The 72,089-nt window shown below is 44.9% G+C and overlaps 1 protein-coding gene across 6 annotated transcripts; it reads left to right on the plus strand.

Annotated features, from left to right (window-relative positions):
* The first annotated feature begins 7,923 nt into the window (after positions 1 to 7,923).
* On the plus strand, positions 7,924 to 31,594 carry LOC139262886 (glucosamine-6-phosphate isomerase 1). 6 transcript variants are annotated; one of them, XM_070878133.1, is made up of 7 exons: positions 7,924 to 8,026; positions 16,557 to 16,706; positions 21,539 to 21,640; positions 23,849 to 24,031; positions 24,535 to 24,719; positions 27,873 to 28,047; positions 30,152 to 31,594. In XM_070878133.1, the coding sequence occupies exons 2-7, from the start codon at positions 16,583 to 16,585 to the stop codon at positions 30,226 to 30,228; spliced, it is 846 nt and encodes a 281-aa protein (XP_070734234.1). In that variant the 5' UTR covers positions 7,924 to 8,026; positions 16,557 to 16,582; the 3' UTR covers positions 30,229 to 31,594. The 6 variants fall into 6 exon arrangements, with proteins under 6 accessions (XP_070734234.1, XP_070734236.1, XP_070734235.1 ...); XM_070878135.1 differs by having other exon boundaries at positions 8,013 to 8,092; XM_070878134.1 differs by lacking the exon at positions 7,924 to 8,026 and adding an exon at positions 8,103 to 8,237.
* Positions 31,595 to 72,089: the final 40,495 nt, after the last annotated feature.

Raw genomic sequence — 72,089 nt, forward strand, 5'->3', positions numbered from 1 at the left:
TAAGAATGGCAGATTACCTTCTCTAAAGGACATTAGTGAACCAGATGAGTTTTTATGACAATCCGGTAGTTTCATGGTCACCATTACTGACGCTAGCTTTTTTATTCCAGATTTACTTAATTGAATTTAAATTCCCCAGCTGCTGTGATGGAATTTGAACTCACGTCTTCGGATTATTAGTCCAGGCCTCTGGATTACTAGTCCCGTAATTTAACCACTATGCTACCATTTCCCTGGGTTATGGATTTGACCATGCTTTTGAATGGTGGATATAGCAAGAAAAATCAATATAATGGAGCAGTAGAATGCTACTGGCAGCAATGGTAAAGCCATGTGGTGGGTGGGATCATGGTCCTCACCAATCGTTTTAAGGTCGGTCAACGTGGCTTTGGAGGACTGACTCCATTTTGCTCTCGGGAACCTGTCACCCATCTTCAGCCTGCAAGTGTGCAATTCCCAGCTCGTCATTCGGACTACATAAGGCAGCATTCCCTAATTCCCAGCTCGATCCCCTTCCTACCATGTTTGCAAAATCTTGAATTCAACACTTCCAGTCGGCTAAACCTAACTTCACTACTTACTACTGGAAATCTACAGAATATCCTTGTAGTTTATCTACAGTGAGTTATCAGATACATAGCAGTAAGCTTAACCTTTGAACCCCCATAGAGATAAAACTAAGCCGATGGATACTTATTTGTGGAGAGGGGGAGGGGTCATATGTCAGCTCATTATTAATTGATTTCTCTTTACAATGAGAGAAAATTACATCATCCTTTAGCTTAGAAAAAATAACATGTGATGGTTTTCCCCCAATCCAGTAAGTAGCTGAGCTATACCGATCAGAAAGGTCGGAGGTTCAATTTCCAGTCAGTGCTGAGTTATCTGATCTTGACTAGGGTGTTATAGTTGATCTCAATACCCTCGCTGGATTAGGCAAGGTCAAAATTGGCTAGTGTTTCTGCTGCTGATTACTATTCGGTGACCACTGCTGGAAATGCGCATGTGAGGTCAGGATTGGCCTTAGCTGTGATTCTTCATTAATACTCAATACTCAAATTCACGCGTTAATAATTACCATTTCGGAGGAATACTAGAGGGCCAATGCTGCCCGTAGAACAGTATCTTGAAGAATAGCCACTAAGGTAAGGTATAGAGGGCTTTGTGCCCATGGAACTGTCCCCCAGTAAGCCATCATATCCAGGAAAGGATACGATAAAATTGGAGAGCTGAAAAAAAAACATATCCCAATTTCTAAATCCATACTTTGACTACATGTGTCAGCTGTGGCTCAGTGGGTAGCACACTCACCTCCTAGTCAGAAAGTTATGGATTCAAGTCCCACTCCAGGAGCTTGAGCGCAAAAAATCTAGGCTGACACTCCAGTGCAGTGCTGAGAGAGTGTTGCACCTTCGGAGTTGCTGTCTTTTGGATGAGATGTTAAATCGAGGCCTCGTCTGTTCTCTCAGGTGGATACAAAAGATCCCATGGTACTATTTCGAAGAAGAGCAGGGGAGTTATCCCTGGCCAATATTTATCCCTCACAACAAAAAACAGATTATCTGGTCATTATCACATTGCTGCTTGTGGGAGCTTGCTTGTGTGCAAATTGGCTGTCATGTTTCCCACATTACAACATTGACTACAATCCAAAAGTACTTAATTGGCTGTAAAGCGCTTTAGAAACATAGAAACATAGAAAATAGGTGCAGGAGTAAGCCATTCGGCCCTTCGACCATTCAATAAGATCATGGCTGATCATTCACCTCAGTAACCCTTTCCTGCTTTCTCTCCATGCTCCTTGATCCCTTTAGCCATAAGGGCCATATCTAACTCCCTCTTGAATATATCCAATGAACTGGCATCAACGACTCTCTGCGGTAGGGAATTCCACAGGTTAACAACTCTCTGAGTGAAGAAGTTTCTCCTCATCTCAGTCCTAAATGGCTTACCCCTTATCCTTAGACTATGTCCCCTGGTTCTGGACTTCCCCAACATCGGGAACATTCTTCCTGCATCTAACCTGTCCAGTCCCATCAGAATGTTATATGTTTCTATGAGATCCCCTCTCATCCTTCTAAACTCCAGTGAATACAGGCCCAGTCAATCCAGTCTCTCCTCATATGTCAGTCCTGCCATCCCGGGAATCAGTCTGGTGAACCTTCGCTGTACTCCCTCAATAGCAAGAATGTCCTTCCTCAGATTAGGAGACCAAAACTGAACAAAATATTCCAGGTGAGGCCTCACTAAGGCCCTGTACAACTGCAGTAAGACCTCCCTGCTCCTATATTCAAATCCCTTAGCTATGAAGGCCAACAAACCATTTGCCTTCTTCACCGCCTGCTGAACCTGCATGCCAACTTTCAATGGCTGATGTACCATGACACCCAGGTCTTGCTGTACCTCCCCTTTTCCTAATCTGCCGCCATTCAGATAATATTCTGCCTTCGTGTTTTTGCCACCAAAGCAGATAACCTCATATTTATCCACATCCTGCATCTGCCATGCGTTTGCCCACTCACCTAACTCTCCAAGTCACCCTGCAGCCTTTTAGCGTCCTCCTCACAGCTCACACCGCCACCCAGCTAGTGTCATCTGCAAATTGGAGATATTACACTCAATTCCCTCATTCAAATCATTAATGTATATTGTAAATAACTGGGGTTCCAGCACTAAGCCCTGCTGTACCCCACTAGTCACTGTCTGCCATTCAGAAAAGGACCCGTTTATCCCGACTCTCTGCTTCCTGTCTGCCAACCAGTTCTCTATCCACATCAGTACATTACCCCCAATACCATGTGCTTTAATTTTTCACACCAATCTCTTGTGTGGCACCTTGTCAAAAGCCTTTTGAAAGTCCAAATACACCACATCCACTGGTTCTCCCATGTCCACTCTACCAGTTACATCCTCAAAAGATTCCCGAAGATTTGTCAAGCAGGATTTCCCTTTCATAAATCCATGCTGACTTGGACCGATCCCATCACTGCTTCCAAATGTGCTGCTATTTCATCTTTATTAATTGATTCCAACATTTTCCCCACTACTGATGTCAGGCTAACCAGTCTATATTTACCCGTTTTCTCTCTCCCTCCTTTCTTAAAAAGTGGTGTTACATTAGCTACCCTCCAGTTCATAGGAACCGATCCAGAGTCAATAGACTGTTGGAAAATGATGTTGGAAAATGCATTCACTATTTCTAGGGCTACCTCCTTAAGTACTCTGGGATGCAGACTATCAGGCCCCGGGGATTTCAATCCCATCAATTTCCCCAACACCATTTCCCACCATTTTCCTTCAGTTCTTCCTTCTCACTAGACCCTCGGTTCCCTAGTATTTTCGGAAGGTTATTTGTGTTCCCCTGCAGTCAGAATCAGGGGAAGTCATAACGGGGAACAAAGAAATGGCAGACCAATTGAACAAGTACTTTGGTTCGGTATTCACTAAGGAGGATACAAACAACCTTCCGGATATAAAAGGGGTCAGAGGGTCTAGTAAGGAGGGGGAACTGAGGGAAATCTTTATTAGTCGGGAAATTGTGTTGGGGAAATTGATGGGATTGAAGGCCGATAAATCCCCAGGGCCTGATGGACTGCATCCCAGAGTACTTAAGGAGGTGGCCTTGGAAATAGCGGATGCATTGACAGTCATTTTCCAACATTCCATTGACTCTGGATCAGTTCCTATGGAGTGGAGGGTAGCCAATGTAACCCCACTTTTTAAAAAAGGAGGGAGAGAGAAAACAGGGAATTATAGACCGGTCAGCCTGACCTCAGTAGTGGGTAAAATGATGGAATCAATTATTAAGGATGTCATAGCAGTGCATCTGGAAAATGGTGACATGATAGGTCCAAGTCAGCATGGATTTGTGAAAGGGAAATCATGCTTGACAAATCTTCTGGAATTTTTTGAGGATGTTTCCAGTAAAGTGGACAAAGGAGAAACAGTTGATGTGGTATATTTGAACTTTCAGAAGGCTTTCGACAAGGTCCCACACAAGAGATTAATGTGCAAAGTTAAAGCACATGGGATTGGGGGTAGTGTGCTGACGTGGATTGAGAGCTGGTTGGCAGACAGGAAGCAAAGAGTAGGAGTAAACGGGTACTTTTCAGAATGGCAGGCAGTGACTAGTGGGGTGCCGCAAGGTTCTGTGCTGGGACCCCAGCTGTTTACATTGTACATTAATGATTTAGACGAGGGGATTAAATGCAGTATCTCCAAATTTGCGGATGACACTAAGTTGGGTGGCAGTGTGAGCTGCGAGGAGGATGTTATTAGGCTGCAGAGTGACTTGGATAGGTTAGGTGAGTGGGCAAATGCATGGCAGATGAAGTATAATGTGGATAAATGTGAGGTTATCCACTTTGGTGGTAAAAACAGAGAGACAGACTATTATCTGAATGGTGACAGATTAGGAAAAGGGAAGGTGCAATGAGACCTGGGTGTCATGGTACATCAGTCATTGAAGGTTAGCATGCAGGTACAGCAGGCGGTTAAGAAAGCAAATGGCATGTTGGCCTTCATAGCGAGGGGATTTGAATACAGGGGCAGGGAGGTGTTGCTACAGTTGTACAGGGCCTTGGTGAGGCCACACCTGGAGTATTGTGTACAGTTTTGGTCTCCTAACTTGAGGAAGGACATTCTTGCTATTGAGGGAGTGCAGCGAAGATTCACCAGACTGATTCCCGGGATGGCGGGACTGACCTATCAAGAAAGACTGGATCAACTGGGCTTGTATTCACTGGAGTTCAGAAGAATGAGAGGGGACCTCATAGAAACGTTTAAAATTCTGACGGGTTTAGACAGGTTAGATGCAGGAAGAATGTTCCCAATGTTGGGGAAGTCCAGAACCAGGGGTCACAGTCTGAGGATAAGGGGTAAGCCATTTAGGACCGAGATGAGGAGAAACTTCTTCACCCAGAGAGTGGTGACCTGTGGAATTCTCTACCACAGAAAGTAGTTGAGGCCAATTCACTAAATATATTCAAAAGGGAGTTAGATGAAGTCCTTACTACTCGGGGGATCAAGGGTTATGGCGAGAAAGCAGGAAGGGGGTACTGAAGTTTCATGTTCAGCCATGAACTCATTGAATGGCGGTGCAGGCTAGAAGGGCTGAATGGCCTGCTCCTGCACCTATTTTCTATGTTTCTATGTTTCTATGTGTCTTCCTTCGTGAAGACAGAACCAAAGTATTTGTTTAACTGGTCTGCCATTTCTTTGTTCCCGATTATAAATTCACCTGAATCTGACTGCAAGGGACCTACGTTTGTTTTCACTAATCTTTTTCTCTTCACATATCTATATAAGTTTTTGCAGTCAGTTTTTATGTTCCTAGCAAGCTTCCTCTCATACTCTATTTTCCCCCTCCTAATTAAACCCTTTGTCCTCCTCTGCTGTATTACAAAATTCTCCCAGTCCTCAGGTTTGCTGCTTTTTCTGGCCAATTTATATGCCTCTTCCTTGGATTTAACATTATCCTTAATTTCCCTTGTTAGCCACAGTTGAGCCACCTTCTCCGTTTTATTTTTACTCCAGACAGGGATGTACAATTGTTGAAGTTCATCCATTTGATCGTTAAATGTTTGCCATTGCCTATCCACCGTCAACTCTTTAAGTATCACTCGCCAGTCTATTCTAGTCAATTCACGTCTCGTACCATCAAAGTTACCTTTCCTTAAGTTCAGGACCCTAGTCTCTGAATTAACTGTGCTACTCTCCATCTTAATAAAGAATTCTACCATATTATGATCACTCTTCCCCAAGGGGCCTCGCACATCAAGATTGCTAATTAGTCCTTTCTCATTACACATCACCCAGTCTAGGATGGCCAGCCCTCTAGTTGGTTCCTCGACATATTTGTCTAGAAAACCATCCCTAATACACTCCAGGAAATCCTCCTCCACCGCATTGCTACCAGTTTGGTTAGCCCAATCAATATGTGGATTAAAGTCGCCCATGATAACTGCTGTACCTTTATTGCATGCATCCCTAATTTCTTATTTGATGCTGTTCCCAACTTCACTACTACTGTTTGGTGATCTGTACACAACTCCCACTAGCGTTTTCTGCCTTTGGTATTCCATAGCTCCACCCATACCGATTCCACATCACCCAAGCTAATGTCCTTCCTTACTATTGCATTAATTTCCTCTTTAACCAGCAACGTCACCCCGCCTCCTTTTCCTTTCTGTCTATCCTTCCTAAATGTTGAATACCCCTAGATGTTGAGTTCCCAGCCTTGGTCACCCTGGAGCCATGTCTCCGTGATGCCAATTGCATCATATCCGTTAACTGCTATCTGCGCAATTAATTCGCCCACCTTATTCCGACTACTCTTTGCATTGAGGCAGAGAGCCTTCAGGCTTGTCTTTTTAACATTTTGTCCCTTTAGAATTTTGCTCTAATGTGGCCCTTTTTGCTTTTTGCCTTGGGTTTCTCTGCCCTCCACTTTTACTTTTCTTCTTTCTATCTTTTGCTTCTTCCCCCATTTTACTTCACTCTGTCTCTCTGCATTGGTTCCCATCCCCCTGCCATATTAGTTTAACCCCTCCCCGACAGCACTAGCAAACACTCCCCCTAGGACATTGGTTCCGGTCCTGCCCAGGTGCAGACCGTCCGGTTTGTACTGGTCCCCATTCCCCCAGAACCGGTTCCAATGTCCCAGGCATTTGAATCCCTCCCTTCTGCACCACTCCTCAAGCTACGTATTCATCTGAGCTATCCTGCGATTCCTACTCTGACTAGCACGTGGCACTGGTAGCAATCCTGAGATTACTACTTTTGAGATCCTACTTTTTAATTTAGCTCCTAGCTCCCTAAATTCGTCTCGTAGGACCTCATCCCGTTTTTTACCTATATCATTGGTACCTATATGCACCACGACAACTGGCTGTTCACCCTCCCTTTTCAAAATGTCCTGCACCCGCTCCGAGACATCCTTGACCCTTGCACCAGAGAGGCAACATACCATCCTGGAGTCTCGGTTGCGGTCGCAGAAATGCCTATCTATTCCCCTTACAATAGAATCTCCTACCACTACAGCTCTTCCACTCTTTTTCTGCCCTCTTGTGCAGCAGAGCCACCCACGGTGCCATGAACTTGGCTGCTGCTGCTCTCCCCTGATGAGTCATCCCCCTCAACAGTACCCAAAACGGTGTATCTGTTTTTCAGGGGTATGACCGCAGGGGACCCCTATACTTCCTTCCTTCCACTGCTCTTCCTGTTGGTCACCCTTTTCCTATCTGTCTGGGTAACCTTTACCTGCGGTAAGACCAACTCACTAAAAGTGTTATTCACAGCATCATCAGTATCGCGGATGCTCCATAGTAAATCCACCCGCAGCTCCAGTGCCACAACGCGGTCTGTCCGGTGCTGCAGGCGGATGCACTTCCCGCACATGTAGTCGTCAGGGACGTCCAGTGGTCGTGAAAGGCGCTATATAAATCCAAGTCTTTTTACATGCTGCATCATTATTGCACTGTTTGAAATTCGCTGTTTAAGTATATTACTGCAGTATATTTTATGTGCCCATGCGGGAGCATTTTCCATCACGATTGACCGGAATTAAGGTAAAAGTTTTTTTGCAGGAGTGTTTTCTTGCTTTGGAGTTGAATTAAGAACAAATAGAAATTCAGATTACAGGGTAATCTGCAAGAATACCTGTAAAACCACTGAAACAGTGAGACGGATTGCAAACCTATTTTTTAAACAATCTATTTATTTTGTAACAAGACAAATAAACACAAAACTTAATAACGAACAAATTCGTTTTCGTAAAATAAAACAGTGGTCTTTGCTAGCTTTCTGTTTCAAGTTTGGAGTATCATTGTGTGAAACTTTCAACAGAAGAAGGTGAGCCTTTTGCCTCCTGATGATCCTGGCAAGCATTGCAAAGATTTGATTTCCCTCACTTTTTTATTTCTTCCGATCATCTGACCGGCAGCAAAGTCATATGACTGTTTTGCGGGAGGATAATAATAAAGGAAGGAAGCGCAGAAAATAAAGAGATTGTCGTTTAAATAACGAGGTAAAGACGCTGGCATTTGCTGATGGTGTTATTTAAAAAAAAACATGACTAGCTAAAAATATAAAGGTGAGGCTGGCCAATGTGCATTGTTCGGGTTGGGTAACTGTTCCACGGATACTGAAAGTCCCTGGGGAGTGATCCCAGTCGTGAGGAGGACGGTGATTGCTTGGATCGACATCCCTTGAGCTGTTGAAGTGGATTCTGTTCCACGGTAACTAACAACATATCTGATCGCCGTCAATTGCACGGCTTCGGGGTCGCAGAGTGCCTGGGATTTTCCGGGACTGATGTATCTACATCAGGGGTTATTAGCGGTCCTTGTCGTTCTGCAGAGATTTAATGAATTGTTCAGTTTGTGTTGTACAATGAGTTTTTTTTTCATGCAGTAAGCAATGTGACAGCATTTACAGTTCTGTTTAACCTTTTGCTGCCCCTGATAAAGTGTGCGCGTCTCGCAATGGCTAGAAATCCAAAAATGTACCACTTATACCTGCTGCAAATAATTTTTTAACGTTAAATATTTTATGGAAAAATGTATGAATGCTTCTTCCGATCACTCCTGGCTGTTGCTTTTCCCATCTCATCTTGATTGCTCCCCAATATTCAGAGGCCACTTAAAAAAAAAACTTGGATTCTTCATGGTTTGTTCAACTTCTGCTTTACAACTGGGACATCTCCACACGCAAGAAGTGTCAGTCGAGGCTTGCTTTAACAGGGCGCCGAAACTGCAGATTTTTTTTAACGTTAAATATTTTATGGAAAAATGTATGAATGCTTCTTCCGATCACTCCTGGCTGTTGCTTTTCCCATCTCATCTTGATTGCTCCCCAATATTCAGAGGCCACTTAAAAAAAAAACTTGGATTCTTCATGGTTTGTTCAACTTCGGCTTTACAACTGGGACATCTCCACACGCAAGAAGTGTCAGTCGAGGCTTGCTTTAACAGGGCGCCGAAACTGCAGATTTTGCATTGCTGCAGAAATGGCTTCAGTGTTGCAATGTGTTGGGTGAGTGCAGCCAGACTAGTGTCTGCTTTGGACTTTGGAAGCCCGGTGCATTCACTCTTTAAATATAGCCTCTGTGTAGAAGTGTAGCCTGGTGAGTGGCATATTTTTGCCTGCCTCCTGCCCACTGGTTCCACCGGCAAGACCGTGGACCATCCAGAAGACCATCAAAAGAGCGAAACGTGGTGTCGGCCTCTGCCACTTGCACCGCACGCAAGACGGGAAACAGGGTGCAGAGCCTGGGGGCCAGCTGCTGGACTTCAGTGCTGGGAGGGGAGGGAGGCGAATTGGTCAAATGCTGCCTTGCACAGAGACCAGCGGGCAACATTTCAAATCGGAAGACTGACCGCCGCGTTCCTCCCCTGGAGCTTGCGGAGGCAGAGGTGGGGAATTGGACTTCTTTGCAGCAATGGTCCCCAGGCTCAGCAGCTCATTGCTGGGGCGGTTGAAAATTGTCAGCCCCCTCCCTCCCCGCGAGGCAGTGGCTCAGCATCAAGCCCAGGTTTCCCGGTGGACTGTGAATGCCCCATTTGTTCCACCTTGCTTGGGCTGCAAACCAACTGCAACATAGTGTGAAGGCCAGTTCAAAGTATTTCCAGGTGGCCTGCTGGACTGTCCACTGCAGTGGTGCACACAGGCTTTTTTTATCCCGTGGTCCACGTAGATTTGTACCACGCAGCTTTTGGGGCTACGTGTAAAGTTTAATCAATGTTCTCTTTCATTTAAACATATCTCAAGTGGATAATATTAATAGATCTTGGTGTATTGATTTTGGATTGACCAGGCAACAACAGACTAAGAACAGCCTTTCTCAAACTTCCAGGCCCACACAATTTAAATGGAACAAACCAGGAAGTAGGACTTGGGTAGCCTGGACCTTGTAGTCCAGATTGCCAGAGCTCAGATGCCATGCCTGGTCTGTGGTTTGCAGTTTGGACATCATTAGTTGACATCTTTAAGATGAATAAAGAACCAATTGTTTGCTAGCATTAACAATTCATAGGCACTGTTTAGAAGCACTCTCCTATGTGTTTTTAAGTTTGGATAGGCAGTGGCTTTCCCCCACTGTTTTGAGAGTAGTGCAGAGCTGGTAGTGTAGCTCACTGCTGTTGAATCATGCTGGTCTTGGATGGTTCCTGCATACAAGAACTTCCAGTGGAGTAATCTCTAATTTCTCGTTTTTTGATTTTGTTTTTGTGGTCTTCTCTGTGCCCTCAGTTGGTGGATGAGAAAGTTGGTTCTCAAACCAGTGTCCTGAGCTTAAATAAAGGGACTACAAAGGCATGAGGGCAGAATTGGCTAAAGTAGACTGGGAAAATAGATTAAAGTATGGGATGGTTGAGCAGTGGCAGACATTGAAGGAGATATTTCATAACTTGCAACAAAAATATATTCCAATGAAAAGGAACGACTGTAAGAGAAGGGCTAACTAAGGAAATAAGGGAGGATATCAAAAGGCATACAATATGGCCAAGACTAGTGGGAGGCCAAAGGATTGGGAAACTTTTAAAAGCCAGCAGAGAATGATTAAAAATATGATTAAAAGAGGGAAAATAGATTTTGAAAGTAAACTAGCACAAAATATAAAAACAGATAGAAACATAGAAAAAAGGTGCAGGAGTAGTCCATTCGGCTGTTCGAATAGTAAGAGTTTCTATAAGTACATAAAAAGGAAAAGATTGGCTAAAGTAAATGTTGGTCCCCTGGAGAATGAGACTGGGGAATTAATAATGGAGAATAGGGAAATGGCAAAGACGTTGAACAAATATTTTGTATCGGTCTTCACGATAGAAGACACTAAAAACATCCCAGTAGTGGATAATCAAGGGGCTATAGGGAGGGAGGAACTTAATACTATCACTATCACTAATGAAGTAGTGTTAGGTAAAATAATGAGACTAAAGGCGGACAAGTCCCCTGGACCTGATGGATTACATCATCGGGTCTTAAGAGAAGTGGCAGCAGAGATAGTGGATGCATTGGTTGTAATCTACCAAAATTCCCTGGATTTTGGGGCAGTGCCAGCAGATTGGAAAAGCGGAAATGTAACGCCCCTATTTAAAAAAGGAGGCAGACCAAAAGCAGGAAACTATAGACCAGTTATCCTAACATCTGTCGTTGAGAAAATGCTGGAGTCCATTATTAAGGAAGCAGTAGCTGGACATTTGGAAAAGCATAATTCAATCAAGCAGAGTCAGCGTGGTTTTATGAAAGGGAAATCATGTTTGACAAATTTTCTGGAGTTCTTTGAGGATGTAACGAGCAGGGTGGATAAGGGGGTGGTGTATTTGGATTTCCAGAAGGCATTCGATAAGATGCCACATAAGAGGATACTGCAGAAGATAAAAGCTCACAGGGTTGGGGGTAATATATTAGCATGGATAGAGGATTGGCTAACTAACAGAAAACAGAGGCGGGATAAATGGGTTATTTTCCGGTTGGCAAACAATGACTAGCAGGGTGCCACAGGGATCAGTGCTGGGTCCTCAACTATTTACAATCTATATTAATGACTTGGATGAAGGACCGAGTGTAATGTAGGCAAGTTTGCTGATGATACAAAGATGGGTGGGAAAGCAATGTGTGAGGAGGACACAAAAAATCTGCAAAGGGATATAGAGCCCAAATTTTCCTAAACTCTTTTTCTGGCGCCTTCACTCGAGCTGCGCCGTTTTGTCCGCCTTCAAGCCCACCGAAAAAAGACCTCCATATTTTGGCCGCTCCCCAGCCTCTCCTCCGTCGTAGCGCAGCGTGACCCTGCTGGGTGGAGCAGCGCCGGGACCTCTGCACGTGCGCGCTAGAGCCTGCGCGCATGTGCAGTAGCTCCTGGCAGGCCGTTTCTGCAAATGCGCGCTGCAGGCTGAGTGGGAGGGGCTGAAGCACGCTGTCCCTAGTCCTGGCCGAATGGGCTCCCTCATCGGTGGCCCGCTGCGTTCCCTAAGGTAGGACTTCTATTTTTTTTATTTACTGATTGATTTTAGTGCTTTAGATGCAGGGTTCCTTCTATTTTTTTGTGTGTTATTTACTGATTGCTTATTACTTTGGTCTTGGTGTTTTAGGGGCAGAGTTCCTTCTATTTTATTTGTTAATTAATTGCTTATTACTTTTTGTGCTTTGTTTGGTGCTTGGTGGTGCTTTAAATGTAGTTACTTGCGCCGATTCCTTAACTGTATGTAAAGTCTTTCTGTGCAGACAAAAGTGGATATATATGCTGCCCTAAGTTAGTTTAGTACAATTTTTTTCTGGATAAATTGGCATAAATAGTGTAAGTGGCTGGGAGCGTCCCCTTTTGAAAAAAAAACTGACCGAACAAAAACCCTAACTAACTCACTTACACTGGCGCAAATTAAATGGCCATATTTGCAACTAAAAAGATACACCAGAAAAATCAAGTTACACCAAAAAAACCGGTGCAACTCATGGGGCAATTTGGGCCCATAGACAGGCTAAGTGAGTGGGCAAAGATTTGGCAGGTGGAGTATAATGTGGGAAAATGTGAGGTTATCCACTTTGGCAGAAATAATAGAAAAACAAATTATAATTTAAACGGAGAAAAATTGCAAAGTGCTGCAGTACAGAGAGACCTGGGGGCCCTTGTGCATGAAACACAAAAAGTTAGTATGCAGGTACAGCAAGTAATCAGGAAAATAAATGGAATGTTGGCCTTTATTGCAAGGGGGATAGAGTATAAAAGCAGAGAAGTCCTGCTACAACTGTACAGGGTATTGGTGAGGCCACACCTAGAGTACTGTGTACAGTTTTGGTCTCCGTATTTAAAGAAGGATAGACTTGCATTGGAGGCTGTACAGAGAAGGTTCACTAAGTTGATTCCGGAGATGAGGGGGTTGACTTATGAGGATAGGTTGAGTAAGTTGGAGTTCAGAAGAATGAGAGGTGATCTTTTTGAAACCTATAAGATAATGAGGGGGCTCGACAAGGTGGATGCAGAGAGGATATTTCCACTCATAGGGGAAACTAAAACTAGGGGACATAGACTTAGAATAAGGAGCCTCCCATTTAAAACTGAGATGAGGAGAAATGCCTTCTCTCAGAGGGTTGTAAATCTGTGGAATTCTCTGCTGCAGAGAGCTGTGGAGGCTGGGTCAATTAATATATTTAGGGCGGAGATAGACAGACTTTTGAGCGATAAGGGAGTAAAGGGTTATGGGGAGCGGGCAGGGAAGTGGAGCTGAGTCCATGATCTTATTGAATGGCGGAGCAGGCTCGAGGGGCCAAATGGTCTACTCCTGCTCCTATTTCTTATATTCTTATGCCCCTCCTCCACGCTGGCATATTTCCTCATTTGAACCTCCTCTTTAGATCTATTGTGTCATTGCCAGCAACAATTCTTTGCTTAATCCCACAGAGGGAACAGTCTGATTTATTCATCATTGGTTGCTTTTTGTTTGTTTAAAAGTTGAAGCTCCCTTATCCGGCACCTGGACCTGGCCTCTGCCGGATAAGGGATGTTGCCGGATGAGGGGAGGTCAGCGGCCTGAGGTTGTGGTGGGGGAGGAGGTCGGTGGTCCGAGCGGGCCCAAAGAGTCGGCATGGCCCGAGCAGGCCCGAGGATGCAGCCCGCTGGCCCGACCCCCCGGAGGGAGCACTGAGCAGAGGAGCGGCCGGCCCGAGGATTGTGGCTGCAGGAGTTCCAACAGGGCGATGAAGAGGAGATTACCCCGGCATCGAGGAGAAAGATAGCGGCCAAGTTCAGCAAAGCGAAAAACTTGCTGGGGCGGGGGGGGGGTTTAAATATATTTCTTTGAAAAAAAACTTTTAGCAAGCTTTTATTTATAATTTTTTTCAAAATATAACTATTAGTAGTACAGGTTGAACCTCTCTCTCTGCCACCCCCCCCCCCCCCCCCCCCCGGATACCCAACATCAAGACCACTTAGGCAATCAATGTCTTCAGGAAAGCAGAGAATATTGGTGAGTACGAAAAAAACGTATCTGCGCATGCGCCTCTCTGCCCCCCCACCGGTAATGGTGACAGATAAGGGAGACCCGGATAAGGGAAGTTCAACCTATAGTTCTAAAAATTTTTGGACCACCTCTGCATATATATATATTTTCAGGCTCAAGTAGTCCTTTCAGTCCTAGATTCCTGTTTTTATTACTTATAGCTGCTAAATTTCTGTGTGTGTCTGTGTATTTATTTACATTTTCCTTTCCAATGCTAGTACTCACATGGATGGAACTTTCTGCTAATTTTCATTATATTTTCTTCTATTTCGAGTGCGACTTTCCACTCATTTATTTTTTGGCACTATTTTCAAAGATCTCGCGGGGAAATAAATCTCAGAATTTAAAAAGACTCTAATGTTGAATTCTGGCTAGCTACCAGTTTAAAAAAAAAAACTTGTATCCATTGACATTTCTTTCATTGACATTGACATTGACATTAGGAAAAGGGGAGGTGCAACGAGACCTGGGTGTCATGGTACATTAGTCATTGAAGGTTGGCATGCAGGTACAGCAGACGGTTAAGAAAGCAAATGGCATGTTGGCCTTCATAGCGAGGGGATTTGAGTACAGGGGCAGGGAGGTGTTACTACAGTTGTAAAGGGCCTTGGTGAGGCCACACCTGGAGTATTGTGTACAGTTTTGGTCTCCTAACTTGAGGAAGGACATTCTTGCTATTGAGGGAGTGCAGCGAAGGTTCACCAGACTGATTCCCGGGATGGCGGGACTGACATATCAAGAAAGACTGGATCAACTGGGCTTGTATTCACTGGAGTTAAGAAGAATGAGAGGGGATCTCATAGAAACGTTTAAAATTCTGACGGGTTTAGACAGGTTAGATGCAGGAAGAATGTTCCCAAAGTTGGGGAAGTCCAGAACCAGGGGGTCACAGTCTAAGGATAAGGGGTAAGCCATTTAGGACTGAGATGAGGAGAAACTTCTTCACCCAGAGAGTGGTGAACCTGTGGAATTCTCTACCACAGAAAGTTGTTGAGGCCAATTCACTAAATATATTCAAAAAGGAGTTAGATGTAGTCCTTACTACTAGGGGGATCAAGGAGTATGGCGAGAAAACAGGAATGGGGTACTGAAGTTGCATGTTCAGCCATGAACTCATTGAATGGCAGTGCGGGCTCGAAGGGCCGAATGGCTTACTCCTGCATCTTGTTTCTATGTTTCTATGTTTCCTGTCAACACACTCTGATGACTCATGTCTCTTGCCTTCCTTTACATGACTTCTTCAACTAGGAAGCCAATTCTTGGGTCAGTGCGAAGGTACAGTGTGCCAGTCCATTTGATGGAAGGAATTTTTGAGTGTTGGAATTTCAATACTCAGGCCCTTTTTATTCTGGCTTTGTGCAGAACCATGCTTCAGCTCATTGTCAGACAGGGAATTGTGTGTGATTTGTGATTGTTCCTGACACTTTGCTGGAAGATGTATTGATGTAGCTACATGCTGTATTGGGATATGGCCAGGACAAAGTAATTGGTTATAAAACCTGCAAGTCAAGTGTCATTCAGTATTACTCTTGGCAGTGTGACCCATTGAATGGCATTCAGTTCCATTCTCAGGATGTCAGCATTGCTGGCAAGGGCAGCATTTATTGCCCATCCCTCAGTTTATTGCCTCAACATTAATTGAAATAAATTGTGGTTTCTGCTGTCTTCAGTGTTGATCCATAAGGCAAGGGAACAGGACTTGGAGCAACTGAGTTGAGGCTGAGTGGAAGCAGTCAGGACTGTCTGATGCCTTCATCCTGTCCCCACTCACTCGGTGCCCTGCTGGTCCAATCAGGAAAGTGGAGAAGTATGTTTCATGTTAACCACCAGGAATATCATCAGCTAAGTAGTCTAAAATTCATTCCCTTCCTGCTATTGATTTATTTTCTGTGCAAGTTTTTGCCCATTACGATCATCAAAGACAGCCTTCATGTACAGAAAAGCCTCTCGGCGTGAGGAGAGGGAGAAAGAATTGAAAGTTGATTTATGCCAATATTTGTATAGGTCAACGATTTACAATTATTAGTTAACCCTCCCTTTTTGGATCCAAGACGAATACAGATGGCTCTTTTCTCTTGGAGAAGACATTTTAATTTGGTGCCTATCCAGATGGAACCATCTATTGCAGCTTATAAAATCTGAAGAAACAACAGAACAGGGTGTGAATGAAAAGATGGGCACCCCAGAAATAATGAAAAACTGGCTTTAAATTATGTTCAGCAAACATTCTATTGTATCTCAACTTTCAGATGCAATCTACTGTAATTTAACAAGAATAATGTTCTCTGTTTTTCCTTCCCATCACATAATCTGGGGAGTGACTTTTATTTTATGAACGTCCATTTGTAAAGGGGGAAATGTTTTCCACACACTGTCTAGCTTATGAATGAGAGATATTGTATTTGCCGTTTGCATATTTTAAAGGAAAATTGCCATACTGTGGCCAACAGGACACTAGAGTCTTTGGGTTTTGTTCCAGGACCAAGTCTGGCCCAATACCTCCTTGAGGTAATAATACCCTTTTTAAGATTTAGTACAAAGCGCTTTGTTTTCCTTTTACAGTTTACTTGAAAATTTGAGAAACAACAATGAAGTTGATTATATTGGAGGACTACATAAAAGCCAGTGAATGGGCTGCAAAATACATCAGGAACCGGATCATTCAGTTCAACCCAGGTCCAGGCAGGTACTTCACTCTGGGTTTGCCAACTGGTATGTAGGAAGACCTTTGATATGAATTGAGTCTGTACTGTTGGTCATTTAGTTCTGTTGAATCTTTCAGAGGTTGAATTTAGTGCCCAGGTATATGTTCAGCAACCGCCATTAATCTATCCCCAGGTCACAAAATAAGCATTGCCTTTTCTCGGTGATCTTGCCAATTTAGTGTTAGATTAGTGGTTTTATGTTGTATTGTTGACACTGTCTAAACTCCTATCATCAGGTGCCTTGTATTACATCAATCTTGATTGGCTTTGAAGCCAGATATCTGAGTTCAAAAATCTAATTCTAATGTCCTGTGACACCCAGCCACCACCAAGCAATAAAACAATACAATGTGCAAGATTTCTCTTTCTTTTCTTTCCTCTCATACAAAAAAACCCAACATCGACAAGTGGTATTTTTGTCCAGAAGACACAAATAGTCCAACACAAGGCCATCTTCATGAATGCAATAATACTGCTTCTTGATTGTTCCACTTAATTTTTTTATTGTTCTTCTCTTCCCTATCTCCCTTTCTTAATAGTTTCTAGGATTCTAACACAAGCTTTATGGGCCCGAATTTCATTGCACTACCGCCCACAATCGCTGAGCTACCGCCCAAAAATGCCAGTTTGGTGGGAAAAATTCACGGACCAGCAACCTACCGCCCGGTGGGAAATTCATTGGAGAAGTACCGCCGGCGGTAGCCCATACTACCTGTCCATGGTAAAATTGCCAAAAACGCAAGTTTCATCATTAGGATCCTGTAAGATGTTGTTACCGCCCGCCAGAAAGACCGTTGTGAAAAAGGTGGTCTTACCTGGATCTTCAGCGGATAGTACGGACAAAGAAGCTAAGCCGTCCAGAACAGTAGATCCCACTTCAGATTTTATTCGCTGTTGCAATATTTCCCTCTCAGAAAAACAGGATAATTAGAAGTGATTATCCTTCCGGTTATAAAAGGGGTCGGGGGGTCTAGTAAGGAGGAGGAACTGAGGGAAATCCTTATTAGCCGGGAAATTGTGTTGGGGAAATTGATGGGATTGAAGGCCGATAAATCCCCAGGGCCTGATGGACTGCATCCCAGAGTACTTAAGGAGGTGGCCTTGGAAATAGTGGATGCATTGACAGTCATTTTCCAACATTCCATTGACTCTGGATCAGTTCCTATAGAGTGGAGGGTAGCCAATGTAACCCCACTTTTTAAAAAAGGAGGGAGAGAGAAAACAGGGAATTATAGACCGGTCAGCCTGACATCGGTAGTGGGTAAAATGATGGAATCAATTATTAAGGATGTCATAGCAGTGCATTTGGAAAGAGGTGACATGATAGGTCCAAGTCGGCATGGATTTGTGAAAGGGAAATCATGCTTGACAAATCTTCTGGAATTCTTTGAGGATGTTTCCAGTAGAGTGGACAAGGGAGAACCAGTTGATGTGGTATATTTGGACTTTCAGAAGGCGTTCGACAAGGTCCCACACAAGAGATTGATGTGCAAAGTTAAAGCACATGGGATTGGGGGTAGTGTGCTGATGTGGATTGAGAACTGGTTGTCAGACAGGAAGCAAAGAGTAGGAGTAAATGGGTACTTTTCAGAATGGCAGGCAGTGACTAGTGGGGTACCGCAAGGTTCTGTTATGGGGCCCCAGCTCTTTACACTGTATATTAATGATTTAGATGAGGGGATTAAATGTAGTATCTCCAAATTTGCGGATGACACTAAGTTGGGTGGCAGTGTTAGCTGCGAGGAGGATGCTGTGAGGCTGCAGAGCGACTTGGATAGGTTAGGTGAGTGGGCAAATGCATGGCAGATGAAGTATAATGTGGATAAATGTGAGGTTATCCACTTTGGTGGTAAAAACAGAGAGACAGACTATTATCTGAATGGTGACAGATTAGGAAAAGGGGAGGTGCAAAGAGACCTGGGTGTCATGGTACATCAGTCATTGAAGGTTGGCATGCAGGTGCAGCAGGCGGTTAAGAAAGCAAATGGCATGTTGGCCTTCATAGCAAGGGGATTTGAGTACAGGGGCAGGGAGGTGTTGCTACAGTTGTACAGGGCATTGGTGAGGCCACACCTGGAGTATTGTGTACAGTTTTGGTCTCCTAACCTGAGGAAGGACATTCTTGCTATTGAGGGAGTGCAGCGAAGGTTCACCAGACTGATTCCCGGGATGGCGGGACTGACCTATCAAGAAAGACTGGATCAACTGGGCTTGTATTCACTGGAGTTCAGAAGAATGAGAGGGGACCTCATAGAAACATTTAAAATTCTGACGGGGTTAGACAGGTTAGATGCAGGAAGAATGTTCCCAATGTTGGGGAAGTCCAGAACCAGAGGTCACAGTCTAAGGATAAGGGGTAAGCCATTTATGACCGAGATGCGGAGGAACTTCTTCACCCAGAGAATGGTGAACCTGTGGAATTCTCTACCACAGAAAGTTGTTGAGGCCAATTCACTAAATATATTCAAAAAGGAGTTAGATGAGGTCCTTACTATTAGGGGGATCAAGGGGTATGGCGAGAAAGCAGGAATGGGGTACTGAAGTTGAATGTTCAGCCATGAACTCATTGAATGGCGGTGCAGGCTAGAAGGGCCGAATGGTCTACTCCTGCATCTATTTTCTATGTTTCTATGTTTCTATGAATATGCTCCGTTGAAGGGCATGTGTGGGGTAGAAAGCTGACATCAGCTCCCAATTACAGTAAAGGCTCCATGGACCTGTGGTATAAGGGTCTTGACAGAGCTGCATACAGAAGAGATTTAGTCACACCCTGTGAGTCTCCAGAGGTAATGAGCTCATGTGAAAGTATATAGCTATTAATGAAATCCTGTAATTTTCTCTTATGTGCCAGAATGAGATCTTGACAAGAAAATTTGCCCAAATACAGAAGTTGCAAATATTCCACTGTTATAATTTGATTAAATAACATGTAATGTTAGAGGTGGGGTTCGGCGACCTGTTAGCTCAAAAACTGTACACTCAAATGCCTGGCCTCCAAGTTCTGGAACTATCTGTCATTCAAAGCCACCCGTCCTGGATTGGTGACCCATACTTGTCTTAGCTAAATGAAGTACTGTCAGGACCCATTAAAAAGCAGAATCATAATTGTAAGGCAAAAAAAAATCATTGTTGTGAAAGGCAGATGTCTCCCTACCAAAATGATCCTTGTATCAAATTCTATTATAATTTTTACATCCTTCCTCATTAGTGACAGTTGCACCATTGCTTTGTTGTAGTTATTAGTTAAAAAAATGAATAAAATAAAAATCCTCATTTTTTTGACGGAATCAGCTTCCACCACAGAATGACAGATACAGAATAAACAATACAGTCACATACTAGAAACCAGATTCATGGTTTGAAAATCATCATAAAAAGATCTAGAGGGCAGATGAGGAGTGAAAATCCATCTGGGAGTTATCGGCATCTGAAACGCACTGCCCTAAAAGGCGGTGGAAGCTGATTCCGTCAAAAATAAATCCAAAATCTTGCGCATGCGCAGTACACGGCCTCCGATCTTTCCCGAGTCGCGAGGCCTGCACCTACCGCCGACTCCCGCTACTGCCTGCTGCTCCCACTCCTGCTCCTGCCAAGAAAACCAGGATGAATCTCCTGCCCAATCAGCCCCAGTGGTAGCGGCGGTAAAAAAGCAAGGACCGCCCGGATAACGCTGAGAAATGGGCGGGAGCAGCAGTTGATGAATTTCGGGGCCTAAGAGACCCGTGCACTCTAAAATTAAGTAGAATCCTGCTAATCTGAACTAGTCAGGACCAACCCTTCAGACTAATGATTTACTCGGGCTAGTGATTCATTGCTCAGAATTTGATGTGTGGGCAACTGAATAATGTGAGCAGTCATTTACATGGGAGAATTAGTGTTGCAGCTTAAAATCAGTAGCTTGAGCCAGGTCATAAGTTGGGAATCGGGAAGAAGAGTTAGCCTCTAAATATTAGAGCGGAGAAGGCTAATGGGAGAATTGATAGAGCTGTTTAATATCATGATGGGTTTAGATAGAGAAACTGTTTCCAATGGCTGAAGGTTCAATAACCAGAGGGCACAGATTTAAGGTGATCGGCAAAAGAACCAGAGGTGACATGAGGAGAAACTTTTTTACGCAAGGAATGGTTAGGATTTGGAATGCACTGCCTGATAGGGTAGTGGATGCAGATTGAATAGTAGCCTTCAAAAGGGAATTGGGTAAATACTTGAAGGAGAAAAAATTGCAGGGATATGGAGAAAGAGTGGGTGAGTGGGACTAACTGGTTTGCTCTTCGAAAGAGCTGGCGCCGATTTGATGGACCGAATGGCCTTCTGTGCTGTATATTCTATGATTCTATGATTACAGTGCTAGTTGAATGGAGCAGAGTGGAGTAAAAGCTGATGCTGTCCTCTAGTGCTGTGATACCTAAATGGGAACTTACCTCCTGATTTCAGTCCTGGCTTCTGCTGGTTTCAAGTGTGATTATTAAACCAAGAGGTTTCTTGTTATCTCTCATGTCATTAGACCAGTCACACTCCCATTGCCACTTGTCTCTAACGAAAGGTACTAGCCCTGGTCAGCGAACTGGTGTTAGCTTTTACGTTCGAAAGGCATTTTGTAAATAAAGCTTAATGTTGAAGGGTGATGTACATTGTACAAAATTCTGCATCAATATCTATTGCCAGTAAGAAACGCTCCTTTCAAAGCTGTCATCCCTGATTAAGTGATTAATCTGTATTGGCGTTCCATTATGTAGGATGGGAAAAAAAATAAATGTGGGCGATGGTGAGTTTAATTTGTTTTACTGCTGTGTGAGCTTACAGAATTAATTTGCAGCAGTATTTCATATCTTTTTGCAGGAAGCACTCCATTAGGAAGCTATAAAAAGCTAATTGAATATTATAAGAATGGTGATCTGTCTTTCAAATATGTGAAAACATTCAACATGGATGAATATGTTGGTGAGTGTGGCGCAGTACAACTTTTAATTTATAATTTTTTTTTAAAGTTCTGAATAAACTGACTTGGATCCTGAAACAAAAAGGTATTTATTGTCTGTTTCTGTAATAAGTGACCTGGATGCAGTGACCTGGTAGCATTGGTTTTGTCTTGCGTATCTTAGTGCATTGATGCAATGTATTGAAAAAGGAATTTTAGTGTCAGTGAGTAATTAGCTCTGGTCATGTTTTGAATACTACATAAAGTTATCTTTCACATCATTCATTTTGGAATTATTCCCATCTACATTTTTTTACGAAACACATTAAGGAATTGTGTGTAATATCTCCCAAGTTTGCAGATGACACTAAGCTGGGTGGCGGTGTGAGCTGTGAGGAGGACGTTAAGAGGCTGCAGGGTGAATTGGACAGGTTAAGTGAGTGGCCAAACGCATGGCAGATGCAGTATAATGTGGATAAATGTGAGGTTATCCACTTTGGTGGCAAAAACACGAAGGCAGAATATTATCTGAATGGCGGCAGATTAGGAAAAGGGGAGGTGTAACGAGACCTGGGTGTCATTGTACATCAGCCATTGTAGTTGGCATATAGGTACAGCAGGCGGTGAAGAAGGCAAATGGCATGTTGGCCTTCATAGCTAGGGGATTTGAGTATAGGAGCAGGGAGGTCTTACTGCAGTTGTACAGGGCCTTAGTGAGGTCTCACCTGGAATATTGTATTCAGTTTTGGTCTCCTAATCTGAGGAAGGACGTTCTTGCTATTGAAGGAGTGCAGCGAACGTTCACCAGACTGATTCCCGGGATGGCAGGACTGACATATGAGGAGAGACTGGATCGACTGGGCCTGTATTCATTAGAGTTTAGAAGGATGAGAGGGGATCTCATTGAAACATATAAAATTCTGACGGGACTGGAAGGTTAGATGCAGGAAGAATGTTCCTGAAGTTGGGGAAGTCCAGAACCAGGGGACATAGTCTTAAGGATAAGGGGTAAGCCATTTAGGACTGAGATGAGGAGAAACTTCTTCACTCAGAGTTGTTAACCTGTGGAATTCTCTACCGCAGAGAGTTGTTGATGCCAGTTCATTGGATATATTCAAGAGGGAGTTAGATATGGCCCTTACGGCTAAAGGGATCAAGGGGTATGGAGAGAAAGCAGGAAGGTGGTACTGAGGTGAATGATTAGCCATGATCTTATTGAATGGTGATGCAGGCTCGAAGGGCCGAATGGCCTACTCCTGCACTTATTTTCTATGTTTCTATGTTTCCTGCAGACTATTTGCTAAAACTCATCAGAGACCGAAATGAGGTGGGTGGGAAGTATAGAGTACTTTTACATTATGCCAGTGCCACCGGATCTTGACAAAAACAAGTCTTCCCAGCAGCCACTCTTAGCGGGTCCCAGTAGTTTTACCATTGGCTTTTAGTCAGCTGCATGAGATCCAATGTTCAGGAATTGGCGGGACTTGTGTAATATTAAATACTGTATTAATAATGTAATGTGCTATAAGCTGGATACATACCTGTTGCACAAATGCCAATGATGGAATGTAGCAGTCTGCCACTATTGTGCAGTTTTGTTCATGTTGAATTTACTGAATGATTTCCATGAATGTGGTATGGAGATTTTGTAAACCCCAATCTGAAGGGTAACATATCTCTTGGCCAGCTGAGGGTCGGGACTCCGCTGTAGTAGATCAACTTTACTTTGATTGTATAGATATTTTTAGATAGCAAAGAAAATGTCACACGCTTAATAAAATTGATTACAGTGATAGCATGGCAGAGTATCAATATGTTGTGCCACAGAATACTGGGATACAGCTTGGTCACATCTGTGCCACCCACACTGCTTTCGGGAGGCACTGAGCAGAGTCCAGCCACTTTCCAACAGGGAGGGATGGAGATTAAAAGTTGTCCCCATGTTGTATTTGAACAGCTCGTTAAGGTTGCTGTATCTAACAAATTCTGGAGTCCTCCATTGCTGGGAAGATGCATTCTCTTGTGGCAGAATTTGGTTGGGCTTGGTGCTGAAATTGGCTTTGAGGTATTGCAGAATTCCAGCGCTCTGTCTGTAATGTTTACTTGTGGTCTTTCGTAACGTGGGTGTAATAATGGAATGGTCATATCATTACAATTTGAGGCTAGTGCATTTGATCAGTGTTTATACTTAGTGACTGTTTGCAATACGGTATTTTGCACTTGCCTTGCAGGTCTTCCAAGGGACCATCCTGAGAGCTATCACTCCTTCATGTGGAACAATTTCTTTAAGCACATTGACATCCTGGCTGAAAATACACACATTCTAGATGGGAATGCTGCTGACCTGGAGGCTGAGTGCAATGCTTTTGAGGAGAAAATTAAAGCAGCAGGAGGAATTGAATTGTTCATTGGCGGTACTGTGCAATGACCTACACAGGAGAATTAATATCCTCTTCCTGTAACTGGTGCTACTTACATGATTGATAGTTGTAATCTGTTTTCTGTTACTTTTAAAAATAGATTTTGGAGGTGTTCCTGTGATTGTCAATGGGAGAATGTCTATATTGAGAGAAATTAAATATGTTTCCACCCTTGGTATCCAGTGTAACCATCAATTGCTCCTACGTCAGAGGCAGCATGAGTTGGATGCAGAGTAATGCTTTCTTTATGTTGGCCAAACAATATGCCTCAATGCCAGCATTAGAGCATTCCCTACTGTGTGAGAGTAACATTGCTATTTCCCTACACCAGCTATCTCCTCTTTGAGGGAAACTGAATTTATTATGAGCAGTTTTGTGCAAGGTTTAAAATTGTCCCAACTTCCTGGCATACAGGATTGGCCCTGGGTGATGCTGCCATTTAGCTCTGTGGAACTGTTACGATTGCATTTTATTCATTATTTTTTGGCTTTGAATAGGTATTGGTCCCGATGGTCACATTGCTTTCAATGAGCCAGGCTCTAGTCTGGTGTCTCGAACCAGAGTGAAAACATTGACAATGGATACAGTATCGGCCAATGCTAGATTTTTCGGTGGCGATTTGTCTAAAGTCCCGACCATGGCTCTGACTGTTGGAGTGGGGACTGTAATGGATGCTAGAGAGGTAAAGAAACATCAGTTAATTTGCATTGTTCCTTTTTTTTTAGAAAGCAGCCTGTCGGCAGAGAATATTTAATGTACTAAGTTTGTCTCTCGGATATAGTCACATATTGGCCCCAAGTTTCCACATGATTTGCTCCTGATTTTTAGGAGCAACTGGTGTAGAACGGAGTATCTTAGAAATCGGAATTCTCATCATTTAGTTTGCTCCAATTCTAGTCAGTTAGAACAGTTTCACTTTGGAACAGAATTCTTTTTTCAAAAGGAGGGCGTGTCCGGCCACTTACGCCTGTTTTCAAAGTTTCGTCAGTGAAAACTTACTCCAAATTAACTTAGAATGGAGTAAGTAAAGATTTTTGTACGCTCGAAAAAACCTTGTCTACACTTTAGAAAATCAGGCGTAGGTTACAAATCAGGCATAGGGAATTGGGGGGGGGGGGTTTAAAGGGAAGTTTACAACCATTAAACACTTCAGTTTTACAAATAAAGAGCCATCATCAATAATAAATGATAAATACATCAATAAATCAACCAATAAATCAATCAAAAAAAATTAATAAATTTTTTTAAAAAAATCAATAAATAAAACATTTTCTACTTACCGACTGCAGCACTGGGAGCCCTCCAACAGCGTGCTGGGATGCCCATCCCCAGTGTGTCTCTGTCAGTGTCTCTATCTCTCTGTCTGTCTGTGTGTGTCTCTCATTCTCTGCCTGTCAGTGTCTGTGTTTCTGACAGTGAGGGGAGGGGGAGAAGGCGGGTAGAGGGAGAGAGGGGGAGAGCAGGAAGGGGGAGGAATGGGGAGAAGGGGGAGGGATGGGGGAGAAGGGGATAAAGGGGAGAAGGGGGAGAAAGGAGATGGGGGGAAGGAGATGGGGGGGAAAGGAGATTGGGGGGGGAAAGGAGAAGGGGGGGAGGAGATTGGGGGGGGGAAGGAGATTGGGGAGGGAAGGAGAAGGGGGGGAAAGGAGATTGGGGGGGGAAGGAGATTGGGGAGGGGGAGAAGGAGAAGGGGGGGGGGGGAAAGGAGAAGGGGGAGGGAGGCTGAACGGGCCGGGCCCGAGACTTCGGGCAGGGCCCGTCCCCAGCACCAGATTTACAGGTAGGTGGCGTTGGGTCGGGTCGGGGGAAGCCCGGGTCGGGAGGTGTGGTGGGAGGGAGGTCGGTTCGGTTCGGGTCGGGGGTAGGGAGGGAGAAGGAGGTCAGGTCGGCGGGAGGGAGGGAGAGAGAGGTCAGGTCGGGGGAAGGGAGGTCAGGTCGGGGGGAGGGAGGTCAGGTCGGATCCAGTCCGGGAGCGGCAGTCGGGTCGGTGTCGGGTCCGGTCCGGAGGCGGAGGCGGGGGGGAGCGGGAGTCGGGTCGGGGTCGGTGTCGGGTCCGGTCCGGAGGCAGCGGGGGGGAGCGGGAGTCGGGTCGGGGTCGGTGTCGGGTCCGGTCCGGAGGCGGAGGCGGGGGGGAGCGGGAGTCGGGTCGGGGTCGGTGTCGGGTCCGGTCCGGAGGCAGGGGGGGGAGCGGAAGTCGGTGTCGGGTCCGGAGGCCGGAGGCGGGAAGCGGGAGCTGGCCGTGGAAGGAGCCTTATTCACGCAGCCCCAGTGAGGCCACTCGGCCAGGGCTAGGGGCTGCGAGCTTCGGGCCCCTCCCACATAGTTTTGGCTACCTGGAGCTACTGAACATGCGCGCCCACTGTAGCACATGTGCAGAGGTCCCGGCACTGTTTTCAGCGCAGGGACCTGGCTCCGCCCCCTACAGCTCCTGCTACGATGCGCCGAGGGCCAGAGGACCTGCAGGGAGGTGGAGAATCCGGAGGTTTTTTTAGGCACACTTTGTGGCGCGAAAAACGGGTGTCCAGGTCGAGACTGCGCCGTTCTAGGCGCGGCTCGAAACTTGGGCCCATTATGTTCAACAGCCTCTATCCTTGTTGCCTCTCTGAATAAGATTGTTCAGTTAGTGCTACAGTTTTGGAGTACTGCTACAAATGCAAAACTGAATTTTCTTTTGGAATCATAAAATCTTACAGCACAGAAGGAGGCTATTTGGCCCAGTGTACTCTTTGAAAGAGCTATCCAGTTAGTTCCACTCCCCTGCTCTTTGTCATAACCCTGCAAGTTATTCATTTTAAAATATATGTCCAATTCCCTTTTGAAAGTTATTTTAGAATCTACTTCCACCACCATTTCAGGCTGTGCAATCCAGATCATTATAACTCGGGTTAAAAAAAAAATCATCTCTCTCTGGTTTTTTTGCTGTCTAACTGGATTTTATATGAATGCATGGAATTTGTCGTTTGGGTTAATATTTGAATTTTTAATTGAGCAGTTATTGGTCGAGACGGTCACCATCTGGCTTGTGTGCGAATGACAGAGAGGAGAGAGAGAGAGGTGCCATCAATCTGCATTGTATTTGAACCCCGGAGCAACATTATTGTCATGCACTATTTCTACGCCTCTCCTCCAGCCGTAGCCCCCCACCTTTTTATTTCCTCCTTTTCTTCTCGCAAAAAGAGAAAACGAATAATATTTAATTGCTAGGTTTTCAGAATGATTAACATTAGAACATAACAAAAATTAGGAGCAGGAGTAGGCCAAACAGCCCTTCGAACTTACTCCACCATTCAATAAAATCATGTCTGATCTTCAACCTCAACTCCTTCCTCTCTGTTTTCTGTCTGTTAACCAATCTTCTATCCATGCTAATACATTACCTCCAATCCCATGATCCCTTATCTTGTGCATGTGGCACCTTATCGAATCTGTGGCGTCTTTTGGAAATTCAAATATACTATATCCACTGGTTCCCCTTTATCTACCCTGCTAGTTACATCCTCAAAAAACTCTAATAAATTTGTTAAACACGATTTCATTTTCATAAAACCATGTTGACTCAGCTTAATCATATTATGATTTTCTAAGTGCCCTGTTACCACTTCCTTAATAATGGATTCCATCATTTTCCGGAAGACTGATGTCAGGCTAACTGGCCTGTAGTTCCCTGTTTTATCTCTCCCTTCTTTCTTGAAAGTGGAGTTACATTTGCTACCTGCTAATCCGCAGGGACTGTTTTACAATCTAGGGAATTTAGAAGATCACATTCACTATCGTTGCAGCTATTGTCACTGTTATTTATGGAAGGTGCTCAATGTGTTTCCTTCTATTTCTGTAGGTGATGATTCTTATCACAGGAGCTCATAAAGCCTTTGCTCTGTATAAAGCAATAGAAGATGGTGTAAACCATATGTGGACTGTATCTGCTTTCCAGCAGCACCCAAAAACGCTCTTTGTGTGTGATGAAGATGCCACATTGGAACTCCGTGTAAAAACCGTCCAATATTTTAAAGGTAGGTGATTCTTGCAAGAATTCTCAGACTTCAATCACAATAACTTGTGCAATAACTAACCCCATTGCTATTTAACAATTTAAAAAGGCTATCTAGTCTATTTGAGATCAATATTTTCATTGGTTGCATATTTGCACGGATTTCTTCCATTTATAGGCATTGAACCAGCCTGGCTTTTTTTCTAAATTTCTTTATTCTCCATTACTGTTGGGATAGGTCAGTCTCAGGTGGAGAGGGGAAGTCCTAAGAGTGATCACAAGATGGATATAGATTAGGGAAGTCTTTTGGCTTACCTTGGCTCATCCATCCAGAATAAAAACCTTGCATTTTCCATGTCATGTCATCGAACTGTCCCATGAAAAAGTCTAAAGTTTTCCCTTCCACTGCCTTGCTTGCAAGATCATTCCAAGTGTTGATCACTACATGTGAATAGGTTATTCCTAATGCCTGTTAGTAAACTATCTTTTAACCTAGTCTCTTGGCCCACCTTGAGTTAGTGCTCCGATTTAACCTTATCTATGACGTTCAATATCTTGTGTACTTCTATAAAATTCTCTTTTAGTCGCCTCCTTTCAAAGATAATGAGCCTCAGTTTCTCCAGTCTTTCCTTATAATCAACCCTTTGATGCTAGGGATCGATCTTGTGGCTCTCCCCTGCACCGCCTCCATTGCTTGAATGTTTTTCTTGTGCTTCGGAGACCTAATCTGAATACCGTACTGGCACTGTACAGATTCAGCATGATATCTTCCAATTGATGCCCAACTGACTAAACAGATTCTGTTTGCTTTGCTTGTTACTGCTTCATAGTGATCTGCCAAATCTGTACTTTTGCTTAAGCGATCCTCTCAAGATCTGATTCTCTCTTGTTTCCACATTGTAGTTATTTTTCTCTTATCAGCATCTCACTGTCGCTATCCTTAGGATAAGTGTTTATTTTGTTGCATCTGATTGGTGGTTAGTCCTACCTGTGCTTCAACTTTTATGGTTTGGTTCCTCTTCAATGGTGTCCTTTAGACAAGTTTTCTTGTCTCGTCAAATTGATGTGTTCTTCAGTATATGCTTACACTAGGTTTCAATTCTACACATTTTGTCACTTATCTCTTCCAGTCATTAAATGTTACTGACTATTTCACTATTTTGAGGTTAATGTCTGGCATAGGGCTGCAAAATTGATCTCATTCTCTGAGACAGACTGGGAAGTTTACCTTTGAGGATTGGATGGCTTCAATTGTAATCTGATCTTAATAAATGGAAGTGAAAGAGCTGACTGTTTAGTGCACTGGGAGAGTTTTGTTCGACCTAACCATGTGACAACTTTAACTGTGAAGTTATAGGCTAATCACTTGTAGATAGTGTATATGGTGAGAGGGATATGAAAGAAAATTAAATGTTAAACTTGGAGTAACAGAAATTTACAATTAAACCATAGTAATTTGGTTATTTTCTCGGAGTTGTAGTTTATTTGTGTTGTTTGTGGGGTATATGTACATGCCTTTGTTACTTTTAGACTCGACTATTGCATTGTTCTATTGGCTGGCCTCCCACCTTACACCCTCCATAAACTTGAGCTCATCCAAAACTCTGCTGCCTGTATCTTAACTCGCACCAAGTCCCGTTCACCCATTTCCCCTCCCACCACCCCCGCTTGCGGTTCAGTAACTCCTCTCATCCTTGTTTCTAAATCCCTCTGTGGCCTTGCCTCTCCCTATCACTCTAATCTCCTCCAGCCCTACAACCCTCCGAGATCTCTGCGCTCCTCCAATTCTGGCCTCTTGTGCATCTCTGATTTTTAACACTCCACCATTGGTGGCCATGTCTTCAGCTGCCTAGGCTCTAAGCTCTAGAATTGCCTCCCTGAACCTCTCTGCCTCTCTACTTTTCTCTCCTCTTTTAAGATGTTACTTAATACCTATCTCTTTGATCAAGCATCTATCCTAATATCTCCTTGTGTGGCTTGTTGTCAAATTTTGTTTGCTGACGCTCTTGTGAAGTGCCTTGGGACTTTTTACTACGTTATAGGTGCTATATAAATGCAAGTTGTTGTCTAACTTTTAAAATTTTGCTCCTATGCCCCTTTTGTTTTGCTTCTATCCCTTTTCGCAGGTTTATTGCATGTTCACAACAAGCTTGTAGATCCATTGTACAGTATGAAGTGGTGCAGTGAAAAAAACTACTTTTAGTTATATGAAATGAAGACTGTTGAGCTGCAGGACCTTCCATGTGAATCACCTCTTCTAGAAGAGTAACTGAAGGAAACCTAGCCCGACTCGTTTTGAAATCTTATGAGTTATGACCTTCCCTCATACTTCTTTTGCGTTATCAATGAAAACGTCTCGTGTTATCAATGAAAACGTCTCTTATTTTTGTGGAGAGGACAGAAAGGGAGAGTATCTTAAGTCTACTGATGGACTGAGAAATGAGCCCAGTTCATTTAAACATTTAAACATGAGCGTAAACTTTTCATGATGAGTGCCGATGAGAATAAATTTACTGACCTGTATGAAAATTTGTACTTCTGAAACATTTCATTTTTGGATTGTGGAAACTTGTAACTTACAGCTCAGATCTGGCTGCTCCCTATTTAGTATATTTTGAAATGTTTTATAATTAGAATTAAAAAGCCATTCATTTTACGAGTTAAATTTGAGAACCATTACTAAATAGGATAAAGCCATGACAATTTAAGTTTAAAAAAAAAATACAACTTTGTGCAAAAGTTATTGTGATGTAATCAGCACCTTCCTATGGTGGCCTGATTAGTGTCATTGTCTCCATATCAATATATTTACTCTATTGGTAATGTACTGTACACCCTCTTCCAGTAGGTTTCATCCTCTCATTAAAAGTCACATTACAACGTTCCCTAACTTCTGCTGATGCACTGCATATGGTGTTTTTAATGTACAGGACTGAAAGAGACCGCTGCAGCCCATCTGACTAGCTTCGATGTTTGAAAACCACTTTACACTACCCTATGTCTCATACCTCGCTTGCTATTTCTGCTAAATAGCCATCCAGCTCTCTCTAGCATTTACTCGGTACTGTATGTCTTCACTGCTTCCTTGGGCAGTCTGTTCCATATATTCACAAGTTTCTGTGTAAAGCAATTACATTCAAAACTGTCTGTTGACTTCCCTTTTCTGAGCTTGTTTTTGTGGCCACCTTCCTGTGTCTGGAAATCCCCAAGTTTAAACAGAAGAGTATTTAACTACAGTAGAGTGTTCAATGGAATATTGAACCTTCCTCACTCTGCTGTTTTGGGCATTTTTTGTTCCAAGTGTTTGAAATGTGTTAAAGGGATGATGTTGCACTGTTGAGGTATTTTGAGCAGGCTACAGTCTATTAATAGTCTGGCACGCTCACTGCAGGGGCAAGTTTAAATGATGCTTTGTCTGTTGTAATACAAACAAAATTGTATAAGTCAAGCTGATGCAAGATATCAATTAAAGCCAGTTGCTGGAGGCAAATTTTATTGAAATAAGCCATAGTGTAATCATCTTGCTTTTTGAAGAACAATAAAAAATGTGTTGCCTTTCAACTTGAAAATAGGTCTATTATTTTCCACTGATGTTTACTCAGTATAATCATTTTGGGCTAGAATTCCACTGCATCTCCGCCTGGTTTCTCGGCGGAATTGGTCGGTTTGGGTGAAAACCGAGTTGGCAAAAATTTCCAGAAAGAGTTCCACCCGGCAGTTTTGAAACACCGCTGGGGAATGGATTGCTGGCGTGCACCCTCCAAAAACCACCACCGCCCGAGTTTTGACTCAGCGGTGACCCGTAGGTAAGTAGAAAAAAAACGCCCACGAGAAGCATCGGGAGCTGGGCGGTAGGTAAGTAACCCAGCATAAAAAGGTAAGTTAAAGGTTTTTCATAATTATTTTAAAATTATTTTACAGTGATTAAGTTGAAAAGGGTCCTGAGAATGTTTTCTGATTTTTTTACAATGTTTTTTAGAAAAAATATTTTTTGTGTTTTTCCCCCCTGCAGCCACGGTCTAAATTTTAGTAATTACTGCCCATGTTGTTTAAGAATCACCCAATCGGCCCAAGATTGCGTTTTCCACGGAGAATCGGGGAGTAAAGTCCATTTATTTTTTTCGCCGAGCGGAATTTTTTCCTTTTTTTGTGGAATTTTTTGCCCACGGTAATTTTAAAATCTTAGCGGTATTTTGGGCGGCAATCCGACTCTGGCGGATTTTTGGGAAATTCTTGCCCTTTGTGTTGAACCATTCAACAATAGGCTCTCTTTATCCCATATTATAATGCAGAACCTGATGCATTATAGTTACTTGAATTAATGGTTGATTTAAAAAAATACTATCAGGATTTAATTGTATTATACACTATTTAAAAGGCAGTTTTAATTTAGTATTTCAGCCGAGCAATATTTTTTAAACTAATGAATTGGCAACTAGGCAAAAAGACTTCTAGATACAAATATTAAGGAAATCAGGACACTGTAGAAAATGATGTTCCTGGAAAAAGTATGACTTTGCAGCAGCATTTATATAGCACCTTCAACATAGTAAATGTCCCAAGACAGGCATTATCAAACAAAATTTGACACCGAGTCATATAAGGCAATATTAGGACAGGAATGAGGTCTTGAGCATCTTAGAGGTGGAGAGGCTTGGGGAGGTAGTTCCAATGTTTAGGGCCTAGTCAGTTGAAGGCACAGCCGCCAATGGTAGTTTGATTAAAATTGGGGATGCACAAGAGGTCAGAATTGGAGGAGTGCAGATATATCAGAGACAGGGAGGGATGAGGACATAGAGGGATTTGAAAACCAGGATGAGAATTTTAAAATCTAGCTATTGATGGACCGGGAGCCAGTGTAGGTCAATGAGCACAGAAGTGATGGGGAGTCAGGATACCGGCATTGGAGTTTTGGATGAATTCCAAGTTTATGGAGGTTGAAGATGTGAGGGCTGCCAGGAGAGCATTGCAGTAGTTAAGTCTGGATGCAACAAAGGCATGGATGTGTGTTTCAGCAGCAGATGAGTGGAGACAGGCGATGTTATGGAGGTGGAAGTAGGTGGCCTTGGTAATGGAGCAGATACATGGTCAGAAGCGCACCTCGGTCAAATAGGACGGCAGGTTTGTGAAAGGTCTGGACCGTGACCATGGAGAGGGATGAAGTTGGTGGCTAGGGAACAACTCTGTGGTGGGGTCTTCCCAATATTGAGTTGTAGGAAATTTCGGCTCATCCAGGACTGGATGTCGGATAAGCAGCATGACAAATCAGACAGTGGAGGGGTTGAGAGAGGTGATGGTGAGATAGAACTGGTCATTGGCATATAGGCTTTGTTTTCCGATGAAGGGCAGCATGTAGATGAGAAATAGGAGGGAGCCAATGATGGATCCTTGAGGGAAAGGTGTGGGAGTGGGAAGAGAAACCATTGCAAGTTATGACTGGATCGGTAAGAATAGAACCAGGCGAGGGCAGTCTCACCCAGCTGGATGACGGTGGACAGGTGTTGGAGGAGGATAGTATGGTCAACCATGTCAAAGATTGCAGACGGGTTGTGAAGAATGAGGAATAGTTTACCACGACCACAGGATGTCATTTGTGACTTTGATAAGTGGGCATGGACTTTGTTGGTGACAGCATGTTCAAGAACTTTGGAGAGGAAAGGGTGGTTGGAGATGGGACGGTAGTTCACAAGGACAGAGGGATCAAGGGTGGGTTTTTTGAGGAGGCGGAGGTGATTGTATCAGATTTGAAAAAGGGGCAACCGTTAATAATATCAGCTAACCATGTCCGAGTCTTCTGCCAGGGAGGGAAGTTGTGTGGTCAGCTGTTTGGTGGGAATAGGATTGAGGGAGCAGGAGGTAGGACTCATGGACAAGATGAGCTTAGAGAGGGCCATATAGGGAGATAGAAACACTGGAGAAAGGAGCGAGTTCAGGGCTAGGGTGGGGAGGAACCCGATCTAAACCCGACACTTGCGATCTGTTAAAATTTCCTTTGACAGATCGCATGCATCTCCAGGAGAAGGGCCTTCGCAGGCAGAGATTTGGGCTATTTGCCCAACTCCTGCCCAGCGAATGTCCTTAAAACCTTTACACCTGGTAAAAGCAGACGTAAGGCCTGCTTTTACCAGCGTAAGAGTTTTAAAAGGTAGAAAAAATAAATTTAATGACTAATTTTAATATTAAAATTCTTGTCCATTTAAGGTAAGTTTATTTTTAACTATTAAAACATTAAAAAAAAATCATTTTTTTTTTCCTAAAACATTTAATTTAATTCAATTGCTATTATTTTAAATAATTGAGGTGTTTTGTTATTTATGTATTGGGTTTTATTTGTTTTTGGTGGTATTCCCATTCATAATAATATGAGCTCCGTACAAATGGAACTCACCATTACTATCATTGGGAATTTGACATTTTTATTGGTGGTCCAGGCCCACATGATCCCAGGATGCCCGTACACTCCTGGAATACATGAGCCTCTGCGCTGGATTATGTATTTAGGCTTCGGAGCGGAAGTGTTCATTCCTCCGGCACCACCAGGTGTTTATGTAATTTTTTTGTGGCCGGAGGCATACACCCGCGGGAAGCCTCCGACTGCAATTTCTGGCTCAATAGTTTAAATTGGGCTGTATACATTGGCAAAATAGTTAAATAGTATAATATAGTCATTATTTACACTATAACCATCATATTGCTAGGAGTTTCCATTTTGTTTATTTTTTTGAGTTCTAATCGAGAGTTTAAAATGGTGCACTTGACCTCCCTCTCGTCTTTATAATGTTGAAGGAGGAGGGGAGAGGAGAGGAGAGAGAGCTGCGGAGGTTCGAAGCCTCTAGACAGGCTCAATATGTGCGGTTGCAAGGCGGAGACTTCATCCTATCCGTGGCTACTCCATTCGTGTGTCCAGACCTTGCTTGAGTTACAAGGAGACGTCGGAGGAGCTGGTTGTGTGCCGTCTATGCTTCATCCAGGCAGCAATCAGCTAGCTCTGTGATTTACTGAGAGGGGACCTGAGGCTTCGATTGCCAACTAGCACGGTGATCACTGTGGGGGTGAAGCTGACAATGACTTTAAATTTCTACGGGAGTGGCTCATTCCCGATGCGACAGGGGACCAGTGCTGGATCAGCCAAGGGGCAGTGAAGGCCGGCAGCCGACAGGTGACTGATGCCTTGTTCCGTAGGGTGAATGACTTTATTGAATTCAATTTAACACACATGGAGCAACGGCCGAGATCATTGGCGTTTTATCGAATAGCTGGCTTCCCAAAGGTGCTTGGAGCGATTGATGGCACTCGTGTGACATTTAAGGTTACCAGTGAGGACTCACAGAGCTGCCTCAACAGGAAGAGATTCTACTCCTAATGCTCAGGTAGTATGTGATGCCCGTCTGCGAATCCCACATGTGAATGGTGGATCAACGCACAATGTTATTATTATAAGGAACTCAAAAGTAGCCTGCATATTCAAGGAAGGTGATCGGCCTGATGGTTGGCTAAGTGGGGACAAGGCCTACTCCCTGCTGCCAAGGCCAATGGCACACACTGAGGCAGTGAAATTTAATGAGGCCCATGTCTCCACCGGGTAGGTCGTGGAAAGAAGCCGTTGGGGTCCTGAAGAGCCGCTTCAGGTGCTTGGACAAATTTGGGGGCGTATTGCAGTATTACCCAGAGAGGTGGAGGAATCGGCCACATGGACCCTACGAGCCAACCAACTAGTACAGAGTTCACCAACAGCTCACCATCCGGTGTGGTGGGTGGAACGATGGCAGCTGCGATGCACCACAAGGTCTAATTTACAAACTGTAAGTTGTCTCTTATGGCGATCTCCAGTCTGTCTCGTAAGGCCTGGACTGCAGAAGCCTAAATCTTCCATTGAGTTGGGGGCCTGGCCGCTACTTCATTGTTCCCTTGCAGGGGACCTGCCAGATGGCTCAAGGCAGCAGCCAATTGGCGAGTCAACTGCTGGATGGGCTCCTGGACTATAGCCACTGCTTGTCGAATGTTGTTGTTGATCTGCATGGCAGATTCTAAGACCAGGCCAGCAAGGTTGTCCAAGGTGTCCTTGATGGAGGATAGGGAACTCATGCCTCTCAGGTGCTCCGACATCAGGTGCCTCATTTCAGCCGATGACCTGTCAGCTCTGCTGACTCAAAGCTCCGTATCCGCCTTCTGATCAGCCTCCTTGGAGAGTTGGCTGACTCTGTCTCTGCTTGAGGGGGGCCTGTGTAAGAATAAAAGTGTTTATTAATGATAAAATTGATTCTGTATATATATAAATATATATAAAAATGTAGATTATATGGAAAGGCTGCAGTTTTGAAGGAGACTAAATGGATAACTTCCCCAAGCCCATGTGTTCTCTGGCTAGGAAGAGCCCAAGGAACAAAGGAAGCATGGCTTAGAAACTCACCAAACTAGAAAAGATGTTAATTGGAAAACCATTAACCTAATCAAGGAATGGCGCTGGGCCTCCAGATGTATGAGGAGAAGCCAATCAGGAATGGCCCTGGAACCTAGACCCAATCCTGAGGCTTTCTGAGAAACAATGGATTTAAGGGGTTTAATAACCCAAGTACAAAGATTGCTAGCTCTTTTTTCTTACGCACACGGCAAAAGCAGGACATTCCTCTACAGACCAAGAAGCAGGCCGTGTGCTTTGCCAGAGGAAAGTGACGTATACCTTTTTATACCTTTTCATAAATCATTATTGTAACATCATTCTATCTGTTGTAACTAAGTAGATCTTTGGGATAGCTGACGACTGCTGTTTCTCTGATAGATATGCATGTGTGTGTGTTTAATAAACTATTCCAAATTGTTTTAAAAGAATTGGTCTTGCTGTCAATTTAATGCCAGAGATTTAGAAATCTTACACCTGAGGGTGGGGCTGAGGGTTCACTTCCAGGAAGGAGCATTGGTGAGGAGTCCTAACTTTCAGCCAATTCCTCATCATAGAGCACGATCTGAAAATGTCTGCCGAGCAATTCCAGTGAGTTATTGCTGAGCATGTGTCGGGAGAGGAGGGTTCAGATTATAGAATCATAGAATAGTTACAGCATGGAAAAAGGCCATTCCGCCTATCAAGCCTGTGTAGGCTCTCTTCAAGACAACTTCAGCTAGTCCCATTCCCCTGCCCTTTCCCCGTAGCCCTGCAATTTTTTTTTCAGGTATTTATCCAGCTCCCTTTTGAAAGCTGTGATTATGTTTGCATCCACCACACTTGCAGGGAGTGCATTCCAAATCCTAACCACTCGCTGTGTAAAAAAGTTTTTTTTATGTCGCCTCAATCACCTTAAATCTGTGTCCTCTGGTTCTCGACCCTTCTGTCAATGAGAAGTTTCTCTCTATCTACTCTGTCCAGATCCCTCATGATTTTAAACATCTCTATCAAATCTCCTCTCAATCTTCTCTGCCGTAAGAAGGACAACCCCAGATTCTCCAGTCTATCCACGTAACTGAAGTCTTCCGAAAGATTGCCGGTCCTGATGCTTCGCCTGAGTCTGACAAATTTCTCACCTTCCCTGTATTTGTCAGGTCATTACATTTCTTCCTACACTGGTTCACTGTCCTGGGGATCAACGTGGACCCATTCAGAGCTTCCGCTATCTCCCTCCAGACATGCCTCCTCACTACCCGTGAGGGCTGGACCCCAGACATGACAACCAAGCTCCCTCGCCATGCCTCGATCTCATCGAAGAGTTCTTGGAGGTCCCCATACATGAGGTTGAAAGCCCTCTTGCGGCTATCCTTCTACACCTTTGAATCAGTCATCTGCAGGCAGGGAGACATTGCTCAGATTGAAAATATTCATCGCTGCTCTTAGAACTTATGCATGGTTAAATTAAAATTAATTTAAATCAATTAGATCAGATCAATGCATTCCTTAAATCAATTTGCACACTGCTCAGATTGAAAACATTACTTATGCATGATTAAAATTAAAATTAATTAAAATTGAATTAAATCAAACAATCAGATCAATACAGTTCATTAAATCAATTTTCAGAATGCTCAGATTGAAATCACTCATTACTGCTGTGCATTAAATCAATCAATCAGATAACTCAGGCCACATGGCATTTTTCTCTAGAAAAGTGGAATGTTCTCTTACCTTTTAATCTTCAGCCTCACTCTCAAGGAAACAGTGTCGCACTGGATTTTTCTATGACCTCTTCCCAGATACTTGAGTCCTGATTGGCTCTGCTCCCAGTCACTTGTTGATCTTTTCTTCAGCAGTCCCTCAGAGTCGAGGATGACTTGCTTCCACACTAAAATGAGTTCTCAGGTGACTGGTGAGTCCAATGTAGGACCTACAGTCTCTGTTGCAGGTGGGGCAGATGGTGGTTAGAGGAACGGGTGTGTGTGGTGCTTGGGTTGTCGTGTGCTCCCTCCGCTGTTTGCATTTGGCTTCCACATGCTCCCGGCGAAGAGTCTCGAGGTGCTCAGCGCCTTCCTGGATGCTTCTCCTCCACTTTGAGTAGTCTTGGGTCAGGAATTCCAAGGTGTTGGTGGGGATGTTGCACTTTTTCAAGGAGACTTTGAGGGTGTTCTTGAAGCATTTCCTCTGCCCACCTGGTGCTCGCTTGCCGTGTCGAAGCTCTGAGTAGAGCACTTGTTTTGGGAGACTCGTATCAGACATGCGGACGATGTAGCCCATCCATTGGAACTGATCGAGTGTGGTCAATGCTTCGATGCTGGGGATGTTGGTATGAGCGAGAACACTTGACGTTGGTGCGCCTATCCTGCCAATGGATTTGCAGGATGTTGCGGAGTCAGCGCTGGCGGTACTCAATGAGACTAATCAATAACAACACCTCTATTCTCACTCCATTACTCTTATCTGTGGTTCGATCAAGTGCTTGTTGCCTTGACAAACCAAACACAGTTAGTTTATCAGAGTAATGAGCAATTAGTAAAAATAGTTCTTTCCCAGATCAATCTTGCGTTTTCTAGATAAGCAAGTATAACATGCACTGTTCTGAACCGTTCCCGGATGAGCAGTTGGATAATCACTGATCCTAAATAACAGTGTTCTGTTTAAATAGGGTTGACTGCACATTGCATTTTCTACACATACTTTATTTTATTGTTAGAATTACGTGTTAGAAATTGTACACAATTTAAATATCCAACGATTCCTGAATGAATAATTATTAGAATGTAAAATCTCTGGAAGGCTCTTCCATAGGGCTAAACTCGGAGTGAAAGGGCACATCTCATTGGACCGACTGTCACAGAAATGGACAAGAAGATCTGTAATAACCCCAATCATCTTGGAACCCCTTGCCACTGGACCAGGTCCTTGCTCTGCTAAGCCCATGTGATAGCTGGTGTGCAACGGCCACTCCATGTTAAAAGAACTCATGCACAGGCAACTTCCACCCCTCAAAATGAAGTTCGGGACCTGGAACGTCAGGAACTTATGGACAACTCCAACAGTGACAGACCGGAACGCTGCACCACCATCGTTGCCTGGGAACTTAGATGCTTCGATGTCGACATCGCCACCCTAAATGAGACCCGGCGGGCAGGGGAAGGCCAGCTCAATGAACAAGGTGGAGTTTATACCTTCTTCTGGAAAGGACTCCCCACCCACCCTTCCCTTCAACCACTGTCTGTCCTACCTGTGACAGAGACTGTAATTCCAGTATTGGACTGTTCAGTCACTTAAGAACTCACTTTCAGAGTGGAATAAATCTTCCTCGATTTCGAGGGACTGCCTATGATGATGATGACCTCGAAACCGCCAGCGTAACTAAGGTAGGGCATTTTTCGCTCACCTGATTATCGCCACAATGACCAATATCGCCCAGAAACCGGGCGGTAAGCCATTGGAAATTCTAGCCCTATGTAATTACAGCTGGTGCAAGGTAATGTATTTATCCCATGTTTTAAGGACATGCTCCTAGCTATTTAATGCTCTTTGAATGCTGGATTTATATTTCCTTCCCAAACTAGATAATGGGCTTGTGCTCTGAAGATTCATACATTTTTCGCATTTAGATGAGTCAATGAAAGAAGGTTTCTTGAATGGCATAGTGAATAAATGCAGCACATGGTGTATTGATGGTCATAGGTTTGATGAATGAGTTAAGCTGCTTTTACATTAGTCTTAAGAAGGGTGAAGAAAGAAAGACTTTTGAAGTATAGTCACTGTTGTAATATAGGGAAATACAGCAGCACGCAGCAAGGTCCCACAAACAGCAATGAGATAATGACCGGATAATCTGTTTTTCTTTGGTGTTGGTTGAGAGATAAATATTGGTCAGGACACAGGTGAGAACTCAATTGCTCTCCTCGAAATAGTGCCAGCGAAGAGGACAGATAGGCCATTGGCTTTATGTCTTATCTATTGCCTCAGTACTGCACTGCAGTATCAGCCAGATTATGTACTGAAGTCTCCGGAATGAAACTTGAACCCACAAATTTCTGATATAGAGGCAAGAGTGCTACCCACTGAGCCAAAGCTGGGTGCTTGTGCTGCTGGTTCCTGATGTGTGGGTCATTCACGTCAGGCAACAATCCCAATGTAAATTTATTGGATTCATTAAGACGGCTTGGTTGACCCAGTGAACAGCTATATTTGGTTTCAGGGAGAAAATCACCCAGGCTTCCTGGTCCAGTGTACTTATAGAGGTGCGGTAGCATAGTGGTTATATTAATGGACTGATAATCCAGAGGGCTGGACTAACGATCTGGAGACATGAGTTCAAATCCCATCACAGCAGTTGGGGAATTTAAATTCAGTTAAATAAATTGGATTAAAAAGCTAGTAACTGCTGGATTGTTGTAAAAACCCATCTGGTTCACAAATGTTCTTTAGGGAAGGAAATCTGCTGTCCTTACCTGGTCTGGCCTATATTTGACTCCAGACCCACAGCAATGTGGTTTACTCTTAACTACCCTCTGACATGGCCCAGCAAGCCACTTACGCTGTGACAAAGTCAACACTGTGGGTGTACCTACAAGGATTGCAGCTGTTCAAGAAGGTGGCTTCTTCGCCACCTCACCACCACCACGCAATACATATCGTCCTTGTGAAAAAGCCATCCAGCGACTTCCACAGCCCATGAACAAATAAAAAAAAAAATTAACTTGTGATATCAGAGGAAGAAAATATTGGAATTGACTGAAATGTTTTTTCCCCTCTCCCCTCCCCCTCCCCAGCATGCTCCATGTCTGGGATGATGCATGAAAAATGGTGAGCTGCATACCATTAAGACACTTGTGGGACCCAAGCCTAGCATGAGCCATTAGCAGAATGGTAAGGGGTAAGCGAAGGAGTATGGAAAAAAATCTTTGAATTTGTGAATGCAGGACTTGCGAATTATTACTATGTGACCAAGGATTTTGTCTAACGATCAGAGAATCCTGATTTTAACTCTTTAAGGTGGATTGCCCGCTCAGGCCTGCGTTAAAATGACAGTCGGGTCTCAATGATGTCATTGGGCTGCAACATGCATATGTAAAGAAGGACCCTGTTAGCTCCGGGTGTGTGTCCTTGCTGCCTGCTCAGTAGAGCAGATTAAAATTGCAAATGTGATCATGACCGCTTTCAGACAGGTAAGAGCCAGGAAGATTTTATCTGCCCACCCACCAGGTTTCTGCTGAGCGAGTAGGGTTAAAATCACCCCCATATGTCTGGGTTATAATAAAGGCTGGGTCTAAAAATCTGTCTACAGAAACTGAATTTAACAGCATAAATACTGGGTCATGAATGCTGGTATAAGATAATGAGGGGGCTCGACAAGGTGGATGCAGAGAGGATATTTCCACTCATAGGGGAAACTAAAACTAGGGGACATAGTCTTAGAATAAGGGACCGCCCATTTAAAACTGAGATGAGAAATTTCTTCTCAGAGGGTTGTGGGATCTGTGGAATTCTCTGCCCCAGAGAGCTGTGGAGGATGGGTTATTGAATATATTTAAAACAGAAATAGGCAGATTCTTAAGAGATAGACAGATTTTTGAGCGATAAGGGAATAAAGGTTTATGGGGAGCGGGCAGGGAAGTGGAGCTGAGTCCATGATCAGATCAGCCATGATCTTATTGAATGGCAGAGCAGGCTCGAGGGGCCAAATGGCCTATTCCTGCTCCTATTTCTTATGTTCTTATGTTCTTATGTATCCTGGAATCTGACTTAAAAGACAATAATAAAAATGTTTTTGTTACACTAATTTATCAGAAAGCAAGTGGGCCATCTCCAATAAGGCTAATTTGCATTATTGCATGTTAGACTACAAAGGATGCTATAATGTTTCCCTCAGTGGTAATGTAAAATGCTGGAACTACCATACCTATGGTTTAAATGTACAAGATAGATATTGGCAAAATAATGTTCGAACCCCAAACGGAATAATCCCATCTTATAAGGATAAAAAAATTGTATGTATTTGCTGAAATATATGCCCCGATCACTAGATGGCAGACTTGATTTGAGGATCACAGATCCTAGATTAATGTTGAGAAAAAGTTTAAGAATTATAATAAGCCACAATATGTGGTTCAGAAAATTAAAACTACACAGTCCTCTGCACATTTAATTAAACAGTGCATTAAAGCTTGACAGAAGAGTAAAAAGCTAAATCTACCTAGGTTTGAATCAACTCAGACTGAAATAAAAGCCTCTGCACCCGTTGGTTAGAATGGTCAATTAAATTAATTTGGAACTGTCTTGGGTTTAAGTGGGTGCAATCTCCAAAATAGGCCATAGTTCAGCACAAATTGACCTGAGGGCCCGACAGTCCTTTTACGGAAATACTGGAGAAATGTGTTTTGTGTTGTTGCTAATGAACTGGTAACAAAATTACAGTAATGTGCAGCTTTGAAACCTGTGCTTTCCGAGAATGTGATTGCCTTAGTAACAATGAACATGCAGCCAATTGCAGCATCATCATCATCATCATCATAGGCAGTTCCTTGGAATTGAGGAAGACTTGCTTCCACTCTAAAAATGAGTCCTTAGGTGGCTGTATAGTCCAATACAAGAACCACAGTCCCTGTCACAGGTAGAACAGATAGTCTTTGAAGGAAAGGGTGGGTGGGATTGGTTTGCCGCATGCTCTTTCCGCTGTCTGTGCTTGATCTCTGCATGCTTTCGGCAATGAGACTGGAGGTGTTCAACGCCCTCCCGGATACACTTCCTCCACTTAGGGTGACCTTTGGCCAGGGACTCCCAGGTGTCAGTGGGGATGTTGCACTTTATCAGGGAAGCTTTGAGGGTGTCCTTGTAATGTTTCCTGTGAAGGAGTTCCGAGTAGAGCGCTTGCTTTGGGAGTCTCGTGTCTGGCATGCGAACTATGTGGCCTGCCCAGCGGAGCTGATCAAGTGTGGTCAGTGCTTCAATGCTGGGGATGTTGGCCTGGTCGAGCACACTGGCAGTAACAATCTTTTAATGCATCTCAAGTAGCTAACAAGCCGCTTGACCATTCTAAATAATTGGAAATTTTGTTGACTCACTTGCGGGGTGCATATTTTTTGTGATGCATATACTGGCAACCTTCATTATTGGATATGCAAGCAGACTTTTGGTCAGGAAGTATATAAAAGTAAAATACTGCAGATGCTGGAATTTGAAATAAAAAGAAAGAATGCTGTAAATCTCAGCGGGTCAGGCAGCATCTGTGGAGAGAAAAACAAAGTTAATGTTTTGGGTCGATGACCCTTCATCAGAACTGCTGAATGTTCGAAAAGAGCATATTCTTAAGCACTGAAAGGGGGATGGGAAGAAAGAACAAAAGGGTGGAAGGCAGGAGAGATTAGAGAGACAAAAGGGATGATGGGCCAAATTGAAATAGTAATTGTTATGTATGTAAACTTGTACTTACTCTGTACAGCCACCAGAGAGCTCATCCCCACAATCCCTTGGGAGCACATGTATTTAAGAAGGCTTCACAGGTTGGAGAGGCACTCTGGAGACCTGCAATAAAAGACTAAGGTCACACTTTACGTTGAGCTCACACTTTATGTTGAGCTCACAGTGTCCAGTCTGACATACACAACAACTGGCGACGAGATACAGAGAGCGAACCTAAAGATGCAGAGAACAGTGGGCATCCTGGAGAAATTCTCAGAGGGAGATGATTGGGAAACCTTTGTGGAGCGACTCGACCAATACTTCATGGCCAACGAGCTAGATGGGGATGAGAGTGCTGCCAAATGAAGGGCGATCCTCCTCACCGTCTGTGGGGCATCAACGTATGGCCTCATGAAGAATCTGCTCACTCCAGCGAAACCCACGGAGAAATCGTACGACGATTTGTGCACACTGGTCCGAGAGCATTTGAACCCGAAGGAAAGCATTCTGATGGCGAGGTTCCGGTTCTACACCTACAAAAGATCTGAAGACCAGGAAGGGGCGAGTTATGTTGCTGAGCTAAGACGCCTTGCAGGACATTGCAAATTTGAAGGACATTTGGAGCACATGCTCAGACTTTTTCGTACTTGGCATTGGCCACAAAACCATACTTCGCAAACTTTTGACTGTAGAGACCCCAACCTTGAGTAAGGCCACAGCGATAGCCCAGGTGTTCATCGCCACCAGTGACAATATGAAGCAAATCTCTCAGAAAACAAGTGCTGCTAGAAGTACTGTGAACAAAGTGATGTTGTTTTCGAATCGTAACGTACAGGGCAGATCATACATACCTGCAGCTATACGTCCGCAGGTGTCTCAGAGTCCACCATCAAGGGTGATGAATGCAAGGCCATTAACACTTTGTTGGCGCTGCAGGGGTGATCATCGTTTCCATTCATGCCGATTCAAAGAATAAGTTTGCAAGGGCTGTGGAACACTGGGACACCTCCAAAGAGTGTGCAGGCGAGCTGCAAAGCCTGTTAAACCTGCAAACCACCATGTTGCAGAGGAGGACAGATCCACGGAGGATGACGACGAACCACAGCCTCAGATCGAGGAGGCAGAGGTACATGGGGTGCACACATTCACCAGAAATTGTCCCCCGACAATGCTGAATGTTGAACTAAATGGACTCCCGGTGTCAATGGAGCTGGACACGGGTGTGAGCCAGTCCATCATGGGCAAAAAGACTTTTGAAAGGTTGTGGTAAAACAAGGCTCAAGGCGAGTCTTAACTCCAGTTCGCACAAAACGAAGAACTTACATGAAAGAACTGATTCCTGTAATCTGCAGTGCTACCGTAAAGGTCTCCTACGATGGAGCGGTGCACAAGCTACTACTCTGGGTGGTACCGGGCGATGGTCCCACGCTGCTCGGCAGGAGCTGGCTGTGAAAGATACGCTGGAACTGGGATGATGTCCGAGCGCTATCGCCCGCTGACGACACTTCGTGTGCCCACATCTTAAACAAATTTCCTTTACTGTTCAAACCAGGCATCGGGAAATTCCAAGGAGCAAAAGTGCAGATCCACCTAATTCCGGGGGCGCAACCCATCCATCACAAGGCGAGAGCAGTACTGCACATGATGAGAGAAAGGGTCGAGATCGAGCTAGACCTGCAAAGAGAGGATATCATTTCCCCGATCGAGTTCAACGAGTGGGCCAGTTCTATCGTCCCAGTCCTCAAGAGAGATGGCACCATCAGAATCTGTGGCGATTACAAAGTAACTATCAATTGTTTCTCCCTGCAGGACCAATACCCACTACCAAAGGCTGACGACCTCTTTGCAACGCTGGCAGGAGGAAAGACATTCACGAAGCTGGATCTGACTTCATCCTACATGACACAGCAAGTGGAGAAATCATCGAAGGCCCTTAAATTCATCAACATGCACAAAGGTCTTTTTGTTTATAACAGAAGCCCATTTGGAATCCGATTGGCTGCGGCGATATTCCAGAGAAACATGGAAAGCTTACTGAAATCGGCCCCGCACACCATGGTCTTCCAGGACGACATCTTGGTCACGGGTCGGAACACCGTCGAGCATCTGCAGCAACAGGAGGAGGTTCTTAGTCGAATCATCTGCATGGAGCTCAGGTTAAAACACTCGAAGTGCGTTTTCCTGGCCCCTGAAGTAGAGTTCCTGGGAAGGAGGATTGCGGTGGATGGCATCAGGCCCACCAACATGAAGACGGAGGCAATCGAGAACGCACCGAGGTCACAGAATGTGACGGAGCTGTGGTCGTTTCTGGGACTCCTGAACTACTTTGGTAACTTCTTACTAGGTCTCAGCACACTGTTAGAACCATTGCATGTCTTATTACAAAAAGGGGACGAATGGGTTTGGGGCAAAAGCCAAGAAAATGTCTTTGAAAAAGCGAGAAAATTGTTATGCTCAAACAAATTGCTTGTGTTGTATGATCCATGTAAGCGTTTGGTACGAGCATGTGATGCGTCGTCAAATGGCGTCGGGTGTGTATTGCAACAAGCTAATGATTTTGGGAAACTGCAACCGGTTGCTTATGCGTAAGGTGGAGAGAGCCGACAGCATGATTGAGAAAGAAGCGTTAGCATGTGTCTATGGGGTAAAGAAAATGCATCAATACCTGTTTGGGCTAAAATTCGAATTGGAAACTGACCATAAGCCACTTATATCCCTGTTCTCTGAGAGTAAAGGGATAAATACCAACGCATCGGCCCGCATCCAGAGATGGGCGCTCACGTTGTCCGCATACAACTACTCCATCCGCCACAGGTCAGGCACAGAAAACTGCGCCGATGCTCTCAGTAGGCTGCCATTGCCCACCATGGGGGTGGAAATGGCGCAGCCCACAGATTTAGCCATTGTTATGGAAGCATTTGAGAGTGAGCAATCACCTGTCACTGCCCGGCAGATCAAAACCTGGACAAGCCAGGACCCCTTATTATCCCTAGTCAAAAGCTGTGTGCTTCACCGGAGCTGGTCCAGTGTCCCAGTGGAAATGCAGGAATAGATAAAGCCGTTCTAGCGGTGCAAAGATGAAATGTCTATACAGGCAGACTGCCTTCTGTGGGGCAATCGTGTAGTGATTCCCAAGAAGGGCAGACACACCTTCATCAATGACCTCCACAGTACCCACCCAGGCATCGTAATGATGAAAGCGATAGCCAAATCCCTCGTGTGGTGGACCGGTATCGATGAGTCCTGCATTCACAGATGTAATACATGCTCACAGTTAAGCAATATACCCAGGGAGGCACCGCTAAGTTTATGGTCTTGGCCTTCCAAACTGTGGTCTTGGGTACACGTCGACTATGCAGGCCCATTCTTGGGTAAAATATTCCTTGTGGTTGTAGACGCATACTCCAAGTGGATTGAATGTGAGATAATTTCAGCAAGCACGTCCGCGGCCACTACTAAAAGCCTGCGGTTCATGTTTGCCAGACATGGCCTACCCTGGTGAGCGACAACGGGCCATGTTTTACCAGTGCTGAGTTCAAAGAATTCATGACCCGCAACGGGATCAAACATGTCTCATCTGCCCTACTTAAACCAGCGTCCAATGGTCAGGCAGAGAGAGCAGTGCAAACTATCAAGCAAGGCGTGACGAGGGTAATGGAAGGCTCACTGCAGACTCGACTATCCCGAGTCCTGCTTAGCTACCGCACGAGACCCCATTCACTCATTGGGATCCCACCTGCTGAACTGCTCATGAAAAGAGCACTCAAGACAAGGCTCTCGTTAGTTCACCCTGATCTACATGAACAGGTAGAGAATAGGCGACTTCAACAAAGTACATACCATAATAGCGCAAATATGTCACACGAAATTGAAATCAATGATCCTCCATTGTATTGAATTATGGACAAGATCCCAAGTGGCTTCCTGGCACTGTCGTGGCCAAAGAGGGGAGCAGGGTGTTTCAGGTCAAACTTTCAAATGGACTCATTCACCGGAAATACTTGGACCAAATCAAACTCAGATTCCCGGACTATCCTGAGCAACCCACCTTGGACCCTACCTTTTTTGATCCCCCAACATACACACCAATGGCAACCGGCACCACGGTTGACCACGAAGCAGAACCCATCATCCATAGCAGCCCAGCAGGACCCAACACACCAGGTGCCCAGCAAGGCCAGCTGCACAGCAGCCCAGCGAGGGCCGAACTAATGATCCAACAATACCAGCGTTCACACCGAGACGATCAACCAGGGCAAGAAGGGCCCCAGATCGACTCACATTGTAAATAGTTGCATTATTGACATTTGGGGGGGGCGGGGGTGGGAGTGTTGTTATATATGTAAACTTGTATTTACTCTGTACAGCCACCAGAGGGCTCATCCCCTAGAGTCCCAAGGGATCCCATAATCCCTTGGGAGCACAGGTATTTAAGGAGGCCTCACGGGTTGGAGAGGCACTCTGGAGACCTGCAATAAAAGACTAAGGTCATTCTTTACTTTGAGCTCACAGTGTTCAGTCTGACTCTTTCTCTATACATAATACAAACAGTCTGGTTCTGCCTGAGACAATGGCACCAGGGAATGCCACCTCACTTTACGAGATGCATTCCCACTTTAATTGGCCTCAGAAGACCCTCAGAAATTGCGCAGAGACAGTGGGTGGTTTCCTGCCATGAAAGCTCATTAATCATATTGAAATATGGCACCGCAATTATAATCGGCCAGACCTCATGCTAATGACATCATGGGGACATTCATCCGTGCCTTTATAACCTCTAGACTTGACTATTCCAACGCAACCCTGGCTGGCCTCCCTAGTTCTACCCTCCATAAACTTGAGTTATTCCAAAACTCTGCTACCCATGTCCTAAACTCACACCACATTCCGCTCACCCATCTCCCCTGTGCTCGCTGACCTACATTGGCTCACAGTTAAGCAACGCCTCGATTTTAAAATTTTATTCTTGTTTTCATATCCCTCCATGGCCTCACCCCTCCCTATCTGTGTAATCTCCTCCAGCCCTACAACCGTTCGAGATCTCTGCAGACCTCCAATTCAGGCCTCTTCCGCATTCCCAATTTTAATCGCTCCCCCATTGGCGGCCATGCCTTCAGCTGCCGAGGCCCTAAGCTCTGGAATCCCTCCCTAAACCTCTCTCTCTTCCTTTCAGACTCTCCTTAAAATCTGCCTCTATGACCATGTTTTAGATCACCTGTCCTAATATGTCCTTATGTGGCTCGGAATCAAATTTTGGTAGCTAATGTTCCTGTGAAGTGCCTTGGCACATTTTTTACTACGTTAATGGTGCTGTATAAAAGGCATGTTGTTGTTAGAATAAAAAAGATATTTTATGTTGAACATAATTTTTTTAAAGTTATTTTCAAGAAAAGTGTATTCTAAACTACAACTAACGGGCATTTTTCTTTATGTGTCTGCAAATAGTAAATTTAAGTGCAAATAATAATCACTTTGGCATTCTTTACTAGGCAATTTCTATCATTTTCTATGAACTAAAAGTATGGCTTTTATGCTTTACTGAAGAGCAATCATCTCATTAAAATCCTTTTTATCCCTCACTTTCACTTAGAGGGGTCAATTTTAACTCTACGCCCGATGGAGCAGTTAAAAATGAGGGAGTTACTTACCCACTCATATCTCGCCAGGTTGCCAATTTTAACCTGTAGGATTCTGCAGGCAGATGATGCACCTGCCTAAAGTAGCTGGAGATCTCATGAATTTATGCAAGTTGGGGCCCTGTTATATCAGTGGGACGCAGACTGAATTTTAACTGGGGACGCCACCACTGCTTTTCGGCCAAGGTTAAAGCGGGTGTGTGGCTGGACTGGAGAGAAAAGGCCCTCTGAGGCAAATGCAACATTTTCCTTTGTGCAACCCGGACGGTGCTCCTCCGCGGCCCACAGAAAAATCACGTCACCCCTACTCCATCCGGATTCCCAACCCTTCCCTCGTGAGATCCTCTCGAAACTCCTTCCTGGAATTTACTTGCTTGGTGCGAGTTTTCCCTTGGTGCCAGCCGATGATCTCCAGCCACCTGGTCTTCCTCTCCCACCTGGCCTTCCTCTCCCATCTGCCAGCGAGCTGCTGCTTTCCATCCGTTTCAGGCGGGCGGCTAAACCGCGACATGTAGATGAAGTCCAGGAGTTAAAACACCACAAGCCTCAAAGTTAGGCCATCTAGTGCTTCACTTACCCGAATCCTACTCAGGGTTAAAATCAACCCACTTGTGATGAATCGTCTTTATATTGCATCTCTAGAGTACAGGAAATATTGTTAAAAGTACAGGATTCAAGTCAGAAAAAAAATAGAATAAACTTTGTAGGAATATTCTTAGAATTGCTCCATGTAATAACGTGCTTCAGTGAACGGTAACTGAGTGCTTTAAAGTTCTAATTAAACTTGCATATGAGGCAGACTAAAAGCAGGAAACTATAGACCAGTTAGCCTAACATCTGTGTTTGGAAAAATGTTGGAGTCTATTATTAATGAAGCAGTAGCAGGACATTTGGAAAAGCAAAATTCAGACAAGCAGAGTCAACATAGATTTATGAAGAGGAAGTCATGTTTGACAAATTTGCTGGAATTCTCTGAGGATGTCACAAACAGGGTGGATAAAGGGGAACCAATGGATGTAGTGTATTTGGATTTCCAGAAGGCATTTGACAAGGTGCCACATAAAAGGTTACTGCACAAGATAAAAGATCATGGGGTTGGGAGTAATATATTAGCATGGATAGAGGATTGGCTAACTAACAAAAAACAGAGAGTCGGGATAAATGACTCAATCTCGGGTTGGCAATTAGTAACCATTGGGGTGCCACAGGGATCAGTGCTGGGATCCCAACTATTTACCATCTATATTAACTACTTTGAAGAAGGGACTGAGTGTAATGTAGCCAAGTTTGCTGACGATACAAAGGTGGGAGGAAAAGCAATGTGTGAGGAGGACACAAAAAATCTGCAAAATGACATAGACAGGCAAAAATTTGGCAGATGGAGTATAATGTTGGAACTCTGAGGTCACGCACTTTGCCAGAAAAAATCTAAGTGCAAGTTATTATTTAAATGGAGAAAGATTGCAGAGTACTGCAGTATAGTGGGACCTGGGGGTACTTGTGCATGAAACACAAAAGGATAGTATGCAGGTACAGCAAGTGATCAGGAACGCCAATAGAATCTTGGCCTTTATTGCAAAGGGGATGGAGTATAAAAGCAGGGAAGTCTTGCTGCAGTTGTACAGGGTATTGGTGAGGCCACACCTGGAATACTGCGTGCAGTTTTGGTTTCCATATTTACGAAAGGATATTCTTGCTTTGGAGGCAGTTCAGAGAAGGTTCACTAGGTTGATTCCGGATATGAGGGGGTTGACAAAGTGGAACTCAGGCTGAAACGTTCAAAGTGCATCTTCATGGCACCAGAAGTTGAATTTCTGGGGAGGAAGATTGCTGCTGATAGCATCAGGCCTATGGACTCGAAAACCAAGGCCATCAAAAATGCACCCAGGCCTCAGAATGTGACAGAGCTGCGTTCGTTCTTTGGTCTACTCAACTACTTCAGTAATTTCTTACCAAGATTGAACACTTTATTAGAGCCACTGCACATGCTGCTCAGAAAAGGCAACAACTGGGTTTGGGCTGTGTCTCAAGATAGAGCTTTTGAGAAAACTACAAATTTGCTTTGCTCTAACAAGTTGCTGGTACATTATGATCCGTGTAAGCGTCTAGTATTGGCCTGTGATTCTTCATCATTTGGGGTTGGCTACGTGCTCCAACAAGCTAATGAGTTGGGTAAACTACAACCTGTTACGTATGCTTCAAAAAATTTGTCAAAGGTGGAAAGAGCCTACAGCATGGTAGAAAAAGAAGCTTTAGCCTGCGTGTATGGGGTTAAAAAAATGCACCAGTAACTGGTCTTCATTTTCAACTCGAAACGGATCACAAGCCACTCATTTCATTGTTTTCGGAAAACAAAGGTATCAATACCAATGCATCGTCCCGCATCCAGAGGTGGGCGCTGACATTATCTGCCTATGATTATGTCATTCACCATAGACCTGGCACCGAGAATTGTGCCGATGCACTGAGCCGTCTGTCTTTGGCACACCGGAGGTGGAGATGCCACAACCTGCAGATCTACTGTTAGTTATGGATGCTTTTGAAAGTGAAGGAACCTCTGTCACTGTTCAACAAGTTAGGACCTGGACCAGACAGGATTCTATTTTATCAGTTGTAAAATGGTGTGTCCTTCATGGTGATTGGTCTGCTATACCTATGGAAATGTGTGATGAGACCAAACCTTACAACCGTCGTTTACTGTGGGGTAATCGTGTTGTTATGCCTAAGAAAGGCAGAGAGAAATTTGTACGTGATTGACACAGCACTCATCCCGGTATTGTCATGATGAAAGCCATTGCCAAGTCTCATGTATGGTAGCCTGGAATTTACTCTGATCTGGAATCATATGTGCATCAGTGCAACACTTGCATGCAGCTAAGCAAAGTACCAGCGGAATCTCCGCTGAGTCTGTGGTCATGGCCATCCAAACCATGGTCGAGGATCCACATCGACTTTGCGGGTCCTTTCCTGGGAAAGATGTTTTTTGTTGTGGTGGATGCATATTCCAAGTGGATAGAGTGTACAATCATGTCATCCAGTACATCCACAGCTACCATTGAGAACCTTTGTGTCATGTTTGCTACTCATGGTTTGCCTGACATCGTTGTGAGCGACAACGGATCTTGTTTCACAAGTCTGGAATTTCAAGAGTTCATGAAACTCAATGGTATTAAACATGTGAGGTCAGCACCATTCAAACCTGCTTCTAATGGTCAAGCAGAGCGTGCTGTCCAAACAATCAAGCAGAGTATGAAACATGTAACTCGGTTCACAGCAGACTCGCTTGTCATGCATATTGCTTAGTTACAGGACAAGACCCTACAAGCTTACCGGCATCTCCCCTGCTGAACTATTGATGAAGAGAGGTCTCAAGACCAAGCTCTCTCTCCTCCATCCTGACTTGAACAATCATGTTGAAAACAGACGTCAAAATCAGCAGTGGTATCATGATCGTGCTGCTGTGTCACGCGACATCTCTGTTGACGATCCTGTGTATGTGCTAAATTATGGTCAAGGTCCCAAGTGGGTCGCCGGTACCGTTATGGCCAAGGAGGGTAACAAAGTGTTTATTGTCATGCTCAAGAATGGGCAAACATGCAGGAAACATGTTGATCAGATAAAGCTGCAGCACACGGATGAACTGGAACAAGTTGAGGAAGATACGATAAGTGACCAACCAACCTATATTCATTCATCAGAGGACACCGCCGTCATCAATGAATCTGGACTTTCAATCTCTGACATGGTCATTGCCACTCCCATCAGATCGGCTACCCAGCCTCCAGTCATAACTGACTCAGAACGCTTGCCCAGAACTGGAGTTGAACTGAGACGATCAATTCATGAGCAGAAAACCGCGGACTGTCTTAACTTGTAAAAAGACTGATACTAAGATCTTGAAGGGGGATGTTGTCATATGTATGTATGCTTGGATAACTAGCCACCAGGGGGCGACACTGTTGGAGGTCATTGGGCTGTATGCACGTGTGTGCAGGCCAGGTATATAAAGCAAGCCACCATGTAATGTGGGCACTTTGGGCCCGAATAAAGTTGAGCCAGTTTTGCACCTGAGTGAGTTTACAGTATTCAATCTATCAAGTTATTATATACATAACAGTATCAGATTTAGAATTGAAGTAATGAAGGAGTGCATGAGTTAAAATTGTACTTCCTCTAACGACCCTTGAAAGATCATTAAACTTCTTTCGGCACTGATTGCCAGTCCTGATCACAGTGTCTACGGCAGAGACCTCCTCGGCGATTTCCCTCCAAATCCTTTTAAAGATGGATGACAGTGGTCTAGATCCACCCCTACGATGCAATTCCTGCCATCTTCTTTCCCCAGCCCCCACTAGAGCTTCATTAGCCTCGTGGCTGAATCGCCCGGCACACTGTCTCGAATCATTGTCCTCCATTATCAAAATCTAAATGTAAAATAGCTGATTCATCCCTGGATGTACTGCGCATGTGTGCGGCCATGCCCTGCAGACATGACGCGCGGGGAAAAAAAATTGCGCATGCGCAGAACTTTTGATTTTTTTTTAGCACCAGAACTTTCGGCTCTGGCGCACAAATTGTGTGGTGCAATTGAGTTAACGCTAATGCTCCTCATGAACTTGCATTTGGCAAAAGTTGCACGTTCTGCCGCTAATGTTAACCCGGTGCTAAATTTATTAATTCGCTGCAAATTGCACCCAGAAACGATCGAAAACGCGAAAAGCTGAAAATCCAGCCCATTGTCTTCCCACAACCCAATGCCATTCATAAGTTGCGTCTCTTTCAGCTCAGTATGTGCCAGTTGGTTTTCATCTTCAACTTTTTGGACTTGGAGCTCCAATTCGGCCAACTCCGGGTCCGGTACCACTAGTGATTTAATTGTTGAAGTTGACTGCATAGCGTCGTCTTGGCCTTCATCTTCATGATCTTGAGTTTTTAGTTGGAAAAAATTATCTAGTTTCAGCAGTTTAGCTACTTCTCGTCTCTTTTGCTGCTCGCGTAGCTGGTGTTCTTTCTTTTTTTTTGCCCCCGATTTGTGTGTACAATGCATTTCTCCAAAAAGTCTGTTTACATCAAGTTGAGAATAATATGCGCCTGAGCCCTCACGGGTTCACTCCGCTCTTGCTACACCACTTATGTAATACCGTTTACCCTTACCATTAATCTGACCCTGTATGGGCCCCATTCTAGGCTTGGGCCCCAGGCGACTGCCTCATCTGCCACGCCGCCCCCCCTCCCCATCCCTTAATCTGTCCCTGCAAGGCGGGGGCTGTTCTGGATTTGGATTTCGTGTTAGGGAGTGAAGCTGAGCAGGTGGAAGGAGTAGCAGTGGGAGAACATTTTTGTGGTAGTGATCATAATTCAGTTAGTTTTAGCATTATTATGGATAAGGACAAAGAAAAAACAGGAGTAAGGATTCTAAATTGGGGGAAGGCCAATTTTACTAGGCTGAGAAGTGATTTATCAAAACAGTTACTTGAATGTAAATCAGTACCAGAGCAGTGGAATGCATTCAAGAGGGAGGTACATGGAGTTCAGGGTAAACATGTTTCCACAAAGAAAAAGGGTAGAACTGCCAAATGTAGAGACCCCTGGATGACGAGGTGCATACAGGGTAAGATAAGGCAAAAAAGGGAAACCTACATCAGATATCGTGAGCTCAATACTTTAGAGTATAGAAAGTGCAGGGGTGAAATTAAGAAGGAAATTAGGAAAGCTAAAAGAGGGCATGAAAAAATACTGGCAAGTAAATTCAAAGAAAACCCAAAGATGTTTTACAATTACATTAAGAGCAAGAGGATAACGAAGGAAAGAGTAAGGCCTATTAGGGACCAAAATGGTGATCTATGTATGGAGGTGGAGGATGTGGGTAAGGTACTAAATGAATACATTGCGACTGTCTTCACAAAAGAGGGGGACGATGCAGACGTTGAAGTTAAGGAGGAAGAGAGTGAAATATTGAACAGGATAAACATAGTAAGAGAGGAAGTTTTAACGGGTTTAGCATCCTTGAAAGTAGATAAATCACCAGGACCAGATGAAATATATCCGAGGCTATTAAAGGAAGCAAGGGAAGAAATTGCGGAGGCTCTGACCATCATTTTTCAATCCTCCCTTGCTACAGGAGTTGTGCCAGAGGATTGGAGAACTGCTAACGTTGTACCATTGTTTAAAAAGGGAGGAAGGGATAAACCGAGCAATTGCAGGCCAGTTAGTTTAACCTCGGTGGTGGACAATTTACTGGAATCAATTCTGAGGGACAGTATAAACCTTCATTTAGAAAGACACAGATTAATCAAGGTCAGTCAGCATGGATTTGTTAACGGAAAGTCATGTCTGACTGAATTGATTGTTTTCTTTGAGGAGGTAACAAGGAGGGTTGATGAAGGCAATGTGTTTGATGTAGTTTACATGGATTTTGGAAAGGCTTTTGACAAGGGCCCACATGGTAGGCTAATCAAAAAAGTAAAAGCCCATGGGATCGTGTCCTAGTGGTTGACAGTGTGGAGGAAAGCTCCAGACTGCAGGAAGATATTGATGAACTGGTCAGTTGGGCAGAAAAGTGGCAAATGGAATTCAATCTGGAAAAGTGTGAGGTAATGCATTTGGGGAGGAGTAACAAGACAAGGGAATACGCAATAAATGGGAGGAACAGAGGGACCTTGGAGTATATGTGCACAGATCCTTAAAGGTAGCAAGACAGGTCAATAAGGTAGTAAAAAGGCATATGGAATTCTTTCCTTTATTAGCTGAGACATAGAATACAAGAGTAAGGAAGTTATGCTAGAACTGTATACAACATTAGACCACAGCTTGAGTACTGCGTGCAGTTCTGGTCACCACATTACAGGAAGGATGTGATTGCACTGGAAAGGGTGCAGAGGAGATTTACGAGGATGTTGCCAGGACAGGAAAACTTTAGACATAAGGAAAGATTGGATAGGCTGGGGTTGTTTTCCTTGGAACAGAGAAGGCTGAGGGGAGACTTAATTGAGGTGTATAAAATTATGAAGAGCCTAGATAGAGTAGATAGGAAGGAGCTATTTCTCTTAGTAGAGGGGTCAATAAACAGAGGGCATAAATTTAAAGTAGTTGGTAGAAAGATTAGAGGGGAGATGAGGGGACATTTCTTCACCCAGAGGGTGGTGGGAGTCTGGAACTCACTGCCTGAAAGGATGGTAGAGGCAGAAACCCTCATCACATTTAAAAGGTTCTTGGATGTGCACTTATTGGGGTCAAGTTTCGGGCCGCGTCTAGAACGGCGCAGCCCCGACATGGATGCCCATTTTTTGCGCCTAAAAGCGCGACAAAAATGTACCTTGCAATTCTCGGGCTCCCTGCAGGCCCCTCGGAGCTCGGCGCGACGCGCAGACATCAGCGGGGGTGGCAGAGCCAGAGCCACAGAGTCGCGGCGATTCTGCAAGTGCAGGGGGGCGGGGCTAAGTCAAATGAGAGAACATCGTGCCGGCAGCCCTGCGCATGCGCGTTGGAGCGCGCGCACGCGCAGTAGCCCATAAACATTGGCACTCGGCCATTTTTAAAGGAACTTGAAGAAAAGTGCTGATTTGTCTCGTGGACCTCTGGAAAGGCTTGGGATTGAATTTTGGTGATGTTTTTGGTGTCTGAAGGAGTGCGTTTAGCAGCACTGTTGAAGAAATCCTCTTTTGAAATCAGTGAGTGCTGCTTTTCGCTGTTCTACTTCCACAACAGGTGCTGCATAGGTGCATGCAAAATAAGGTCTGTGTGTTTTGAAAAATAAGAGTGCCAATTCAATACAGCAATGGAACAATGTCCACCAAGAACAAAGAATTTCTTGCATGAGGAAGTGGAGATATTAGTCAACGTCAGTGAGCAGAGATGGCAGGAGCTAGATACTAGCAACAGAGATTGCATAAAAGTGCCACCTAAAGAAATGAAGAAACGCTGGAACCAAGTTGCAGAAGATTACTGCGCAGTGGTGCATACCATGAGATCTGGAAGCCAGTGTAAAAAGAAATGGCACAACCTTGGTCAAGTAGTTAGTGTAAGTAATATTTTCATTTTTTAATGTAATCGTAATTGTAACGTGACTATCTGTACGTCCCACCCTGCAGAAAGACGCATTCTGTAAAAAGTCATTTACTCTTTGCAGAAGAAATTGGCCCACAACAAAAGGGAAGCAACTCGAACAGGAGGAGGCACGCCCAATCTGCATCCACTGACACCCTTGGAACAGAGGATAGCTGCCATGATAAGTCGTACATGGAGAAAAGCAATCAGTACAGCACAAGCTGGGCCCGGACGCGAGAAAGAGGTAAGTCCTGAAAATGCATCGTGGCCCTTCAAATCAACCTGCTGCCTGGCCTGCTATGTGTGAGAGTACTCATACCACCCATCCTGCCCCCTCCCTTGCTGTTAAACATTTGACTGTTCTGATATATTTTGCAGAACATGATGATGATGATGATGATGCCAACCCTGAGGATCCTGATGATACAGAAAAAGAACCAGTACAACCAGATGCGTACGATCCAGACTGGATGCTGGTGCGATGATTGAAATGTCTACAGGAGAGAGCTTCCAAATTAATGTTTATGAGCCCCCAATAAGGGGCATCAAAGTTTCAACCCCTTGCATAGGTTCTGGTTCCACCTTCCATGGTTTTACATAGAAACATAGAAAATAGGTGCAGGAGTAGGCCATTCGGTCCTTCGAGCCTGCATCACCATTCAATGAGTTCATGGCTGAACATGCAACTTCAGTATCCCATTCCTGCTTTCTCACCATACCCCTTGATCCCCCTAGTAGTAAGGACTACATCTAACTCCTTTTTGAATATATTTAGTGAATTGGCTTCAACAACTTTCTGTGGTAGAGAATTCCACAGGTTCACCACTCTCTGGGTGAAGAAGTTTCTCCTCATCTCGGTCCTAAATGGCTTACCCCTTGTCCTTAGACTGTGACCCCTGGTTCTGGACTTCCCCAACATTGGGAACATTCTTCCTGCATCTAACCTGTCTAAACCCGTCAGAATTTTAAACGTTTCTATGAGATCCCCTCTCATTCTACTGAACTCCAATGAATACAAGCCCAGTTGATCCAGCCTTTCTTGATATGGCAGTCCCGCCATCCCGGGAATCAGTCTGGTGAACCTTCGCTGCACTCCCTCAATAGCAAGAATGTCCATTCTCAAGTTTGGAGACCAAAACTGTACACAATACTCCAGGTGTGGCCTCACCAAGGCCCTGTACAATTGTAGTAACACCTCCCTGCCACTGTACTCGAATCCCCTCACTATGAAGGCCAACATGCCATTTGCTTTCTTAACTGCCTGCTGTACCTGCATGCCAACCTTCAATGACTGATATACTATGACACCCAGGTCTCGTTGCACCTCCCTTTTTCCTAATCTGTCACCATTCAGATAATAGTCTGTCTCTCTGTTTTTACCACCAAAGTGGATAACCTCACATTTATCCACATTATACTTCATCTGCCATGCATTTGCCCACTCACCTAACCTATCCAAGTCGCTCTGCAGCCTCATAGCATCCTCCTCGCAGCTCACACTGCCACCCAACTTAGTGTCATCCGCAAATTTGGAGATACTACATTTAATTCCCTCGTCTAAATCATTAATGTACAGTGTAAACAGCTGGGGCCCCAGCACAGAACCTTGCGGCACTCCACTAGTCACTGCCTGCCATTCTGATTTGATTCCAATGTTGCGGGTCCCAGTGGTGCTGCTGGTGTAATGCAACAGTTTACAGCCAGTGCACCACCGTCCGAGCCTGTGCCTCCCATTCGCATAAGTTCTGTTCCACCTTCCATGGTTTTGATTCCGACGTTGCGGGTCCTAGTGGTGCTGATGATATAATGGAGCAGTTTACACCCATTCACCCACCATCCCAGCCCAAGGCTCGCACTTGAGTGCTGCTGTCTGGAACACCGAGCGCCCACCGTCCCAGCCCGTGTCTCTCTCTCTAGTACTGCCATCTGGAACACAGAGCGTCCCACCGTCCCATCCCGCGCCTCTCTCTCAAGTACTGCCATCTGGAACACAGAGCGTCCCACTGTCTCCCATCCCGCGCCTCTCTAGTACTGCCGTCTGCAACACCGAGCATCTCACCGTCCCATCCCGCGCCTCTCTCTCAAGTACTGCCATCTGGAACACAGAGCGTCCCAATGTCCCATCCCGCGCACCTCTAGTACTGCCGTCTGCAACACCGAGCGTCTCACCATCCCAGCCCGCGCCTCCCTGTGTAGTGGTGCCATTTGGAACTCCGAGCGTCCCACCGTCCCTGCCTGTGTCTCCCAGTGTAGTGGTGCCGCGAGGCAGACCCAGGCAGAGGAGGAGATTGGAGACACGCTCTCCTGAGATGCAGCGTGCAACAGATGCGACTCAGGTTGTGGCATTGGGTTTGGAGACCAACGAGCTTACCCGATCACTCATCGGTAGTGTCAGTGCAGTGGGTGAAGAGGTGACGGTACTGACGGGAGAAATAGCAATAATGACACGGGAACTTAGGGGGGAATGTCCGAGGGAGTGCAATCGACGGTACAGGTCGTCATGTAGGTAGCTGCTGCAATAAGGGCACACAGCCCGGCCAATCAAATGACACCCCCATGAAGAAGTGAACATTCACTGAGATGTGGATGAGAGATGGTTGCAGCCTTTCTTTGCTGCTTTTGTTCTTGTTCTTGATGTAGCTGTAGTAGCATTTTTCACATTGAAATTGTTTTGTAAGTTTTGTAACTTTACAACTAATAAGTGATCTTTGGGTTTTTAAGTGATCTTATAGTATAAATGCTCTCACTTTTTGTAACTTATTTAATTTTGCACCTAAAAAGTGATCCTGAAGTTTAAGTGATGTTAAGAGTGTAAGATTTCTCACATTGAAATTGTTTTGTAACTTTACAAGTTTATAAGTGATCTTAAAGTTTTTAAGTGATCTTCAAGAGTCATATTAAAAAGTGAAGTTTGATACAACAAATATTTTATTACAGTGACGTTAACTTTTCAATAAAATATTTTTTCATTAAAACTGATTCATCTTCCATTAACACAACACAACGTAGGAACAACTGCAAAGAATAAACATGTCCATGCGCAACAGTGGTCGCAGAGCCCTCAGGCATCAGTAATTGAAGTGTTCACGGATGAGCTGCTGGCGCAGGGCTCGAGCAATCGTTAAAGGAGCACGATGGACCGCCCTCCTCCGACCTCGTGCTCCGGCATCAGGCACTTGCATGCTTTCCTGATCGTCATCATCATCCTCATCCTGCTCTTCCAAATTGCTATCATCAGGCACTCTCCCCTCATGTGGGTCTTCTGGTTCCACTACCAGCTCCTGCTGCCTCATGATGGCTAAGTTATGGAGCATGCAGCACACAACAGTGAAGTGACCGACAATCTGAGGAGAGTATTGCAAGTGGCCTCCGGAATGGTCCAGGCATCGGAAACGCTGTTTCAATATGCCAATGGTCCTCTCAATGATGCTGCGCGTCGCAATGTGCGCCATGTTGTATTGACGGTCAGCTTCTGTCCATGTCACGTGTAGGGGCGTCATGAGCCAGGTGGCCAGGCCGTACCCTTTGTCTCCCAGTAGCCAGCTCTGCCCTTCTGGCTGCTGCTCAAACATGTCAGATATAATGCTGTCGCATAGGATGAACTCATCATGGGTGTTGCCAGGGTATCTCGCATCGACTGACATGATGCATTGCTTGTCGTCACACGAGCTGCACATTGATGGAGTGGAAACCTTTTCTATTTCTGTACTGCTCGGAATCCTCCACAGGTGCTCGCAAAGCTTTGTGGGTACAATCAATGCAGCCCTGTACCTTTGGGAAGCCAGCAATCCTGAAGAAACCCACAGTCCTCTCATGGATCGCTTGTGCGGTCATTGGGAAATTGATGAAGTCATTCCTCCACGCATACAGTGCAGCCGTGACCTGGTAAACGCAGGCATGTATTGCACATTGGGAGATGGCGCACACATCTCCAGTTGTAGCCTGAAACAATCCCGAGGCATAGAAGACAAGTTCAGCTGTTACCTTCACTTCAACAGACAAGTCAGTTGGCGTTCTGCTTCTGGGCTGCAAATCTGCTCTCAACATATCACAGATCTCAACGACAACTTCTCTGCGGAAACGCAGCCTTTTCACACAAACAGCCTCGCTCATGTCCAGGTACGAGCACCTGGCTCGATATTGCCGATGTGGGTAAGGTCTCCTGCCCATCAGCCTATGGGCTATAACGTTCCTGGTGCGGTGAGCTCTAATCAATTCTCTCCTATGCAGTGAATTGCTGGCGAACCATTGCATAATCCGTGGTTTGACAATGCAGCACCCATTCTGCAATTACAAATTTAAGTTTCAAACTGGCTATCTGGCTGCCTCTCCCTCCCAATGCTTTGCACGCCTACCCTGTCCCCTGGCCGAATGGCCTCAGCCTCCCTCGCAGCTCGAAGGCTGCTTCCTGTTTCTTCGGCTGCAGTCGAGCCACTGACGCCGCCCCTATAGAAACATAAAAACATAGAAAATAGGTACAGGAGTAGGCCATTCGGCCCTTCGAGCCTGCACCACCATTCAATGAGTTCATGGCTGAACATGCAACTTCAGTATCCCATTCCTGCTTTCTCGCCATACCCCTTGATCCCCCTAGTAGTAAGGACTACATCTAACTCCTTTTTGAATATATTTAGTGAATTGGCCTCAACAACTTTCTGTGGTAGAGAATTTCACAGGTTCACCACTCTCTGGGTGAAGAAGTTTCTCCTCATCTCGGTCCTAAATGGCTTACCCCTTATCCTTAGACTGTGACCCCTGGTTCTGGACTTCCCCAACATTGGGAACATTCTTCCTGCATCTAACCTGTCTAAACCCGTCAGAATTTTTAAACGTTTCTATGAGATCCCCTCTCATTCTTCTGAACTCCAGTGAATACAAGCCCAGTTGATCCAGTCTTTCTTGATATGTCAGTCCCACCATCCCGGGAATCAGTCTGGTGAACCTTCGCTGCACTCCCTCAATAGCAAGAATGTCTTTCCTCAAGTTAGGAGACAAAAACTGTACACAATACTCCAGGTGTGGCCTCACCAAGGCCCTGTACAACTGTAGCAACACCTCCCTGCCCCTGTACTCAAATCCCCTCACTATGAAGGCCAACATGCCATTTGCTTTCTTAACCACCTGCTGTATCTGCATGCCAACCTTCAATGACTGATGTACCATGACACCCAGGTCTCGTTGCACCTCCCTTTTTCCTAATCTGTCACCATTCAGATAATAGTCTGTCTCTCTGTTTTTAACCACCAAAGCGGATAACCTCACATTTATCCACATTATACTTCATCTGCCATGCATTTGCCCACTCACCTAACCTATCCAAGTCACTCTGCAGCCTCATAGCATCCTCCTCGCAGCTCACAGTGCCACCCAACTTAGTGTCATCCACAAATTTGGAGATACTACATTTAATCCCCTCGTCTAAATCATTAATGTACAATGTAAACAGCTGGGGCTCCAGCACAGAACCTTGCGGTACCCCATGAGTCACTGCCTGCCATTCTGATTCCATTTACTCCTACTCTTTGCTTCCTGTCTGCCAACCAGTTATCAATCCATGTCAGCACACTACCCCCAATCCCATGTGCTTTAACTTTGCACATTAATCTCTTGTGTGGGACCTTGTCGAAAGCCTTCTGAAAGTCCAAATACACCACATCAACTAGTTTTCCCTTGTCCACTCTTCTGGAAACATCCTCAAAAACCTCCAGAAGATTTGTGAAGCATGATTTCCCTTTCACAAATCCATGCTGACTTGGACCTGTCATGTCACCTCTTTCCAAATGCGCTGCTATGACATCCTTAATAATTGATTCCATCATTTTACCCACTACCGATGTCAGGCTGACCGGTCTATAATTCCCTGTTTTCTCTCTCCCTCCTTTCTTAAAAAGTGGGGTTACATTGGCTACCCTCCACTCCATAGGAACTGATCCAGAGTCTATGGAATGTTGGAAAATGACTGTCAATGTATCCGCTATTTCCAAGGCCACCTCCTTAAGTACTCTGGGATGCAGTCCATCAGGCCCTGGGGATTTATCGGCCTTCAATCCCATCAATTTTCCCAACACAATTTCCCGATTAATAAGGATTTCCCTCAGTTCCTCCTTCTTACTAGACCCTCTGACCCCTTTTATATCCGGAAGGTTGTTTGTGTCCTCCTTACTGAATACTGAATCAAAGTACTTGTTCAATTGGTCTGCCATTTCTTTGTTCCCCGTTATGACTTTCCCTGATTCTATCCCGTGGCTGAATGGCCTCAGCCTCCCTCACAGCTCTAAGGCTGCTTGCTGTGTCTTCGGCCGCCATCAGCCACTGCCGCCACCCCTATCCCGTGGCCAAATGGCCTCAGCTTCCCTCGCAGCTCGAAGCCTGCTTGCTGTTTCTTCGGCTGCTGTCGAGCCACTGACGCTGCCCCTTTCTCCTACATGGAAGGAAGGCCTGCCTGAAGCACCGCAGCTCGAAGGCTGCTGCTGCTTCACACAAGTAGGAATATTCAATATTTTGACTTTGCTTTGTTTCTAATTTTTTATTCAGGATGGCTCTTTATTTGTATAAGTAAGACTGTTGAATGCTTGTAGAATGTAGTTACTTCCCTCCCCCCCCCACCCCCCCCCGCCCGTTCCCTAGGCCTGATTTGTAACCTACGCCTGATTTCTAAAGTGTAGGCAAGGTTTTTCTGAGCGTACAAAAATCTACACTTGCTCCATTCTAAGTTAGTTTGGAGTAAGTTTTCACTGCCTAAACTTTCAAAACAGGCATAAGTGGCCGGACACGCCCCCTTTTGAAAAAAAATCTGTTCCAAAATGAAACTGTTCTAACTGACTAGAACTGGAGCAAACTAAATGCCGAGAATTGCAATTTCTAAGATACTCCATTCAAAACCAGTTGCTCCAAAAAAATAGGAGCAACTCAGGCCGAAACTTGACCCCTAAGAGCCGTAACCTACAGGGCTATGGACCTAGTGCTGGAAGGTGGGATTTGGCTGGATAACTCTTCTTCGACTGGCACAGACACAATAGGCCAAATGGCCTCCTTCTGTGTCATAATTTTCTATGATTCTATGCTGATTAGTAATTATAGCATGTGCCTTATCTTGGGCATCACAAGATTTTATTTTTCATTTTATCTCTATTCTGATTAAAATAAATTTGTAGCATCTTCTGTGATGTTGCTGTTGCATAACTTATCCATAATGGCAGAATTTTTTGTTGTTTATTAACATAGGGGACGATTTCCTCTGTGTGCTTTGCAGCAAACTTGTGAATATGTTCTTTATATCGCTGATTTTTCGATAAGTAGCAAACAGAGGAAATCTTCCCTCTTGGCGAATTGTCTTCAAAATAAATTTATGTGAAGTGAACTTCTTCAATATTTAAGGATGTGCTTATACTGTATCTAATGCTGTGCGGGAATGGTAGCATAGTTATGTTACTGGACTAGTAATCCAGAGGCCTAGACTAATGATCCCGAGACATGAGTTCAAATCCCACCACAGCAGCTGGGGAATTTAAATTCAGTTAATTAAATAAATCTGGAATAAAAAGCTATCATTAGGTTAAGAATCCTCGCACATCATGGCTGTCGGCCAGCTGCTGAATCTCCTGTACTTTCTCCACCCACTATTTATTCTTTAGGTTGCGGGTTTTTTGTTGGACCTCAGCCTTTGGCCTTCTGTAGAGCTGCTTTGCTGCTCCCAAGTTGGGTTGTTGCTTTAGGTTCAGAAATGCCCTACGTTTGCAGTTTATTAGATCCTGAATTCCCTGGTCATTCTCATCAAAACAATCCTGGCATTTCCTGGTTGAGTGACCGAGCGTCTCTTCACAGGCACTGGTTATGGTGACCTGGAGGGCAGATCAAGCACTGTGGGCACTCTGTGTCTCGGGTCGTTGATAGTCGCCAGGTTGGCAGTGAGGCGCTGTCTGCATAGGGCTCTCTTAGCTGGGTCTTTGAGTGCTTCGGCATTGATTTTTCTGTGGCATTGCTTCCGTTGCCGTCGTCGCTTTGGGGCTATATTAATGTTGATGACGGAATGAATTAGGCGGTTGTAATCCAGCAGTCGCCGGTTCCTTTCATGACATTGGTGATACGCACGTCCTTGCGATCACTCTCTTGAATGATGACATAGTAGAGCAGGTGCCAGTTGGAACGAAGGTGTTGCCACAATGCCTTGTATTTGTCCCTCTGGCGGAACAAGGTGTTGGTGATGATAAGGTCATGTTCTCGGCATTTTGTCAGGAGCAGGGTACTATTGGAGTTGATTTTCCCTACCCTCTCTCTGCTGATCACACCTCCCCAGAGGTCTGTGTCCTTACTGACTCTGGTGTTGAAGTCGCCGAGGAGGATCAGTTTATCATCTGTAGGGATGCGGGACAAGGATTGTTCAAGGCTAGAGTAGAATATCTCTTTGGCCTCATCTGTTGCGTCGAGTGTTGGGGCGCATGTACTGATCACTGTAGTGCACTGGTTCCAGGATAGAGTGAGCTGGAGAATCATGAGACGTTCACTAATCCCACAGGGGGAGTCTCTGAGGTGGTCGACCAGCTCGTTCTTGATGGTGAAACCAACTCCATGGAGTCGGCGTTCTTCTTCTGGTTTGCCTTTCCAGAAGAAGGTGTAACCCTCACCTTGTTTTTTGAGCTGGCCTTTCCCTGCCTGCCAGGTCTTGCTTAGGGCGGCGATGTAGACATCGAAGCGTCTAAGTTCTCGGGCAACCATGGCAGTGCGATGTTCCGGTCTGTTGTTTTGGAGTTGTGCATGAGGGACCTGACGTCCAGGTCCCGAACTTCATATTGAAGGGTGGAAGATGCCTGTGCGTGAGTTCTTTTAACATGGAGTGTGTTATATATGTAAACTTGTATTTACTCTGTACAGCCACCAGAGGGCTCATCCCCTGGCATCCCAAGCAATCCCATAATCACTTGGGAGCACAGGTATTTAAGGAGGCCTTACAGGTTGGAGAGGCACTCTGGAGATCTGCAATAAAAGACTAAGGTCACACTTCACTTTGAGCTCACAGTGTTCAGTCTGACTCTTTCTCCATACACAACAACTGGCGACGAGATACAGCTAGCGAACCCAAAGATGCAGAAAACAGTGGCCAAACGTGGAGAAATTCTCGGAGGGAGATGATTGGGAAACTTTTGTGGAGTGACTCGATCAATACTTCGTGGCCAGCGATCTAGATGGGGAAGAGAATACTGCCAAATGAAGGGCGATCCTCCTCACTGTCTGTGGGGCACCAACGTATGACCTCATGAAAAATTTGCTTACTCCAGCGAAACCCACGGAAAAACCGTGCGATGATTTGTGCACACTGGTCTGAGAGCATTTGAACCCAAAGGAAAGCGTTCTGATGGCGAGGTACCGGTTCTACACCTACAAAAGATCTGAAGACCAGGAAGTAGCGAGTTATGTTGCCGAGCTAAAATGCCTTGCAGGACATTGTGAATTTGAAGGACATTTGGAGCACATGCTCAGAGACTTTTTCATACTTGGCATTGGCCATGAAACCATACTTCTCAAACTTTTGACTGTAGAGACCCCAACCTTGAATAAGGCCATAACGATAGCCCAGGCGTTCATTGCCACCAGTGATAATACTAAGCAAACCTCTCAGCACACAAGTGTTGCTACAAGTACTGTGAACAAAGTGATGTTGTTTTCAAATCGCAATGTACAGAGCAGGTCACACATGCCTGCAGCTGCACATCTGCAGATGTCTCAGAGTCCACCATCTAGGGTGATGAATGCAAGGCAATTAACACCTTGTTGGTGCCACAGGGGTGATCATCGTTTCCATTCATGCCAATTCAAAGGGTATGTTTGCAAGGGCTGTGGAACAATGGGACACCTCCAATGAGTGTGCAGGCGAGCTGCAAATCCTGTTAAACCTGCAAATCACCATGTTGCAGAGGAGGACAGATCCACGGAGGATCACGACGAACAAGAGCCTCAGACCGAGGAGGCAGAGGTACATGGGGTGCACACATTCACCACGAATTGTCCTCTGATAATGCTGAATGTTGAACTAAATGGACTCCTGGTGTCAATGGAGCTGGACACGGGTGCGAGCCAGTCCATCATGGGCAAAAAGACTTTCGAGAAATTGTGGTGCAACAAGGCCTCAAGGCCAGTCTTAACTCCAATTCACACAAAACTAAGAACTTACACAAAGGAACTGATTCCCGTGATCGGCAGTGCTACCGTAAAGGTCTCCTACGATGGAGCGGCGCACAAGCAACCACTCTGGGTGATACCGGGCGATGGTCCCACACTGCTCTGCAGGAGCTGGCTGGGAAAGATATGCTGGAACTGGGACGAGCGCTATCACCCGCTGACGAAACTTTGTGTGCTCAGGTCTTAAACAAGTTCCCTTCGCTGTTCGAAACAGGCATCAGGAAATTCCAAGGAGCAAAAGTGTAGATCCACCTAATTCCGGGGGCGCAACCCATCTATCACAAGGTGAGAGCAGTACCGTACATGATGAGAGAAAGGGTAGAGATCGAGCTAGACCGGCTGCAATGAGCGGGCATCATCTCACCGATTGAGTTCAACGAGTGGGCCAGTCCTATTGTCCCAGTCCTCAAGGGAGATGGCACCGTCAGAATCTGTGGCGACTACAAAGTAACAATCAATCGTTTCTCCCTGGAGGACCAATACCCACTACCAAATGCCGACAACCTCTTTGCAATGCTGGCGGGAGGAAAGACGTTCACGAAGCTGGATTTGACTTCAGCCTACATGACGCAGGAACTGGAGGAATCATCGAAGGGCCTCACCTGCATCAACACGCACAAAGGTCTTTTCATTTATAACAGATGCCCGTTTGGCATTCGATCAGTGGCGGTGATATACTAGAGAAACATGGAAAGCTTACTGAAGTCAGTCCCGCGCACTGTGGTCTTCCAGGACGACATCTTGGTTACAGGTCGGGACACAGTCGAGCTTCTGCAGAACCTGGAGGAGGTTCTTAGTCGACTCAACCGCATGGGGCTCAAGTTAAAATGCTGGACGTGCGTTTTCCTGGCGCCTGAAGTAGAGTTCCTGGGGAGGAGGATTGCGGCGGATGACATCAGGCCCACCAATTCGAAGATGGAGGCAATCGAGAACGCACCGAGGCCACAGAACATGACGGAGTTGTGGTTGTTTCTAGGACTCCTAAACTACTTTGGTAACTTCTTACCGGGTCTCAGCACACTGCGTAAAGGGGACGAATGGGCATGGGGCAAAAGCCAAGAAAATGCTTTTGTAAAAGCGAGAAAATTGTTATGCTCAAACAAATTGCTTGTGTTGTATGACCCATGTAAGTTTTTGGTACTGACATGTGATGCATCGTCATATGGCGTCGGGTGTGTATTGCAACAAGCTAATGATTTTGGGAAATTGCAACCGGTTGCTTATGCATCCAGGAGTCTGTCTAAGGCTGAGAGAGCCTACAGCATAATTGAAAAAGAAGCGTTAGCGTATGTCTATGGGGTAAAGAAAATGCATCAATATCTGTTTGGGCTAAAATTCGAATTGGAAACTGACCATAAGCCACTCATATCCTTGTTTTCTGAGAGTAAGGGAATAAATACGAATGCATTGGCCCGCATCCAGAGATGGGCACTCACGTTGTCCGCCTACAACTACGCCATCCGTCATAAGCCAGGAACAGAAAACAGCGCGATGCTCTCAGTAGTGCCCACCACGCCCGCAGATCTAGCCATGATTATGGAAGCATTTGAGAGTGAGCAATCACCTGTCACTGCCCGGCAGATCAAAACCTGGACGAGCCAGGACCCCTTATTGTCCCTAGTCAAAATATGTGTGCTTCATGGGAGCTGGTCCAGTGTCCCAGTGGAAATGCAGAAAGAGATAAAGCCATTTCAGCGGCGCAAAGATGAAATGTCTATACAGGCAGACTGCCTTCTGTGGGGCAATCGAGTAGTGGTTCCCAAGAAGGGTAGCGACACCTTCATCATTGACCGCCACAGTACCCACCCAGACATCGTAATAATGAAAGCGATAGCCAGATCCCATGTGTGGTGGCCCGGTATCGATGTGGACTTAGAGTCCAATGTGCACAGATGTAATACGTGCTCGCAGTTAAGCAATGCACCCAGGGAGGCGCCGCTAAGTTTATGGTCTTGGCCATCCAAACCGTCGTCCAGGGTGCATGTCGACTATGCAGGTCCGTTCTTGGGTAAAAAGTTCCTTGTGTTTGTCGATGCATACTCCAAATGAATTGAATGTGATATGATGTCGGCTAGCACGTCCACTGCCACTACTGAAAGCCTGCGGGCCATGTTTGCCAGACATGGCTTACCCGATGTCCTGGTGAGCGACAACGGGCCATGTTTTACCAGTGCTGAGTTCAAAGAATTCATGACCCGCAATGGGATCAAACATGTCACATCTGCCCCGTTTAAACCAGCGTCCAATGGTCAGGCAGAGAGAGCAGTGCAAACCATCAAGCAGGGCTTGAAGAGGGTAACGGAAGGCTCACTGCAGACTCGCCTATCCCGAGTATTGCTTAGCTACCGCACGAGACCCCATTCACTCACTGGGATCCCATCTGCTGAACTGCTCATGAAAAGAGCATTTAAGACAAGGCTCTCGTTAGTTCACCCTGGTCTACATGAACAGGTAAAGAGCAGGCGGCTTCAACAAAGTACATACCATGATAGCGCAAATGTGTCATGCGAGATTGAAATCAATGATCCTGTATTTATATTGAATTATGGACAAGTTCCCAAGTGGTTTCCCGGCACTATCGTGGCCAAAGAGTGAAGCAGGATGTTTCGGGCCAAACTTTCAAATGGACTCATTCACCGGAAACACTTGGACCAAATCAAACTCAGATTCACAGACTACCCTGAGCAACCCACTTTGGACCCTACCTTCTTTGACCCCCAAACATTCTCACCAGTGGCAACCGGCACTGCGGTTGGCCACAAAGCAGAACCAATCATCCATAGCAGCCCAGCAGGACCCAACACAGCAGGCAGCCCAGCAAGGCCAGCTGCATAGCAGCCTAGTGAGGGCCCAACTGTTGATTCACCAATACAAGCTTTCACACCGAGACGATCAACCAGGGCAAGAAGGGCCCCAGATCGACTCACCTTGAAAATAGTTACACTGTTGACTTTGCGGGGGGAGTGTTGTTATATATGTAAACTTGTATTTACTCTGTAAAGTCACCAGAGTGCTCATTCCCTGGAGTCCCAAGGGATCCCATAATCCCTTGGGAGCACAGGTATTTAAGGAGGCCTCACAGGTTGGAGAGGCAGTCTGGAAACCTGCAATAAAAGTCTAAGGTCACACTTCACTTTGCGCTCACAGTGTTCAGTCTGACTCTTTCTCCATACAAAACAGAGTGGCCGTTGCACGCTTCAGTGAGGTGGTGAGAAAACCAAGGCCTGGCTGAGGGCAGGCATTGGGATGGTCAGAGGTCCACTTCATAAGAGAGGTCAGAGTGGCCATAGCCATTGTGCACACCACATGCTCGACAGAGACTCAGCCGTTGAGTGGCGCCAACAGCTGGTGGGAGGCCCGAACGTCGCCGGTGGGAGGAAGGCCCGAATGTCACCAGTCGGAGTGTAGAGGTAAAAAGGAGGCTTCTGTCCCTTGGGGTGGATTAACTGATATGGTTAATTGACACCTCGCCCAGCTCCCACTGTATAACGACCACGGAAGTAAACAAACAAAATCTCAGGTTCAACCAGCTTTATTTCGAGCAATTGCAAGGGAAAGTTCAGTCGTGGAACCTCCGAAATGCAAGAGTTTTCAAGTATAATTTATATAGGTTTTGGAGAGGAGCTAGCTTCCTCCAAAATCATCGATAGGTCTCTTGCTATCAGCGAAGTTACATTGATTTGTCGACTCTTATCAGACTGTCTCTGAGTGGTACATGCAATTGTCCATCTCCCATAATTGTGTTGTTCCATTATTTGCCTCTACTCCAATCCTTGTGTCGCCTACAGTAACTGTACCAAAATACTGGCTTCCTTATCTCTTCGTCCGAGACTTCTAATCAAAAACTGCTGACTTCGGCTGTTTAAGTGTTACTAAGGTTAAGGATACATTTCGAGCTTAGCGTTAAAAGTGTGCTATACCTACATAAGCAAGTGTTACATACATAGGCAATTTGCCCTCTAATACTGATAAGTTCACTACCTTCAGCATTGTTCTGACCACCTATTTGCAACTCTTACAATTTATCCCTTACAATTCCCCCCTAGTGGCCCTTGGCTATATGCCCAAGATAGGCCATTTCCCAATTAATTCCTCATGGGTGAGCTTCCAGGATTGTCCTTTCACTTGGATAGTGCTACTTCCCGAGCAGCAGGATCTACCTGTTGGCTTTCCCATCAAGGTTATACTAAGTAAGTCCTTTCTGCCTGACTGTCTGATTTCCCTTTATTCAATGTTTTAACTATAGTACGGGCTAGGGTCTCTTATGTCGGTTACACCTTTTTTTCAGGATAATACTAACAAGATGAGTTCCCTTGCACTACAACCAGTACATTTAGTCCAGCATAGTTCATGTATAAATCCTTTCTAGCCAACATTTTTTCGGTGTTCGAATTATGCCCCGCCTGGGGT

Source organism: Pristiophorus japonicus, chromosome 4 (assembly GCF_044704955.1).
Source record: "Pristiophorus japonicus isolate sPriJap1 chromosome 4, sPriJap1.hap1, whole genome shotgun sequence".
NCBI lineage: Eukaryota > Metazoa > Chordata > Chondrichthyes > Pristiophoridae > Pristiophorus > Pristiophorus japonicus.

Coding starts and splice junctions, on each gene's coding strand:
- LOC139262886 (XM_070878133.1), top strand. CDS start 16,583: ATGAAGTTGATTATATTGGAGGACTACATAAAAGCCAGTGAATGGGCT. Junction 24,032..24,534: donor AATTGAATTGTTCATTGGCG/GTACTGTGCAAT, acceptor GGCTTTGAATAG/GTATTGGTCCCGATGGTCAC. Junction 28,048..30,151: donor AACCGTCCAATATTTTAAAG/GTAGGTGATTCT, acceptor CCCTTTTCGCAG/GTTTATTGCATGTTCACAAC.